The sequence below is a fragment of the Sapajus apella genome, unplaced genomic scaffold (assembly GCF_009761245.1).
Source record: "Sapajus apella isolate SASKATOON/1434 unplaced genomic scaffold, GSC_monkey_1.0 scaffold29, whole genome shotgun sequence".
Classification (NCBI taxonomy): Eukaryota; Metazoa; Chordata; class Mammalia; order Primates; family Cebidae; genus Sapajus; species Sapajus apella.
Window position 1 is genome coordinate 2,015,935 of NW_022436969.1, and position 72,089 is coordinate 2,088,023.

General features: G+C 33.7%; 1 long non-coding RNA gene across 1 annotated transcript; it reads left to right on the forward strand.

Moving 5' to 3' along the window:
• Positions 1–35,140: 35,140 nt before the first annotated feature.
• LOC116561301 lies at positions 35,141–43,848 on the forward strand. Its single transcript, XR_004273385.1, has 3 exons — positions 35,141–35,152; positions 42,894–42,903; positions 43,779–43,848. It is a non-coding gene; the product is annotated as an uncharacterized LOC116561301 (long non-coding RNA).
• Positions 43,849–72,089: the final 28,241 nt, after the last annotated feature.

The window sequence follows — 72,089 nt, forward strand, 5'->3', positions numbered from 1 at the left end:
TGGCTGCCCCAACATGTTCACATGTATTTAGAACATCATGGCGCCCTGCATTTAGATATTAAAAGGCCAGGGTGGAAGGATCAGCATTTTCGTGGGCTACCTGAGTGACAAGCCTGGTCAAACCAATACCCTGAGCCCTATGCAAATTAAACACCACCTCCTACAGTCTCCTCATATAAGCAGCTGCCTTGGGGTTTCCTCTCTCTGCTTTGAAGCCCCCTTCCTTCTGTATGTGTACAGGAGAGCTTCTTTCTTCTTTCTTCTCCCTTCTGTCTTGCCTATTCAACCCTCCACTCCTTAAAACTACTCGGTGTGTGTGTGTCCATGACATTTTATCCAACTCACAAGATTCAAGAGCCCTGGTGTGCCTCCACTCATTGGAGCCGTATCACTGTGTTTGGAAAAGTAGATTAGGATCTGATAAAAGAATTTCTAAAATTTTAATTATTTATTGAAATTATGTATACATAGGAAAGCAAAATTCCTAATTTGGTCCTTTGGGGAAAATTTAATTTATCTATGTATCTAGAAAGATTTGGATCAGAGACTATCATTAGCTAGGAGATTGTTAGGACAGTTTGGGTATGAGATTATGAGGGTGGAGTTTCTAGAACTGGATAAGTTAATGACCTGAAAAAATAATGGGATCAGTGGAGATGTGGAAGAAGGGAAAGTGAATAAAGATTAGCAGAAATTTTGAATTTCATCACTCAACAGGCTTGATGGTATAAAATAGTCAATATAAAATTTTACAGTGAAAAGTAGTAGCGGAATCAAATTGAATATCTTTAATATTACTCAAAGGTCCTTGCAATCATTTAACTAGTGTCCTCGTTTGACAATTAATTTGATAAGGACAGTAATTCTTTCCACCTGCCTTACAGGGATGTGAAAATTAATGCAATAAAATTCCTAAAGACATTTTGAGCTCTCCATGTGAAAGTCACTATGTAATACTGCTAGAAAAGAGATTCACTAGAGCATGAATTACAGTTTTGCCACAGGAAAAGCAAGAGTTTTGAGAAAAAGGCAGGAATAAAAGAATATGTTTTAAAAGATTACTTCTTCTAGACCATTATCTGATGATATGACACATATTAATTTGAAGGTGTCTAATTCATACATATGCTTGAAAATATTTTCCTATTGGGATGTTATTTTTTTGTCTTTTAAAGATGCATTTATAGTTTATCTCATTTTTAAATCTTTCCCACACTAGCATAGTCTATCAATTTCCACCTTTGAATCTTCTAGTAATTATTGTCTCTCTTGCAAAGAATTGTAATGCTTTCATCTTTCAAAAAAACTACCAAGACAGAAATCTTTTAATTATCATCATTAAACTTGTGGGGTCAAAACTGGATCTCAAAGGAATGAGATAAGGCAATTTCGGATGAGATGGAAAGGCTCAGGATTAGCCTGGGGCTTTTTCTTGTGTTCTTTTCTCCTTACCTCTGTAATGTTTCTAACTAAATTTCTTTTAGCTAATTCTTTGCATGTTCATTGGATGAAAAATGGTATTACAAAAATAGCTTTTATTTTGAAGTCAAATATTTAAGATCTATTCTAAACTGTTATTAGCTGCATGAGTTTAAGCAAAAATTTTACTATTTCTGACCTCACAGATTGGCAAGAAGTTTCAATGAGATACAATACATAAGGAAATTGGCACATACCTATACTTCGATGGCTTTCTATTTTACTTGTCTTCCCTCCATCATCTTAAAAGTCATCATTTTTTTGCCTCCATTTGCTGTGATTATGGCTGTTTGAATACACTTCAGATATTCCATACTGAATATCCATATTCCATATTCTGTCCTTTGATATTATTTATGACTCAAATATTTATGACTCAGGTTTTGATAAATCATTGCTCATACCCTTTGTTTCTATGGTTTTCCTCTAAATCCCCTAGAAACAGTTTTAAGTGCATGCACTCCCAAATCCAATATACATGTCTCAAATATATCATTTACTGATTTCTGTTATCAGCCATCTTTGTTCAGTTTGCCTCTTCAAATTGTGAAATTTGTGAAATTGTGCAATTGTGACTGTGAAATTCTTACAGGAGTTAAGAAGCATAGATAGTACTAAGATTGACAATAATAAATGTTTAACAAATGATGGATACATAAATATACATCTACTGAATTATGAACACAGTGGTCAGTTTTAGCAATAAAAGCTACTGTTTGCTCATTGAGCAATGAGAAAGTCCAAATCTGCTTTTGGGAATTTGTATATTTTTCAACCAAAAGACCCCAATGTTTTGATAATATTTATTGAACCTAGAGTAAAATATTCAAGATATTAAAAAAAAAATCAAGGTTCCCTGAGTTTAGTAAAATGTCAAGCCATCATACATTAGTTGTGCAGATCTTTGTATTATCCATATTTAAAAGATAATCTTCCATGTCACTAATGGCATTGTGAATTACACAAAACTTTTGTAAAAATATATACGTATTGCAGAGATCCTCCAGCCACTTCTATCAAGGCTGGGACCTCAGCACACCATTGGGTATTGCATTTAATCACTTGCTTTAACCACCACACTGGCTTCTACCTGGGGACACTTCACCTACTGGCCTAAAGCATGAACTGTTTAACTCAGTAAATAAAATATTAGGGGAAAAAATAAATAAATAATTGCACACCACAGGGGAATGAGTTAAGCTTCAAGAAATTTCTGCTATTCCAACCCCATAGGAGGCAGTGAACTTATTCACACAACAAGCACACTGCTCCTAGAACTGGCATCTGAGAAAGCCGTCATACAAAGACTGTATAACTAAGGAACCTATAGTCTTCACCTTGAAAGCACCAGGAACTCAATTAAGCTGCAATGAACAATAAGCATTAAAGTCACTTCCTTAAGGGGAGAAAATAATTTAAAAAAAACAAAAAACTGCCAAATCAAAAATAAATTAGGGCAAATAGTCTACTCAAATGAGAAGCAACCAGAAAAATAATTATAGTAATGACAAAATAGGATTCTACAACAACCCCCCAAAATTCATACTAGCTCTCCAGCAATGGATCCAAACCAAGATGAAATCTTTTAATACCAAATGAAGAATTCTAAAACTTAATTATTAAGCTACTCAATGAGATATAAGAGAAAGGTGAAAACCAACATAAAGAAATTTTTAAAAAATAGAATAAGAATGACAGATTTTCTGAAGAGATAAATCTTTTAAAGAAAAAAGCAATCAGAACTTCTGGAAATGAAAGACACATTTAGGAAATTACAAAATGCAATGGAAAATTTTAACAATAGACTACACCTAATTGAAAAATGAATTTCAGAGCTCAAAGACAAGGCTTTCAAATTATTCTAGACAAAAATAAAGAACAAAAAATGACAGAAATGAACATTGTCCAAGAAATATGGGATTATGGTTAAATCTAACAATATCTGGTGTTCCTGAAAGAGAAGAGAAAGCAGAAAGTCTGTAAAACTTGTTTGCCCAAATGAGGAAATCTTCCCTGGCCTTGCTAGAGATTTACATATGCAAATACAAGATGCTCAAAGATATCCTAGGAGATTTATGGCAAAAAGAACATCACAAAGGCATGTAGTTATCACACTATGTAAAGTCCATGTGAAGGAAAGAATTTTAAGAGGAGTGAGACAAAGCATCAGGCCTGCCGAGGGAGTTGTCACTATCAGATGACCCCTGCAATAAATGAAAGGAGTTCTAAATCTTGAAATAAAAGGTTGATGTGCACCAGAATAGAACATCTTGAAAGTTTAAAAACTTACAGGGCCTATAAAACAGTAACAAAATGAAGAAAATAAAATATCTACATAGGATTTAACATAATGACTATAATAATATCTCACATCTAAATATTAATGTTGAATGTAAATGGCCTAAGTGTTCCACTTAAAAGGTACAGATTGACGGAATGAATTTTAAAATCATAAACCAAGTATCTGCTGCCTTTAGTGATTTATCTGGCATGTAAAGATTCATATAAACTCAAGGTAAAGGCCTGGAAAAAGATATTACATGCAAATGGAAACCAAAAGTGAGCAGGGGTAGTGATTTTTATATCATATAAAACAGACTTTAAAGCAACAACAGTTAAAAAAAAAAAAAGACAATGAAGCTCAATATATAATGATAAAATGATTAATCCAGCAAGACGAAATTACAATTCTAAATTTATATGCACCTATCTCTGGAACTCCAGACTCATAAAACAATTGCTACTGGACCGAAGAAATGACATACACATCAGCCAATAATAGTAGGAGACTTCAGCACTCCACTGACAACCTTACACAGATTATCAAGACAAAAAGTCAACAAAGAAAGCATACACTGCACTCTAGAACAAATGGACCTAACATATTTGCAGTACATTCTACCCAAGAACTGTAGAATATACATTCTTCTCATCTGTACATGGAATATTCTCCAAGTAGACCATATGACAGGCTACAAAATGCATCTCAATTAGTTTTTAAAAATCAGAATAATATCAAGTATCTTCTCAGATGACAGTGGAATAAAACTAGAAACCACCTGCAAGAGGAACCCCACAAAATATAGAAATACATGGAAATCGAGCAATCTGCTCCAAGGGTTAGCAATGAAACCAATATTGAAATTTAAAAATCCTTTGCAATGAAGGATAATAATGACAAAAGTTATCAAAATGTTGGGATATGGCAACAGCACTGCTAAGGGGAAAGTTTATAGTGGTAAAAGTCTAATCAGAAAATCTGTAATATAATAAATTGGCCACATAATAGCACACTTCAAGAAACTAGAGAAACAAGAACAAACCAAACCCAAAGCTAGTAGAATCAAAGATATAACAAAGATCAGAACAGAACTAAATGAAATTAAAATTTTAAAAACCACAAAAGTTTGACGAAACAAAAATTTTGTGCTTTGAAAAGAATAAACAAAACTGATAGACCATTAGCTGGATTAATCCAGAAAAGAAGAGAGAAAATTTAAATAAGCTGAATTAGAAATAAAATTGGAGACATTACAATTGATACCCCAGAAATATAAAAGGTCATCTGAGACAATTACAAAATCATAGGGAAAATCTAGAGGAAACGAATAAATTCTTGGAAACATAAAACCCTCCTATAGCAACCCAGAAAAGACCAATAACAAGCAATGAGATTGAATTAGCAGTAAAATAAAAAAATTGCCAACAGAAAAAGGTCTATGACCAGATGCATTAACAGCTGAATTCTTCTGAACAAAGAAGAATTGGAATCAACCCTACTGAAACCATTCCAAAAGATTGAGAGAGAAAGAATCCTCCATGGCAGTGTCTATGAAGCCAGTATCACACTGATGCAAAAGCCAGAAAAGAACATAACAATAACAAGAAAAGATACAGACTAACATCCCTGGCGAACATAGATGCAAAAATCTTTAACAAAATTCTAGCCAACCAAATCCAACAGCACATATACAAGATAATGCATCATAATCAAGTGAGTTTTATCCCAAAAGAAAGGAATTTTTAACATATACAAGTCAATAAATGTGTTACATCACATAAACAGAATTAAGAACAAAACCCATAGTATTAATGGCAATAAATGCAGGAAAAGCATTCAATAGCATCTAGCTTCAGCCTTCATGATAAAAATCCCTTTGTGAAAGTCAAGTAACTATGCATAGAAGGAAGGTATCTATCTGAATATATTTAAATTCATATATCACAAACCTACAGCCACCATTATACTGAATGAGGAGAAGCTGAAAGCATTCCCACTGAGAACTGGAACCAAACAAGGATGCTCACTTTCACCACTTCTATACAACATAGTACTTGAAGTCTTAGCCAGAGCAATCAGACAAGAGAAAGAAATAAAGGGCATCCAAATTGGAAAAGAGGATATCAAACTATCACTGTTCACCAGGGATATGATTTTATTACCTAGAAAACTCTTAAGACTCCTCCAAAAGAATCCAGATCATTAATCAATGTACACAAATCAGCAGCACTGCTATGCACCAACAATAACCAACATGAACATTAAATTATGAACACAATTACCTTTATAATAACTGCAAAACAACAACAACAAACCAAAAAAAAAAAAAAATAGGAATATACTTAACCAGGGAGATAAAAAGATCTCAACAAGAACTGCAAGACACTACTGAAAGAAATCATGAATAAAACAAACAAATGAAAACACATTCCATGCTCATGGATTGGAAGAAACAATGTCATAAAAATGACCATAATGCCCAAAGCAATCTATAAATTTAATGCAATCCTCGTCAAAATATCAACATCTTTGTTCATAGAATCAGAAAAAAAAAATCCTAAAATTCATATAGGCCCAAAAAAGAGCCTTAATAGCCAAAGCAATTTTAAGCAAAAAGAACAAATCTGGAGGCATCACATTGCCTGACTTGAAATTATACAAGGATGTGATTACCAAATTGCCATGGTGCTGGTTTAAAAGTAGACAGATAGATCAATGGAACAGAATAGATAACTCAGAAATAAAGCCAAATATTAGATTGATGCACAAGTAATTGTATTTCTTTTCATTGAAAGTAATGACCCCCACCACCGCAAAAACAAAAACAAAAACCCACAATTACTTGTGCACCAACCTATTGCAACCAACTGATCTTTGACAAAGCATGCAAAAACATAAATTAAGGAAAGGAGACCCTATTTAATAAATGATGCTAGGAAACTGGATAGCCCCATGTAGAAGAATGAAATTGGATCTCTACCTTTTACCTTATAAAAAAATCAGCTCAAGATGGATCAAAAACTTAAATCCAATACCAAAAATCATAAAACTTATGGAAGATAGCCTAAGAAAATCTCTTCCGGACATTGGCCTAGTTAAGGAATTTGTGACTAAAACCCTAAAAGCAAATGCAGGAAAAACAGAAATAAATAAATGAGACCTAATTAAACTAAAAATGGGACCTAATTAAAATCCCTTCTGCACAGCAAAAGGGATAATCATCAAACAGACAATCCAAAGGAAGGGGAAAATTATTTGCAAATTAGGCATCTGACAAAGGACTAATATCCAGAATTTACAAGGAACTCAAGCAAATAGCAAGAAAAACATAATCCCATCAAAGAGTGAGCAAATGACAAGAATAGACAGTTCTCAAAAAATATTTACTAATGGCCAAAAAATATGAAAAAATGCTCAGTATCACTGATCATCAGGGAAATGCAAATTAAAATCACAATGAGATGTCATCTCACCCCTGCAAGAATGGCCATTATTAAAAGTTCAAAAAAACTATAGATGTTGACATGGATCCAGTGAAAAGGAAATGATTATAAACTGCTGGTTGGAATATGAGTTAGTACAACCTCTCTGGAAAGTAGTATGGAGATTTCCTAAAGAACTAAAAGTTCATCCAGCATTCAATCCAGCAATCCTACCACTGAATATCTACTTAGATGAAAACAAATTGTTATATCAAAAAGACACCTGCATGTGTATGTATATTGTAGCACAATTCACAATTGTAAAGATATGGAACCAACCTAAGTGCTCAACAACCCTGGAGTGGATAAAGAACATGTGGTATATGTACACCATGGAATACTACTCAGCCACAAAAAGAATGAAATAATGCCTTTTGTAGGAACTTGGATAGAGTTGGAGGCCATTATTCTAAGTAAAGTAACTCAGGAATGGAAAATTCAATACTGTATATTCTTACTTATAAATGGGAGCAAAGGTCTGGGTAAGCAAAGGCATGCAGAATGGCATAATGGACTTTGGAGATTCAGAAGGGGAAGGGTGGGAAGGGAGTGAGGGATTAAAAAAAAAAAAAAAACTACACACTGGGTCCAATGTACAATACTTGTGTGACAGGTGCACAAAAATTGCAGACTTCACCACTATACAGTCTATCCACATAATCAAAACTGACTTGTACACCAAAAGCTATTGAAATTGAAAAAAAAAAATAAAGCTAAATAAATAAAAGTGGATATACAATTTTACAACCCTACCAAACAATGCCTTATATATTATCAGGAATCAGTGCACATTTGTTGAGGATAAACTCTAGTTATTATATCCAAAGAAATGGGAAGAAAAATAAAACATCATAGATGGTTTGCCAACAGTAGGAAGTGTTTCTTTGGAGTGTGTGCTAAACTCTGTCAATGACAACCTAGAGTAGGATATGGGACTCATTGTATATTATAATTTTCTGCATCTAAAATCTAACAGTGGACACCATAAGGAAGTGTATATTTCAATCTTTAAAGTTCCAAAGCTCAGCACCAGATGTACATCTCTAGTTGCAGCAATGTCTTCATTCTTTGAATGCCACTTTTAGCAGTACTAAACTATTACAGTAATACATTTCTAGCTTCAGGAAACATAAATTTTTCTGTATATTACTTTAGAATAAAGAGTAGCAAAAACTTTTGGGAGAGGTTTCAGAGGGAGTTATATGGATGCTGAAGGCAGAGCAAATCAAGACAGTATAATCAGAAGCAGATGGAAGACCTTGCCCTAAGTCATATAAAGCAATTATAAATATTATAAACACATCTTACCCCCACCCCACACACATGTAGCTGAAAGGCACTAATAAAAAGTATATTTTGATTTCATAGAGGCTAATTTATGAATCAGCTATCTCTTACAAAGTACTACAATTTTGTTTGCGCGTAGTTAACAATTGTTGCTAATTTCTTTTTATATGTTAAATAACTACTGAAGCTATAATTGTAAACTAAATTGTAAAAGAAAGTGTCTGAGTAACAAATTGATTCGGTGAAAAATATATTCTGAAAAAAATAAAGAAGAAGGCTAAATATAAAATTTATGATCATTACAGAGAAATTTTCTAATATTGAATATTTTTGAGATAATGAGAATGTGAAAATTTGGTCCTATTGAGGAAATATTGTTTCCTTAGGCGTTAAAAGGGTATCTGTAATTATGCTAATTATAAACAGTACTTCTATAAAAATACATACTGGAATTTGATAGATCATAAGATCAAATGTCTCAGAATATTATGGAAAAATTGTGTATAAAGATATAGGTAAGACAGGCTTTAACTGATGCAGATATAGATTCATTATACTGGTCTAACTGTATGTTTAAAATTCTTCTTAATATAAAGTATTATAATATAGAAATATACAAAGAAAACAAATATGTAACTTTATAAATAAAACTTAAAAATATGATGTAATTATTTTATATTGCCATTTTCTTAACCTTTTAAACACATAGAATTGTTTTTTTTAATTAATTTTCTTGAGTTTGCTACATAGGTGACCAAATTATCTACAAATGACACTTTGGGTCCTAGTTTCTAGTGTAAAGTCATTGAGGCTGGTTGTGACTCAGAGTATAATAAAATCAATTATAGGGATATCTATATTATCTATCTCTCTATCTTATCTATCTATCTTTATCTATCTATCTATCTATCTGTCTATCTATCTATCTGTCATTCAGTTTTCTGATAGAGAGACAATAGACAAAACTCTGCTTCAGAAATAACCCACAGTGAACAAGTTACCTGAGCAAAAATAAATACCAAAAAAAAAAAAAAAAAAGACCTGAAATTAATCTTTAGCAACTGACGTTTGTCCACATAATTTCTGAGTTAATCTGAACTCAAGTGACCACTGGCAATTTCCCAGCCATGAAGGGGGATAATGACTAGAAGTAGGGATTACTACCTTTATAAGGAAAGACAAATATCAAAATCAATGCTAGCAAAAGAAAGGAAAATGGAAGAATGGGCTTGTTTAGAGCATTGTTGGCCTGTTTATCTAAGTGACCAAGGAATATATGGCTAATGACTGGTTTCATGGAAGAATCACAGAAAAATATTTTCACTAAGATTATGTCTTGTAAAAAGCCTTGCTTTTTAAGAAAATTCATTCCATGAACCATATGAAAAAATACAGACTAGAGATTAGGACAATTTTTTTTAAGCACTGGTAGGATAGATTCCAAAATTGTCTATTTTAGAATACTATAACTACAACATGCTTTTAAGCAAATGTTTAAGCAAATCACATACATGTAATTTAAACAAATATTTTACCATGTATTACAGATGATTTTTTTATTATGCTGACTAATGAAAAATCAAGAAATCATATATATTTTTAATTTTGTTTTCACACATATATATATTATATACATTTTTGACTAGAGATTAGTATTTCAGATTTCATTTTACTTAGGGTAATATCGTATAAACTATAAGAAGACTTTACTTTTTAAATGCTGAGCACCAAACTACAACCTGTGTTTACACATACATTTATGTATACACACACATACACATATGCATAGATACTTATGTACAAACACATGTACTTATATGTGTTTAGATATTCACATACACACAATCATAAACATTCAGACATATATTTTTGACTAATCAATTCTTCTGTAGGAAAATAAACAAGTGAAGACATATTGGTCTGCTAAACTTGACACAGAGGAAAAAACACATCTTAAAAATATTTATTGCAGTAATTATGTTAAAAGGACACAAATGAGATCAATTATTGAAACACATTTCTCCAGATTTATATTTCTCCTCTAACTCCATCATGGTGAAATATTTATAAGCATTCTCTAACATGCATACCAGAAGAAATCTTGGAACAGGTTAGAATGAAATATTAGATTTATTATTATTATGTAACTCTCGCTATAGGGATTGTTCTCTTTTTATTTTGCTTAGCAAAGGATGAAGTAAAAGTTTTGCTTTGTACATATCAAAATCACTAAAACATAATCAACTTATTATCTTATAGAAATGTTAACATTACACTAAAATATTACTGCAATGGTTCTGTATAAAAGTATCTGGAAAAAAGTATCACTAGATAATTTTGAAAACATTCAGAAAAAATGTTAATAATACTCATATTGTTAATCAAACTATAAACATGCAGTAGAATAAAAACCTTTAGTGCCCTTAACAAAATGTTATGTTTACTAACATAAAAATATATTTTCTTATACATGACAGGGTGATAAAAACAATTTTTAAGTGTGTGCTCAAAGAGATAAAGTCTAAATATGAGACAAAATTAGGAAATGAATAGAAAGAAAATGAAATCATCAGAATGCAAACGATACAGCTAAACATTTAAAAGTAATAGTGTTAATGACAATAAATTTGTTTTGTTTTGTTTTGTTAGTTGCATATCCTAGTAGAGACTTCTAAATTAAGCTTAATTTGTCAATGTGCATTTAATAAAAAAAATATAATCTCTTGCATTAGCAATTAGGATATAACCCTAATGTTTAAAATGAGTGTTAAAAAAAATACTTACTTTTTTAAAATGAGAAAATCTAATAAAATACTTTTATTTCTTAATTTTTTATTTAGATGTATTTTGTAATGTATTTTATAATTTTAGAAGAAATATTTTTTGTTCTCATGCAAAATTATTTTGTATATTTAAAGTATGAGATTTAACTTCTATATCAAAATTCAATTAATATTAATTACAATTATTTGAAAAACATATTATTTATCAAATAGCACATTGGCACTAGGTATAGAATTTCTCAACTTTAATATTACATAAAAAACATATATTTATGAATGGTCTTTAATATTTCAAAAGACCTTTTATGAAACTGTGTGAGCCTAACAAATCGTCCTTGAGAATCTCCTTAAACGTATAGCTGAATGTACTGTACTTCATTTACTTTGTTTACTGGGAGTAATAACTTTAAGAATTTGTTATATTTATAATGATGACCAAATAAGCCACAATTTATTATCAATACTAACTAAAAGCTTTTATTCAAGATTTTTATGAATGGTTGTTCTAAAATGATATTTTTATTTGACAGATAAAATATAATGCTTTTACATTTGTAATGAAGGCATAGGAAAGAGTGAATGTAAGATTAAAGGAAACACAGTGAGACAGCAAAAACAGCAAGCAAACACTGAGAGTCGAGATAGTAACCCTGGTAAACCAAAGGGCAAATGCTTATCATAGTTTAAAGAAATATGTTTTCTTAAATCGCAACAGAAGTGATTAAAGCACATATTTGCAGAATTGACTGAGAATTTCAGAATTTATGTTAAATAATATAGACATCTACTTCAAAGTCTTGATTAATATGATGAAAATGGTACTTGAGGGAGTAATGATTTTAACTTCACAAAAATTAATGGCAGAAGTCATGAGAATGGATTCTGTATGGAGAGTTCTGAGGTCATCTGCTAATAAGTACAAGTAAACTACACGGCCTCTTTGGTGAAGGGTGGAGCTTAAATGAAGCTTTTATAAAGTTGGCTTACTGTAGTAGTAATTAACAGGGCAAGCCACATGTAGGTCTCTTCCTCTCTGCATAGAATGAAGCTGTCATACCCTCAGTGTGACTCTCTTGTTTAGGAATAATGACTCACTAAATTCTGGTAGTAAGGTAAACTAAAATTTCTAAAATTGAATTTTATTCAAAAAGCACACTAAAATTATGAATAATTTTGGGAATGAGTTAAGAGTAATTTTTTCTTTGAGCTATTGGTTATTTAGTAGTGAGTTGTTTAATTGCCAAACTTCTTGACACATTTAGACTCACATTGTTTTAACCAGGCAAAATGGTTATGTCAAAAGAAAAACTTATGCAAGGGTTAGAAGGCATGATATCTCTGTGATTTGATTTAATTTTCATTTTTGGAAAATATTTATTTAATAACTATGGTTTATAGCTATATTTTGTCTAACAGCTTATGGTAACAGATGGCAAAAGAAAATAGAAAATTAGTATGCACATTCACTTTTTTAAAAATGAAAAAAATGACATAAATTCAGAAAGTCACAATGAGTGACCCATTTTGAATGAACTTATCTAGATTTCTTTCTTTTTTATTATTAGTCTCTGATAATAACAGTTTGTAATTATTTTATTTTCCATCTCAAAGACATAACTCAAATGAGGTCATACCTTTCCCAGCTTTTTTAATTTCAGAGAGCTCTGCTTCTAACTGTTCTCTTCTGCTAGTAACTGGGCTGCATTGATTTAAAGTGTGTTGAATGGTTTTACTTTTCCTTTTTCTCTCTTCTTTTTTTAAAATTTTTATTTTAGGTTATGAGATACATGTGAAGGTTTGTTATATAGGTAAACTCATTTCATGGGGGTTTGTTGTACAGATTATTTCATCACCCAGATATTAAGCCTAGAGTGTATGAAAAAAGGTTAAATATCACTGATCATTGGAGAAATGCAAACCAAAGCTATAAAGAGAAACATCTCACACCAATAAGAATGGCTATTATTAAAAAGTAACAGATGTTGGTAAGGTAGCAGAGAAAAGGGAACACACACACTTTTGGTGGGAGTGTAAATTAGTTCAACCATTGTGGAAAGCAGTGTGGCAATTCCTCAAAGAACTAAAAGCAGAAATACCATTCCACCCAGCAATCTCATTACTGAGTATATACCCAGAGGAATATAAATCATTTTACCATAAAAACACATGCACACAAATGTTCATTGCAGCACTATTCACAGTAGCAAATGAATGGAATCAACCTAAATGCCCATGAATGGCAGAATGGATAAAGAAAATATGGTACATGTGCACTGTGGTATACTAAGCAGCCATAAAAAAAGAAAGAGATCATGTCCTCTATGAAAACATGGATAGAACATGATGCTATTATCCTCAGAAAACTAACACAGGAACAGAAAACCAACTATTTCATGTTCTCACTTATAAGTGGGAGCTAAATCAGAACCCATAAACACAAAGAAGGGAAAACAGACACTGGGGTCTACTTAACAGTGGAGGGTGGGAGGAAGGGGAGAGGAGCAGAAAAATTACTAGTGGGTACTTGGAAAATATTTATTCAAAAACTAAAGTGAATGTGGCAAAAGCAAAACCAACACCTACTTTTAAATATCAAGCATATGACAGATTGGTTATAAAGCTTTTCCAACTCCACTAATCTAGTCTTTCACACCAGCTATAGTCAAGGAGGACTTCTGAGGGAATCCATGTGTAAACGGTTCATCTCTTACTAGTGGTGAGCAAGAACTAATTACATGAGAACTCTCAATGCCATATGACTTGCTTTCCGTTTACTTGTATCATTAGGGTTCAATCTCTGGTGCTTTTTACACGTAACTTTGTCAGCTATTTTCATGTACTGTGTTAGTTTAGCTAACATTAGACAATTTAATACAAATAAATCCATTCAATCATATGACTACAAGTGGAAACTCTTATACATTGAGAATTCTCCCTGTTCTCTCAGGGTATCTCTTACATCTTGTGTGATATCTGGCCACATATATAAGGGGAAGCTCCGTGTCCATGTGCACATTAACTATTAGTGAAATGTGATGTCCTCTAATATTTTGGATAAAAAAAAATGTGCAACTAATTTCCTTCTGGATCACCTTGCATACCTATTTTAGGCTGAGATTTTCTAAAAGCAGACTCTGACAGGGAAATTAGCATGTGTCTTAGTTTGAGCTACTATAATAAATATGCCATAGAATAGAGGGCTTAAACAAAACTGTTTATTTCTCACGGTTCTAAAGGCTGGGAAGCCCAATATCAAAATGCCAGTAGATTTACTTTCTGGCGGGGACTCATTTCCTGCTTTCTAGATGGCTATCTTCTCTACGTGTCCTCATATGGCAGAGGGAATCTCAGTGGGGCTCCTTTTATAAGTGTGTTAATCACACCCTCATGACCTAATTACCTACCAAAGGCCACACAACTCCTAGAACCAACACACCAAATTCTGTGTTAGGATTTCAACATATGAATTGGGGGGTGAGGCAAAACATTTCTTCTGTAACAGCATAAAAGAACCTAAGTGTTCTCTTCTTGAAACTGGTATCTGTGGAAAAAAAAAAATCCACATTCTTCAGAGGGAGAATTAGGCTGCAATGTTGTTTCATCCAAAGATTCAACTCACTGCAAAGTGATCTCTGAAACATTTTATGTTCTTCACGGTTGCCCTTTGAGTAAAGGACTCGGGCCTTTCTTGGATGTCCCAGGAAGTGTATGTAACCTTCAGCAGGAAAGTTATCATCATCAAGTTCTTTTTATTAATTCCTTAAAAGGCTTCACATCCTAGGGCTATATGTTAGCAGTTGTACTCTGAAAAGTGATCTAAATAACACACCATGGTATCCACTATAGTGTCCCATATATGGTATCTTAAAAAAGTGTCATGAAACATAATCACACAACAATAAATCATCTGAGAATAGAGTTTCAGATAGATATTTCCTATTTTCAGAACCAATGTAAACATGGGGAGGAAACTTCAATGATACATCCAATCAATCAACAATTATTATAAATCTAGTGTATGTAAATGCCCTGCTAGGTTATACAAATATCAAAAAAGTAGAACCATTCAGACTAGTTAAGAAAGGTTGTCATCCAAATACTTAGGTATAATAAAGCATTACAGAGATTACTATAAAAGCTCATTTCAAGTTCAGGAGAGTCAAAGGTATAACGGTTCAATTTTACCTAGAATGTAAGGTAGATGGGGAATCTAGTAACGTTTCATAGTAGAAGTAACATTTCAGCTGATTCTTAGACAGCCTGATGTATAAAGCAGAATGCATTAGAAAAGAGTGAGCAACACACAGGCTAGGAGACACAGTCAGGCACTAGTTCCTGGAGAACCTGCATTCTTCAGCCAGGAGTGTGAACTTTGCTTCGGAGAAATCAGAAAGTCACTAAAGAATTTTATACAGAGATAGATACAAAAATATTAAAATTATAGAAAGATTATTCCTGCAACTATGTAAAGACCTAAAGCAGAGACTACTTGAGAATATTGTAGTATTTAATAAATTATAAAAAATTAAACAAAGGATAAAAGGATCATATCAAAATGAAAAAAAAAAAGCCTTAAAGCTGTCAGAAAAGTCAGAAAGAAATTTAAATAAAGAATATGTCAAATTTATGAATTAGCCTGGGAACAATCAGTATCTTTATATTAGCTTTTCTATTCAAAAACAATGTATGTTCTCCTATTGATTCAAGTCTCAGTGGAATTTTGGAATTTATTTTATAATTCATAATTTACTTTACAACAAGATCATGCCAAGAGACTATTTCTGAGTAACCTGCCTTCTATTTTTCCCTGGGAATAACCTGCTGGGAAATTGGAAGCCAATTGCCCAATCACTCTCCGTTCCTCGAAATAACGCTAAGATGATTAAAATTTGGCACTTTTAAAAAAAGTCTTTGGATTATTTTTCAGGTCTCAAGTTTCATTGCAAGCAACTATGCATAAAAGTAGTATCACTCTGACATTAGAGAAATTAATTTTTATTGATTTAAACTAATTTCGTTTCTTAACTAATTTAAATAAAGAATGTATAAAACTTATGAATTAGCTTAGAAACAATTAGTATATTTATATTGGCTTTCCTATTCAAGAACAATGTAGGTTTTCCTATTCAAGTTTTCCTTAAATCTAGTTTATTATATAAACTAGAAATGAACTCAATCAATCACAACCATAATTCAACACTGCTTTGTTTTGTTTTTTTCCACAGAACCTCTAATCTATTTTAGGAGCTACTTGTTAACCTGCTTTCGGTGAAAACTGAGCTAAGATTCATAATTTTCCTCATAATGCTTATACATTTAACAAATGTTATCTTTTATTATTTTCTTTAAATTTGTGTTCAGTATAATCATCAGAACTCCAGACTTCGCTTCAAGATTTTTCTATTCTCCTGATTGGGTCTCTTTCAGTCTTGGAAGCTGTAGTGAAGGATGGGAGTAGTTTCAATTTCTCTTACAGACTCCCTAGCGCATTGTGGAGCCCCGGTTTCTGAACTCTTCAAGATTATGATCAGAGAGAGATAATATTCTTTTTTTTAACAAGTGGGGCAGACTTTTTACTAGTGCTGCTTGTGATCTAGTGTTAATGCTGAGAGATAACTCTGCTATGAAAAATTGATGTTTTTCCTGGAAATATCCTCTCAAGTAACTTCCAACTACAATTCACCAGACACAAATATACCTCCTTTATGTGGACCCTTTAATCCTTGATAACTTACTTTATATCCTGAGAATCCGTGATTTTTCCCAGTTTTCTCTTTACTCTCAAGGTGATTCTTTTAAACATGTTCCCTCATAAGATAGCTCCATGCCTGTTTTCCATCACGTGTTCCTCATGCAGTCCCCTTCATCAGACACTTTTCTCACTAAGTAGGTGGAAATAGAGTTTTTTCCCACTGCTACACCTTCCCTTATTTTACTTTGTACATCAGGCCACATTAGCCACAGTGTCTCATGCAATCTTTATGCTTCCTAAACTTACATTATCTGACTATTTGGTCTTCTTGAAAGACCCTTTCCCTTATTTACAGTTAGTAGAAACATCATCCCCTTGCCTACTTCATGGATGTAAGAGTCAATGTACAAAACAGTCTAAGTCATTGCAAAAGATTATTCTCTGTTGATTCTTCATTTTTATTCCTTAAATCGTGCATCTAGGAGATCACATATATTGCAGAATCTCCTTGATAGTTTTTTTGGAGGGGGAGGAGTACAGACATCTCTTTAATATACTGATTTCATTTCTTTTTTTTTTAAATATATATAATTTATTGCATTTTAGGTTCTGGGGTACATGTGCAGAACATGCAGGACTGTTGCATAGGTACATACATGACAATGTGGTTTGCTGCATCCATCACCCCATCATCAACATTACATATTACTCCTAATGCTATCCCTCCCCAATACGCCTACCCCCTACTATTCCTCCTTTAGCCCCCAATCCCCCAGGCCCTGGTGTGTGATGTTCCCCTCCCTGTGTCTGTGTGTTCTCATTGTTCAACACCACTTATGAGTGAGAACATGTGGTGTTTGGTTTTCTGTTCTTGTGTAAGTTTTCTGAGAATGATGGTTTCCAGTTTCATCCATGTCCCTGCAAAGGACATGAACTCGTCCTTTTTATGGCAGCATAGTATTCTATGGTGTATATGTGCCACATTTTCTTTATATGTGCATGTGTCTTTATAATAGAGTAATTTGTAATCCTTTGCATATATACCCAGTAATGGGATTGCTGGGTCAAATGATATTTCTATTTCTAGATGCTTGAGGAATTGCCACACTGTCTTCCACAATGGTTGAATTAATTTATACTCCCACCAACAGCGTAAAAGTGTTCCCTTTTCTCCACATCCTTATGAGCATCTGTTATCTCTCAATTTTTTAATGATCACCATTCTAACTGGTGTGAGATAGTATCCCAATGTGGTTTCCATTTGCATTTCTCTAATAACCAGTGATGATGAGGTTTTTTTCATGTTTGTTGGCTTCATAAATCTCTTCTTTTGAAAAGTGTCTGTTCATATCTTTTGCCCACTTTTTGATGGGGTTGTTTGTTTTTTCTTGTAAATTTGCTTAAGTTCTCTGTAGATTCTGGATATTAGCACTTTGTCAGTTGGGTAGATTGCAAACATTTTTTCTAGCTCCATTGGTTGCTGGTTCACTCTGTTGATAGTTTATTTTGCTGTGCAGGAGCTCTTAAGTTTGATTAGATCCCATGTGTCTATTTTGGCTTTTGCTGCTATTGCTTTTTGTGTTTTAGTCATGAAGGCTTTGCCCATGCCTATGTCCTGAATGGTAATGCCTAGGTTTTATTTTAGAGCTTTTACGGTATTAGGCCTAAGATTTAAATCTTTAATCAATCTATAATTAATTTTTGAATAAGGTGTAAATTAGGGATCCAGTTTCAGCTTTCTGCATATGGCTAGCCGGTTTTCCAAACACCATTTATTAAATAGGGAATCCTTTCCCCATTGCTTGTTTTTGTCCAGTTTGTCGAAAATCAGATGGTTGTAGTTGTATAGCGTTCTTTCCAAGGCCTCTGTTCTGTTCCATTGGTTTATATCTCTGTTTTGGTACCAGTACCATGCTGTTTTGATTACTGTCACCTTGTAATATAGTTTGAAATAAGGTAGCATGATGCCTCCAGCTTTGGTTTTGTTGTTGTTGTTTTTGTTTGTTTGTTTGTTTGTTTGTTTTTGCTTAAGATTGTCTTAGCTATGCCAGCTCTTTTTTGGTTCTATATAAAATTTAAGGTGTTTTTTTTTCAATTCTGTGAAGAAAGTCATTGGTAGCTTGACGGGGATAGCATTGAATCTATAAATTACTTTGGGCAGTATGACCATTTTCACAATATTGATTCTTCCTAACCATGAGCATGGAATATTTTTCCATCTGTTTGTATCCTATCTTATTTCCTTGAGCAGTGGTTTGTGGTTCTCCTTGAAGAGGTCCTTCACATCCCTTGTTAGTTGGTACCATTCCTTCTGAAACTATTCCAAACAATACAAAAAGAGGGAATTCTCCCTAACTCATTTTATGAGACCAACATTATCCTGATACCAAAACTGGCAGAGATGCAACTAAAAAAGAAAACTTCAGGTCAATATCCATGATGAACATTGATGCAAAAATCTTCAAGAAAATACTGGCAAACCAAATCTGACAGCACATCAGAAAGCTTATCCATCACAATCAAGTTGGCTTCATCCCATTGATGTACATCTGGTTTTAAATGTAATCCACCACATAAACAGAACCAAAGACAAAAGCCACATGATTATCTCAATAGATGCAGAGAAGACCTTCGACAAAATTTAACAGCTCTTATGGTAACAACTCTCAATAAACTAGGTATAGATGGATCATATCTCAAAATAATAAGAGCTATTTATGACAAACCCACAATCAATATCATAATGAATGGGCAAAAACTGGAAGCATTCCCTTTGAAAACTGTCACAAGACAAGGATGCCCTCTCTCATCACTCCTATTCAATGCATTATTGGAAGTTCTGGCTAGGCCCATCAGGCAAGAGAAAGAAATAAAGTCTATTTAGATAGGAAGAGAGGACATCAAATTGTCCCTGTTTGCAGATGACATGATGATATATTTAGAAAACCCCATTTTCTCAGCCCAAAATCTCCTTAAGCTGATAAGCAACTTCAGCAAAGTCTAAGGATACAAAATCAATGGGCAAAAACTGCATCCACTGTATTTCTTTAGTTTTGGAGTTCCCGGAGAAACTTTGAGAAAATGGGTATCATTGCAAATCTTGTTACACTTATGTTATTACTTTACTGAATGTTTTTCTTCTTGAGTGAATTGGCTGTACTTTTATATAGAAAGATTATTTTTCTGTAAGTAATTAATCAATTACATTTTATAATTTTTCCTGACATTGCTATTTACTTCCAACTGGGACTTACAAGTGGCTATATTCATCCTTTATCACTTTTCAAAGTATTATTAATTCTTTCACCCCTTTAGTAGGATACACTGAGAAAATAATTTACCACCAAACATCTTAGTTTATCTAGAATATAGCTTTATAATCTTCTGAAAAAGAAATAGTGAATTTGTGGAAATGGTTAGCTTATGCCCCCTTTGAAAGCTAATAATCTAATTCTGTGCTTAAATGTACCTAGAAATCTAAAATTGAAATACCTGTTACAGTTAATTTTTGGTGTTATCATTTCCTTATGTCTGTATATTTAAAATACATATCGTATTTAGGTAACAGGAAAAAAATTTATGTTCAATGATTGAACTACCAATTTTTTCTGTAACTAAATACCACTCAGGTCTTTAGTCTCATTTCTATTTAGAGCTATAGCAATAATTGCCAGTTCCTTGTCAAATCATTCAGACACATTTTTTTTAAGTTTTTTCCTGGCCTAAAAAGTTCATTACCATCATTTTCACGATTCCCTTCATTTTCAGCAGTATCTATGCTTGAGTAGATCGTGGTAGAATGTAAAAGTCAGGGGCAGGACTTTAAAAAAGGCTATCTTGGTGTGACAGACATGAAAATGTTGTGCTACAATCAGTCTTTCAGAAAGGACTTGTTGCCCAGTTGCAAAGAGGGTGGTTAGCTGAGAGCCCCAACCTGTTAGCTCAGATTTTAAGCCCAAGTAAATCTATTTTCAGGGTGTATCTTGCAAAGGAAGAAAATAGTGTCCAAGAATATGTTCTTATTTCATGCCAACCAGTCAATAACTGAGTAAGGTAGTCGTACAAGGGTCTACTCATTTCTATCCAACATTGGTCAAATTGTATTTGCCCTGGAGGTGCATACTGGGCTGCTAGACTTTGGTAAATCAGCATCAATATCTAAAGTCCTCCTCTTTCCAATCTTGCTCCCTCCATTTTTCTTTCCCTAGTATTATTCCTCAATAAACATTTCTGCTCCTAACTATATTTCAGCACCTGCTTTTCAGAGTACCCAAACCTGACGTTCTTGGTATATATCAGGAGGAGTTCAAGTTTTTCTCTCCAGATATTATTGTTATGCCTTAGTCTGCTACTAATGTGTTCTTGGTCCCTTGATCTTTTCCCCCGGTTTCTGTCTGTCTCTCTGAAGATGCCTTGATACTTCTGTTCTGTGGTCATGGTCCTCATGAAGATCTAGATGCCCAATTCTTGATCTGACCTGAAGGCCTTCTCAGTCCATGAGTCCATTCTTTCTTCTTGCTCATTCATCATGGGAGGCATAAGATACATTTGTACATAAACAACTTAGGGGAGGAATGAGGTGAGAACTCTTTCTAAATAAGAATTGGCACATCTCCCATAGGGTTTCTTCTATTTTTTACTTTTAATATATTAATAGTGAGTAGTTTGTCTTGGCAAGAGCAGTTGCTATGTATAGCTTAAACCAGAAAGTGAAGCAAAATGTTTCTCAGATTTAAGTCTCTCTACCTTGTATATTTATATAACCCAGTAGTTGTTTTTTAAACAAGAGATGTTTCTGAGCTATTCGATAGTCATACTCTCTCTGCTTTTCTTCTCCCCTATTTTCAATGAGAAATGCCACTACACATTTTTCCCATTCTATGGTTTATGATATAATTCAAGCTCTTTAACCCTAAATATCCAAATTCAATTCTCAGAAAGGATGAAAAGAACAAAGGAAGAATGAAAGGGCATATAGCTTTTTTTAAAAAATGGTGAGTGTATGCCTATTTTAAAGAAGTGTAATAAATTTGACACTTCATTTTAAATATATCATTTATTTATTTAAAAATATATATATTTATTTATTTTTAAAATTAACAAATAAAAAGTATACATATTAGCCAGATATGGTGGCATGTTTCAATTTTGTCAGAACTATTTGAGAGTGCTAGCTACTTGGGAGGATGAGGAAGAAGGATCAATACATCTCTTGAACTTACTTCTCCTAACTGAAATTTTGTGTCTTTTGACCATCTCCCTAATCCCCCAGATCCTCAGGCTCTCACAACCACTGTTTAATGTTCTGCTTCTATGAGTTTAAGGTTTTTAGATTTTTACATTTAAGTGGGATCATGTAGTATTTGACTTTGCGTGCCTGGATTTTGTCACTTAATGTTCTTTGCATCTATCCATGTTGTTGCAAATGGCAGAATTTTATTTTAAAGGCTCAACAGTATTCCATTGTGAATAAATACCACATTTTCTTATGCATTCATCTGTTGGTGGATATTTATGTTGATTCCATGTCTTGGCTACTGTAAAAAAATGTTACAGTGAACATAGAAGTGCAGATATTTCTTTAATATACTGATTCCCTTTCCTTAAGATATATGCTAAATAGTAGAATTGCTTGATATATATCCAGCAATATAATATGCGATTTTAATTTTTTGAGGATTCTCCATACTATTTCTCATGATGACTGTACTAATTAATATTCTCATGGACAGATGCAAGGGTTATCTTTCCTTCATATCCTCACCCCATGTTGGTATCTATTATCTTTTCAATAATACACTTTTTTGACAGGGCACAGTGGCTCATGCCTGTAATCCCAGCATTTGGGAGGCCAAGGCAGGCGGCTCACCTGAGGTCAGGAGTTCAAGACCAGACTGGACAACATGGTGAAACCCCATCTCTACTAAAAATACAAAAAAAATTAGCCAGGCATGGTGGTGGACTCCTATAACCCCAGCTACTCTGCAAGCTAAGGCAGGAGAATTGGTTGAACCTGGGAGATGGAGATTGCAGTGAGCCGAGATCATGCCAACTGCACTCCACCCTGGGTGACAGAGCAAGACTCTTTCTTAAAATAAATAAATAATAATAAATAATACCTTTCTTAAAGATGTGAAGTGATATCTATTGTGCTTTTATAATTTTGAATTCCTCTGATTATTAGTAACTTTAAAAATTCTTTATATACCTGTTGGCCACTTGTATGTTTTTTTTAAATAATAATAATAAAATCTACTGAGATCCTTTGCCCATTTTAAAATTGTTCTTTGTATATTTTGGATATTAACTACTTATCAAATGTATAGTTGGCAAATATTTTCTGCCATTCTACAGGTTTTTTTAACTCTGTTGATTGTTTACTTGGCCATGCAGAAGCTTTTGAGTTTGATATAATCCCATCTGTCTATTTTTGCTTTTGTTGCCTGTGCTTTTGTGTTTATATTAAAATGCTTTTTGCCCAGACCAACTTCCTGAATATTTTCCCTTCTTTTTTTCTAGTAATGTAATAGTTTCAAGTTGTACATTTCAATCTTTAACCCATTTTGAGTTGATTTTTGTATTACATATGGCATTAAATAAGGATCTGATTTCAATAAGAGGGTATACCATTTGCAAACAAGGACAGTTTAAAAATTTTCTTTCCAATTTGAATGTATATTATTTATTTCTCTTTTCTAAGTGCTCTAGCTAGGCCTCCCAGTGCTATCTTGAATAGAAATACAAAAAATTAGCCGGACATGGTGGCAGGTACCTGTAATCTCAGCTACTTAGGAGGCTGAGGCAGGAGAATTGCTTGAACCTGGGAGGCAGAGGTTGCAGTGAGCTGAGATGGCGCCACTGGGTGACAAAAGTGAAGCACCATCTCAAAAAAAAAAAAAATGTCAAGAATGGGTATTGTTTTGTCCTTGATCTTAGAAGAAAAGTGTTTGTCATGTATGTCTTTATTGTATTTAAATACATTCATTCCTTACCCAATGTTTTCAGAGAATTATCATGAAAGGAAGATGAATGTAGTCAAAAGCTTTTTCTGCACCTGTTGAGATAGCAATTTTTTAAATTTAATTTTTTCCTTTTATTAATGTGTTATATCACATTTACATATTTGTCTATGTTAAATCATCTTTGCTTTCCTTGGATAAATCCCACTTGATCATGATAAACAATGAACCACTGATGGTTTAAAATCGAAACTTTTCAGTCAATGGTAATTTTAGTCACCCAAAACATTTTTCTCAGTTTTGTAGTCTGGAAAAATTACTAATTCAACTACAGATTTCTTCTCTCTTCTTGTTTACTTTCTTCCCCCCACCACAAATGAATATTTAAATTCCCAAGTGCTCAAATCTCAGTTGAGCCTTGATATGAAGAGCAATGTTTTCTTCAATTTTGTCTCATTTTCTGTTTCTTTAAATGGTGATGAAAAATCTTCTCTTTATCATTTTGTCTTTCCTTGATTGCATCTTTGCTAATCTCTGGACATTAGTTAACTCCATACAGAGCTGAACACTATATGCAGTGATGATAACTAGATGCTGTAATAAAATTGTTATTTTCTGCAACATCAATTCCTACTATATTGTCAAGTTTTTTTTTATCTCTTAGCTTCTGCCAAACACTTTCTTATTAACTCAGCAGCAAATATTCTATTGTTAAATTCATAATCCTAAAATTACATTCATTACTACATTATTTTTAATTTTGATTCCTTGTATATACAATGACATTTTTACATAAATTTTAAATATTTGGTATACGGAATTAGTTATTAAATAAATTTGTTTTATTATAATAGCCAAGTTTATATTATTTAATACCATATACACTTCAATGTTCCTATATATATCGCTCACTAAATATGATTTAATACAATTATAATTTAAATGAGACAGATCATTTTTCACAGGACACAAGAATATATTCTAGGCAGAAAGTAATCTCTTGGATATATTTGAATTATTTAAGGTTAAGAAGGTTTTATTTTATTAATGACATCTCTAATATTGGGTTGAAAGATATTTTACTACTAGAATATAAATCTGTGCCCCAAAAGTAGACTCTTGACTGAGTTTGACAGACTGTAAAATCGAAGTAATACTTCTTAAATAATTGGTAAGTTATACTTTACCAAATAATCAAAAAACAATTTTAAGGAATATTATATAAAATCTATGAGGCAAAACATAACCTGTGTCTCCTTGCAATGTAATGCTTGAATACTTCCTAATAAATTCACTTAAGAATAAACTAATTGAAAAAATGTAAGCATTTAGTATTACTAGAACCTACTCTTTATAAAATTAGCTGTTAACTTGTGAAAAATTAATAGCATTCAAATAATTTTTTCCCAATATTGAAGTAATCCCAAGGTTTTTGTTTTATTATCCTATGGGTCCTTAACCTGTTTAGATTTCACTCCATAATTTTATTGCAGGATTTATGTATATCTTTATCATTATCATACGTATAGGAAGGGATTAATTTCTCATTTGTATTTTTTCTGATTTATCTTTATGTTCTCTTATTAATTAGCTAAAATTTTTATAGCTATACTGTATATGTATAAAAATTATGCTTTTAAGATTTTTAAGTGATGATACTAGTTATCAATAAAAATAATTGAACTGGTTCATGTTTATAGAATATCCATTTTGGAAGATTACTTCATTATACTTAAGAAAAAATTGTTATTAAGAAAAATTCAGTGAGATAATGTTATATTATTGCTCAGAGTTTTACAATATATTATGTCCAAAAGGAGTAACATTTATTTACTTCATAAAATCAATATGTGTGACATTACATATTTAACATTCTGATATATAGCTTGAGCCCTTCATTTGAAGTTCAAACTGTCTGCATAACAGAGATCAGAAAAACAAATGTCTCTTTTCTAAATATGACTACATTTTGACTTGAATAGAAATATTCTAGATTTTTCAAACAAGGCATCCAGAAACATACTAATGTTAAAAACATATTCCTAAAGTATATTAAATTACTATCTTTCCTGGACCCTGAAATTTTGCAAATGCATTAAATATTTCTTATAAGTATCATATTTAAACTTTATCATCATGAATAGATAGATATCTATTAAATATCACTGGCTTATTAGTAAAGATAAATCAAACATGGAATTGTGTTTATTAATTTTCAGTGCTCTTTGTGGGTGGCACATAATTTGCAACCCATTTGGAAGCTTTTCGCTAGGAGCTACGTAGACCAAAAGGCAATCTAAATGATTGCTTTTAACAGAAGGGGCTCACTAGTGTGTATAAATTCCTTTTTATTATTATAAACTTAACATTGAAATATGCTTAAATCAAATGATAAAAGATTTTTGTATGTGTATATTTCACTGTCTCACTAAATTAACAAAGTTGATGTATATTAAAAGAAAAATGTTTTCCTGAAGGAAGTGCATATTTATCTCTCTCTTTTTTATTCTGGCTATGTTTTGAAGTCAATTAACTTGCATTGGCCCCTCTGGGTTACCAAAGTGGTAGAGCAAAGAGTAGAGGAGGCAGTGGATTTAGTGTCCTTCAAATATGGGTACTATGTACTATTTGGGTAGAAAGTAGTTCTACATCATAATTTTTGTGGTCATGATTGTGTGGTTCATATATACTTGTGTTTTAGGAGAGAATAGTAAAGAAACAGGAAAAGTTAAAAAAAAAATTCTTCCCAAAATCTTCTTTCAGTTATTTTGTCTATAAAAATTGTTAAACTACCACTTCAATCCTTCCTCAACAGATGAAATCATTTGTGAATCATGAGAGGTGTTATCACTCTACTTTAAAATGTTGACAAGACTGGTAGAAATTTGGATTATAAATAGAAAATAACCACTTCACTAAAGTTCTTTTTTGGAAATATTTTTCTAATAAAAGAAAATATTTACTGTATTAATAAATTAACTCACTTATATATTTGACCTGTCATGTGCTTATTATGATCTATTTTAATTATTAATTTGACATGGAAGAGTAACAATTAAAATCTACACATTAGCCAAATATTACTAAAAGAATAGGACTGCATCCTAAAAGCTATTTAACGCCATTAACAGTCACATGCCATTAAATCTATAACTCATACCAGAAGCTGTTATTTTAGTGAGGTGGATATTATTAGCTCTATTTCTTAGATAACAAAACTAGAGCCAAGAAATTTTAACTAAGGTGTTCAAATTCATGCAATTACTGAGTTACAGACACAAAATGTTTACTGTAGTATTTACAAGTATAAAGTCTATGCTTCTATTACAGTACATAACTGAAATATTGATATATATCTTTTTACATACATACTTTTTAAAATCTTTATTTTAGGTTCAGGGGTACAAGAACAGGTTTGTTATACAGGTAAACTCTTGTTATGTGGATTTGTTGTACAGATTATTTCATCACCCACGTACTAAACCTAGCACCCCATAGTTATTTTTTATTTTATTTCTGCTATTCTCCCTCTTCTCACTTTCCAAGCTCAAGTAGGCTCCAGTGTCTGTTGTCCATCTTTGGGTTTATAAGTTCTCATCATTTACCTCCCACTTATAAGTGAGAACATACAGTATTTGGGATTTTGTTCCTGCATTAGTTTCCTAAGGATAATGGTCTCCAGCTCCATACATGCTCCTGCAAAATACACAGTCTATTCTTTTTTTTTTGACTGTATAGTATTTCATGCTGTATATGTACCACATTTTCTTTATTTCATCTGTCATTGATAGGCATTTAGCTTGATTCTATGGCTTTACTATTGTCAATAATGCTGCAGTGACCATTCATGTGCATGTGTCTTTATGGTAGAATGATTTGTATCTTTCTTGGTATATACCCAGTAATGGGATTGTTCAATGAAATGATAATTCTGTTTTCAGCTCTTTAAAGAATTGCCACATGGCTTTCCACAATGGTTGAATAAATTTATATACCCACCAACACTGTATAATTGTTCCTTTTTCTCTGTAAACTTGCCAGCATCTGATATTGTTTGACTTTTTGGTAAACAGCCATTCTGACTGGTGTGAAATGGTATCTAATTGTGGTTTGACTTGCATTTCTTTAATCATCAGTGATATTGAAGTTTTCTTCACATGCTTTTTGGTCACATATATGCCAGGTTTTGAAAAGTGTCTGTTTATCTTCTTTGTCCACTTTCTAAGAGTGTTTTGTTTTTTCGTAAATTTGTTTTAAGTTTATTTTTGATGCTTGATATTAGACCTCCATCAGATACATGGGTTGAAAATATTTTTTCCCATCACCCGTTTACCCTGTTGACCGTTTCTTTTGCTATGTAAAAACTCTTTAATTAGATCCCATTTATAAATGATTGTTTTCATCACAATTGCTTTTGAAGTCTTCTTTGCCAGTTCTTATGTCAAGAATAGTATTACTAGATTGTCTTCCAGGATTTGTATAGTTTTGGTTTTATAGTTAAGTCTTTAATCCACTTGGAAGTAAGTTTTGTATGTGGTATAAGAAAGTAGTCCAGCTTCAGTCTTCTGCATATGACTGGCCAGCTATCCCAGCACCAGTTCTTTTTCCATTGCTTATATTTGTCAGCTTTGTCAAAAATCATGATGGTTTTAGGTGTTCAGCTCTATTTCCGGGCTCTCTATTTTGTCTTATTGGTCTATGTGTCTTCTTTTGTACTTGTACATGCTGTTTTGGTTATGGTACTACTGTAGTATAGGTACATTTATTATGTTTATTATGTTTATTATTTCATGTAAGTTCTATATATGTATAAATATTACATAATTTCATAATATAAGAAATAACTGTTAAGAAATAAAATTTAGAAATATGGGTTACCTGTGTGTGTTATGTTAGTTGAAGCCAAAAGAATGGATAAATTCACTGAGAAAGAAATATTATAGAGAATAATACCCATGTTTGAGTATATTACATGCACCAATGAGGAAGATAAAATGGAACCAGCATTAGCATAGATTTGTAGAATTAATACATGAAAATGTAAAGTCAATAAGGACAAGAGAGGCATTTTTCTAGAGAAGGAAGCAGTGGTGGTAATGATACAGGAGTTAAAAATAAATTATTTAGGCAGATAGGGAGGGTAAGAAAGTCCATGATAAGGTTTTCCTTTTAATAGAAGCAGCCTCCAAATTATTTATTTTCTAACAAAAAGCAGCCTGTAAAATTAAGCTGCAGATATAGATTAGCAAGCTGGAAGATTGCATGGGTGAATGACGGCAGCTGTGCTAATAGGAAAAGGCTACCTGGGATGTAGGCATGTTCAACATGACATCTCCATCTTTCTTTTTCTCTGTCAACCATGTGTACAGTAAAGGCACAGGCAACATGGTGCTGGCTAGGTAGAGAACCCATCTGCATAACAAAAGATTAGGGTTGGGTGGCCAGCTTCTTTGCATGCTATGTAAAGAGTACATCTGGTCCAACCAATCTTTGGGCCCGATGTAAATCAGACACCACCTTCTCAAGCCAGTCTATTAACTCCCATGCGTTTCACTGCAGATCCAAAGACCCACTTTGGCACCCCTCTCTCTCTCTGCAGAAGAGAGAGATATTCACTTTCTTTTGCCTATTAAACTTCTGATCTTAAACTCATTTATTGTGGGTCTGCATCCTTGATTCTCTTGGCATAAAAAGATGAACCTTGGATATATACCCCCAACAATGACACCGCTTCAGTGATGAATATTAAATGCTCCAAGTAGATTAGAAATGTGAAGCTGATATATTCCCCCTTTTAATTTTTCCCTTTAGCTTCAAAGTTATGACTCCATCTAATAGAGATGACTTTAAAAATGTCAAATTATTCACTGAACCCCTACAGATTAATTCTATGAGATCAGTTCCATGTAGACATAAGAGAGTTCAATATACGACACCAAAATTGACAGGAAAACTTTATTGACTTTGTCAACTGCTACCTAATCTTTAACAATGAGTGCATTTGTGTAGAGTTGGTCATGTACTAGTTACAGGCTAGGTATAAATTAATTTAACAAATATTTATTGTTTACTACATCTCAGATATAAAAAGGATGTATTGCTGAATGAGACAAAAATGTTCCTGATTTCATGGAGCTTAAATTTTACTAGTAAAAAATGAATACAAGAATAAGCATAATGAGCATGCATTAAAATTACAATTTTAAAAGTGCTATTTTTAAAAATTAATGAAACAAAAATGTAATAGGACACAGAGTAACTAGTAAAGGTATATATTAGGTAGGTTTTGTCTGAAGATAAGTTGAAGCATGTATGAGAGGATGCATACTAGATTCCCCAAGAAGCAGTTACCCAGATGGCATTAAATCATGGGGGAAATGCTTGTGAAGGAAAATAAGACAAATCTAGATAAAGATGTAAGAGCAATCAAAATGTGTTGAAAGTATAATCCAAGTAAAGGAGAAAAGAAAGGAAGGTTGAAAGTGAAAATGTGATATCTTGTAGCCTAAAAAAAATTGCGTAGGGCCATGGAGAGTCCTGGAATGAAAGTCAGCCACAGAGGATCACTGTGCCCCCAGAGGAACAGCTCACTTCAGTATCCTTGACATGTCCATCTGTGAGCTAGGAGAAGCCTATGCGAAGTGTGGGCTTTGGTGCAAACTCAGAGATGAATATCAGAGAACAGCAGCTGAGGCCATTGTCAATTATATTCCCTGTGGTTGGAAAACTGAGAGATGAATTCTCATGACTTCCCCAATGAGCCAGTTATGAGGTGGAATGTTCTGAGTAGAGAGAATATATGGCATTTGCTATGGTCTCAATGTTTCATCCTTTCCAAATTCATATGTTGGAATCCTAATCTCCAAAGTGATGGTATTAAAAAGCAGAGCCTTTGGGAGGTAATTATGTCACTTGTTAGTCTGTTTTCCATTGCTTTTGTAAAGGAATACCAGAAACTGGGTTATTTATAAAGAAGAAGATTATTTAGCTCATGGTTCTGCAGGCTAAACAAGAAGCGTAGTGTTGGTATCTGCTGGTGAGAGTTTCAGAAAGCTTACAATCAAAGTGGAAGGTGAAGGGGGAGCAGGCATGTCACATGGTGTGAGAGAAGTCGAGAGGGAAAGATCAGGCTCTTTTAAATAACCAGTTGTCATTTGAAATCATTACTGCAAGGAGAGCACCAAACCATTCATGAAGAATCTGCCCTCATGACCCAAACACTTCCCACTCTAGATCTCACCTCCCACACTGGGAATCACATTTCAACCTGAGGTTTTGATGGCACAAATATTCAAATCATAACAGGTCATAAAGATGGTGCCCACATGAATGTGATTAGTGCTGTGATGAAAGAGGCCTGAGGGCACTCCTTGCCCTTCTACCATGTGAGGACCCAGAGAGAAGTTGCCATCTATGAAGCAGTGAGTGGGTCATCAACAGACATCAAATCTGCTGAAAGCTATATCTGGCACTTCCCAGCCTCCACAACTGCAAGAAATACATTCCTATAGTTTTGGCTCCCCAGTTTACGGCATGTTGTTATAGTAGCTATATGAGTCCATTCTTACACTGCTATGAAGAAATACCTAAGACTGGTAATTTATACAGAAAGAGGTTTAATTGACTAACAATTCTGCATTTCTGGGGAAGTGTCAGAAAACTTACAATCACTGTGGAAGACAAAGAAGAAGCAGGCACCTTCTTCACAAGGTGGCAGCATGGAGTGAGTGCAAGCAGAGATGCCAGATTCTTATAAATCATCAGATCTCGTGAGAACTCAGTTACTATCATGAGAACAACCTGTGGAAACCTCCTCCATCAAGCGATTACCTACATCTTGTCCTGTCCTTGACACGTGAAGATTATGGGGATTACAATTAGAGGTGAAATTTGGGTGGGGACACAGAGCCAAACCATATCAGCAACCAATGCTGAATAAGACAGCATTAAAGTGGAAAAGGTAACATATTAAAAATACTAAAAAAGGCTTTCAGGCTAGAAGAAAACATTGAAGAACATTTAGATAACTTGTGGGTTGGTAGTGACTCTTTAGATGCAACACCAGAGATGTGATACACGAAAGAAATAATTTATAAGCTGGACTTTATTAAAATCAAAATGTTCTGTTCTGTAAAAGACACAGTCAAAAGAATGAAAAGGCAAGCCACACATTGGAAGAATGTATTTGCAAAAATATATATTTTACAGGACTGTTATCCAATATATATATAGAACTGTTAAAACTCAACTAGAGGAAAGCAAACCAGCTGATTTAAAACTGGGTGAAAGACCTTAACAGATACCTCATCAAAGAAGACATCAGATAGTAGATAAGTATAACGAGAAGATGCTATACATCATATGTCATTAGGGAAATGCAAATTAAAACAACAATGATATAGTACTACTTATGTTAAAAAATAACTAAAATTCAGAACAGTGACAACACCAAATGCTGATGAGGATTTGGAGCAATAGAAATTCTTATACCTTGCTGATGGAAATGCAAAATGATACAGCCACTGTGAAAGACAGTTTGTTCAGATCTTTTGAGAGTAAACATGCTCCTACCATACAAACCACCAATCATGCTCTTTCGTATTTATCCAAAGGAACTTGATAATTAATGTCCACACAAAAATTTGCACATCGATCTTTGTAGCAACTTTATTCACAATTTGAATCTTGGAAGCAACCAATATGTTCCTCAGTAGGTGAATCATTTAATTGGGATACATCCAGACAAAGAAATATTATTTGGAATCATAAATATTATTCACAAGTGAGCCATCACACCATAAGAAGACATCACAGAAACTTAAATGCATGTTACTATGTGAAAGGAGCCAATGTGAAAGGGCTAAATGCTGTATTATTTCAGTTATATGATATTCTGGAAAGTTAAAATTATGAAGACATTAAAATGACAAGTTGTCAGGGTTTAGAGGGGAAGGCGGAAAGAACAGGCAGAATGGAGATTTTTAGGGCAGTGAAACTACTCTGCATGATACCATAATGATGAATACATTTCATTATATATTTGTTTAAACCTATAGAATGTATAGCACTAGGACGGTAGCCTAATGTAAACTAGAGAGTTGAGGTGATAATGGTATATCAATGTAGGTTTATCAATTTTCCCAAAGGTACCACTTTGGTGGATGTTGCTGAAAATGAGGATATCTTCACATAAGTCAGGTGCAGAAGACATATGTGAAATCGCTGTACTTTCCTATCAATTTTGCTGTGAACCTAAAACTGCTGTTAAAAAAATAGTGAAGCCTTTTTAAAAAGAAGGAAAAGAAGAAGGCTGTCAGGACCAATTAGCAGTAAGGAGGGGAGGATTATAATAAAGTGTGAAGTGGTTGGAAAGGTAGGCTAAAGTCGGATCACAAGGACCTTCTACGTTATCACAAAAAAGCTTTGATTTTTAAAGAAGCAATTGAAGAATTTTAAGCAAAAGAGTGCCATTATTCTATCTATTTTTAAGGTAATTCTTGCTGCTTTGTAGAAAAAAGATTAGAATGTGAATAAAATCAAAAGAGGGAGTCCAAGGAGGATGTAGCCTTCAAAGAAAGGCAAGTTAAACTACAATGGAGGTGAAGAAGGAAAGAGTTGTTTTTTTAGAGATGAAGTTTTATCTTAAGATAGTAACTATGTAATTTAGTATTTGGTTAGGTATGGGGTTTCAAGGACAGGGAGGATTGAAGAATCACTCTTGGTTTGGGACCTTAGGCTCTATAATTTGATGTGAGCAAGAATGGTATAGGGGCTTTCATTATTGCTATTGTTTTTAATTTTCTCTTTTCTTTTTTCTGATTATAATACTTTGTTAATTGCAACAAATTTAGAGAATTAGTAAATGTTAAAAAGTTAAAAATTACTCATGTTCTATGTAAAGTGGCAAACCGGCCCCCATGATTCAGTTATCTCCTGCTGGGTCCCTCCCACAACACATGGGAACTCTGGGAGATACAATTCAAGTTGAAATTTGAGTGGGGACACAGCTAAACCATATCAATCAGTCTATCATTGAGGGACATTTAGGTTGATTCCATGTCTTTACTATTGTGCATAGTACTACAATGAACATAAGCATGCATGTGTCTTTATGGCATAATGATTTATATTCCTTTAAGTCTATACCTAATAATGGGATTTCTGGAATGAAGTGCAGTTCTGTTTTAAGTTCTCTGAGAAATCACCAACCGGCTTTTCCTAGTGGCTGAACTATGAAAATTACATTGCTGCCGGCAGTGTACAGGCACTGCCTCTTCTCTGCAGCCTTGCAACATGTGTTATTTTTTAATTTTTAAATTAAAAATGTTATTTTTTGAATTTTTAATAATAGTCATTCTGACTTGTGTGAGATGTTATCTTTCATGATTTTCGATTTGCACTTATCTAATGATTGGAGATCCTGAGAGTTTTTCATATGCTTGTTGACCACATAAATTGTCTTCTTTTTGAAAAGTGTCTTTTTATACCCTTTGCCCACTTTTTTATGGGGTGTTTAATTTTTAATTGTTAATTTAAGTTTCTTACACACTTTGGATAGTAGACCTTTGTCACATGCATAATTCACAAATATACTCTTCCATTCTGTTGTCTATTTATGTTGTTGACTCTTTCCTTCACTGAACAGAAGCTCTTTAGTGTAATTAGGTCCCGTTTGTCAATTTTTATTTCAGTTGCATTTGCTTTTGGCATCTATGTCATAAAATCTTTGCCAAGGCCTCTCTCAAATGGTATTTCCAGGGTTTTCTTCATGGGTTTTTGTAGTTTTACATTTTAAATTTAAGTCTTTGATTCATCTTTAGTTGATCTTTGATGGTATAAGGAAAGTTTCAACATTATGCATTTGGCTAGCCAGATATCCCAGCACCATTTACTGATCGGGGAGTCTTTTCCTATTGATTATTTTTGTCAACTTTGTTGAAGATCAGATGGTTTTAGGTGCATCAATTTATTTCTGGGCTCTATTCTGTTTCATTGGTCTCTGTGTCTATTTTTGTACCAGTACCATGCTGTTTTGGTTACCGTAGCCTTGTAGCATAGTTTGGTATCAGGGTAATGTGATAATTCCAGCTTTGTTCATTTTGCTTAGGACTGCTTTGGCTATTTAGGGTCTTTTATTATTACATATGAATTTAAAAATAAAATTTTCTTAATTTTAAAAAATGTTACTGGTAATTTGATAGAAATAGCATTGAATCTATAAATTGTTTTGGGCACTATGGACATTTTGACAATATTGACTTTTCCTTTTCACCTGCATGGAATGGTTTTTCATTTGTTTGTGTCATCTTTGATTTCTTTCAGCAATGTTTTTGCAATTCTCATTGCAGAGTTCTTTCACCACCTTGATTAACTTTCTTCCCAGGTATTTTATCTTTTCTGGCTATTGTGAATGGGACTACATTCCTGATTTAACACTTGGCAGAAACTACAGGGTTTTCTAGGTATAGAATCAAACCATATGTAAACTGAGATAGTTTGACTTCCTCTTTTTATGTTTGGATGCCTTTTATTTCTTCCTCATGCTGGATTGTTTTTTCTGAAACTTCCAATACTGTGTTGAATAAAAGTGGTGATAGTGTGTATTGTTGTCTGGTTCCAGTTTGGCTAGTAGGTAGCCTCGTGCTCAACCATGTGGCTTCTGTATATTTTCTTGCATTTGCAGACTTGCTCCTCAGTACCCTGATGATGTGGGCTCCTTGACCACCTGAGTGCTGGCTGCAGATCTTGGCTTGGCACTCCTGGGCTGCACACTGCAGCCCTAGGAAGAACTTAGGATTTATGTTTCCTCCCCAGCCTGGGGCAGCATGTTCAGGGAACTTGACAGTGGCAGTGGCAGAAGGCCTTCTACTTATCGCTTTGGGCTGTGCCTCAGGGAAATGCAGAGATGGTGTGAGACAGCTATGTTGTGATCCCAAGCCAGGGTCCCTGCCTGGTAATGAGCTGAGTGGCGAGGGGCTCATGGGGAAGACAGACTGGCCTCTTCTCCTTAAGTAGCTGTGACATGCTGCAGGTGTGAGTACAGCGTGCAGGGTCTTTGTTCCTTCCCCAGTCTAAATGAAGCAAAGGAAGTACCATTGCAATGGTAGTAGCAGAAGGGCTTTCAGTTGCTTCTGGGAGCTCCACCCCAAAGAAATGCAGAGCCACTGCCAGTAGGAATGTTCAGCCAGAGGTTGAGGGGGCTGTGCTGTGGCCCAACCCGGGGGTCCTACTTGGTGAAGGACAGGGGGTTGGAGGCTCACAGAGAAGAGAGACTGGGCCTTTCTTTGTACGGTAAGTGTGGCATGCAGAAGGCCTGAGTAAAGCCTTTAGGCTCTTTGTTCCTTCTCCAGTCTGAAAGCAGCAAGGGCAGAACTGCTGCAGTGGCATTGACAGAGGCACCGTCAGTAGTGTCTGGAAATTCTACCCCCAGGGAAACACAGAGCCGCTCCCAGTGGGAATGCTCAGTCAGGAGTAGGGCATCACCTTGCTCTGTGAACCCAAGGGTGCTGCCTGGTGTGGAGTAGGGATCGGGGCTCATAGGAAAGATAGACTGGGCTCCTCTGTGTGTGAAGGCTGTGGGTATGCTGAAGGTGCCAGTGACATGTCCAAGCCCTTTGTTTTTTCCTCCACCCAAGGGCAGTAAGGGCAGGTACCATTGTACCTGCAAGGGGGGAAAGGGCTGTGGGCTGTCTCTGGGATGTTCCCCCCAAAGAAACAAAAGCTGCTACTGACTGAAGAGCTCAGGCAGTGTCAGGGTAGCTACACTGGAGGCCCAGATTTAGAGGCCTTGCCCCATGAGGAGTAACAATTGCAGGGACACATGTGGAAAACTATTTAGCCACTTTTCCATAAGGTGGCTGTTCTGTGCTGGGGTCCACCGTAGTCCTTAATCACTGTGTTCCCTCTCAAGGCTGAGGGTAGTAGGGATTGGAGCTATGGAGCAATAAATATGGTGGACCTTCCTGCGACCACTGGGAGCTCTATCTCAGGCAAGTACAGAGCTGCTACTGGCTAGAGATCCCAGATGGGACTGGGGTGGCTCAGGTTACAGGTTGGGAGGTCCTGCCCATTGAGGAGTAGTGGTGGCAGGGAAACTTGTGGAAAACAGTCCATTTTTTTTGTAAGACAACTGTTTTGTGCTGTGGGCCCACACTAGTCTTTAATAATTTCACTCCCTCCCAAGCCTGAGGGTGACAGGTACAGGGACTGCAGAATAGGAAAACTGGGAGGCCTCCTGGTCCTTTCTGGAGCTCCACCTCAGGGAAATGCAGGGCTGCTCCCAGCTCAAGAGCTCAGGTTGGGCTGGGGCGGCCATCATGGTCCTAGGTTGGTGGGCCCTGTTTAGTGACATGCAGTGGAGGTGAGGCCTACAGTCTGTCCACTCCTTAGTCTCATGGATCCAGCCCCTATTCTGAGGAGAGGGGAGGGGGCCCGGTCTTTACTATTGTTGGAGCTGTAGCCACTGGTGCCAGGATGCCCAGTGGTCCAAGGCCCCTGGAAATCCACATGTGCCTGAGTGGAGGCTCTACTCAGAAGCCACACAGCTCTCTGTGTCAGTCTGGAGGCCCCAGAGGGGAGGTGTCATGAGGAATCTCTTGAGCCCAAGATTGGAAAGGTTCATGGTACAAGTGTGGGTTCCTGGGGGCTCTCACACAGTCAGCATTGCCCTGTGGAGGGGAGCCTACTGTGGTTCCATGCTAACCCCAGATGGGTGGGTCCTGTCTTGTTCTTCTTTATTGGCTCCTTAACAGGATGTTCCAGTTAAGGAACTACGGTTTACTCACCACTGTCTCCTCTCCATGACAGCAGTGCACACTAGCTGCTTCTAGTCAGCCATCTTGGCCCTAACCCCAATAATTTCTACTTCATGTAGGTCAAAAGTGTTTTACCAGAAACTTTTAAATTGTTATTCAATCCTGGTTAAACATTTTTTATTCTTTATCTCTCTATTTAAACTACTTATTACATTTATAGTCTGTTTTTTCAGGAATCAATTTAACTGTCTAATTTTTTTTGTTAGGGTTTTCATGGTTTATTATAGTTTAGTCTTCAAACTTCATCCTTCATTTTGTTTGAGTTCTTTAGATTTAGGTATTTTTCTTGTAAACTGCATACAGCTGGATTTTTAAAATCTTATATAACAATCTACCTTTAAACTCTCATTTTGTGTGCTGTTGTTTGGGTATTTTTGGGGTATTTGTGAACCTAACTAATGCATTTGCATTTATTATTGCAGACTTAATTGGCAACCATTGTCTTACTATTTCTTCTCCTCCTTTCCTCCTCCTCCTTCCTCTTTTTCTTTCATTTGACATTTCTTTTTAAACATTTTCTGCTTACGACATAATGTCAGGATAAATTTAAAAGTCGTTGAAATGAGTAAAAATGATCACTGGGTGTCCTGTCTAGCACACTTTCCAGATAATTAGCCTCTTTCATCACCTTTAAGCTTTTGTATAACTGTAAATTAGTGTTAACTATTAGAAATGAAAGTTACTTCATAGAAATGCAAATAGGTTTGGGGGTAAAATTTATTATTGCCCTGTGTATATTGGCCAGTTGTGTGTCAATTAGTAAATTCTTCTAAGCACTTTTTAATTTTCTTTGAATATGTGTTAAATTCTCCTATGAACTAGTTTTTAATACCTTACTGAGTTAACACCTTAAATAAAATCTTTGATATAATCATTTTATAATTTTATGGTAGTAATGAATTTACTTTCTTTAAAAGTTTTTAACAGTGTAACAGTATAAATGCTGTAAGAGTAGAATTTGTAAAGAAAAAAAAAAGAAAGATATAAGAAGCAGAAAAAAAAATAATGGGAAAGTTAGCATATTTCTCTGATTAAAATTTCCACAGATAGTTCCTAGTAACTGGAGAAGGAAAATACTTAAACAGGAAATGACTAGAGTCTAGACAATCTTTATCAACTTATAAAATAATAATGATGTGTCAAGTTCAAAATAAAATGCAGGATATAGACCTCATAGTGGGGCTTCTGTATACTGCTTATATAAATATGCTTGCTTTGCATTGTCCACAATGCTAAAAACATTAAGATTTGTGCATTTTTCTCTTTCTATATCATTATTCAATAAAACACATATGTTGCAGCACATGATGTTATTAAACAGATTAAAAATAGTGAACAACAGGAACATTCAAGCTAGGGGTAGGTGAATGGGGTAGAAATGTTTTGAAATGTTTTCAGAAATAAAGTTAGAAGTATTTCTGAACTTTAAGCCTAATTACATAAAATATGCATTATAGAAGCCCAAGAGAAATTTTTAAAGAATATCATAAAGTGTGTAATTTTAAAACCAGTAGGGAGAACATTATTTGAAAATAAACCACAGCTTCTGCACAGCAAAAGAAACAGTCATTAGAATGAATTGGCAACCAACAGAATGGGAAAACATTTTTGCAATCTACTCATCTGACAAAGGGCTAATATCCAGGATCTATGAAGAACTAAAATAGATTTACAAGAAAAAAAAAAGCCCATTCAAAAGTGGGCGAAGGATATGAACAGACACTTTACAAAAGAAGACATATACGAGGCCAAGAAACATATGAAAAAATGCTCATGATTACTGGTCATTAGAGAAATGCAAATCAAAACTACATTGAGATACCATCTCACGCCAGTTAGAATGGCAATCATTAAAAAATCTGGAGACAACAGATGCTGGAGAGGATGTGGAGAAATAGGAACACTTTTACACTGTTGGTGGGAATGTAAATTAGTTCAACCATTGTGGAAGACAGTGTGGCGATTCCTCAAGGACCTAGCAATAGAAATTCCATTTTACCCAGCAATCCCATTACTGGGTATATATCCAAAGGATTATAAATCGTTCTATTATAAGGACACATGCAGCACTGTTTATAATAGCAAAGACTTGGAACCAACCCAAATGCCCATTGATGATAGACTGGACAGGGAAAATGTGGCACATATACACCATGGAATGCTCTGCAGCCAAAAACAATGAGTTCATGTCCTTTGTAGGGACATGGATGAACCTGGAAACCATCATTCTCAGCAAACTGACACAAGAACAGGAAATCAAACACCACATATTCTCACTCATAGGTGGGTGTTGAACAATGAGAACACATGGACACATGGAGGGGAACATCACACACTGGGTTCTGGGGGGAGGAAACTAGCGGAGGGACAGCAGGGGGTGGGGAGTTGGGGGGAATAACATGGGGAGAAATGCCAGATATAGGTGATGGGGAGGAAGGCAGCAAAACACACTGCCATGTGTGTACCTGTGCAACAATGTTACAGGTTCTTCACATATACCCCAAAACCTAAAATGCAATAAAAAAAAAAGAAAAGAAACTACAGTAAATCCAAAGGATGATATATAACAAGAAATAAAATATAACCAATTATGAGACATAATGTTACTTGGTAGAAATAAATCCAAATGTAACACAATAAATACAAACAGGTTAAGCTCAGAAGATACGCTTTTTTAAACAGGGACATAGAAACTTTGTCTAAGCACTCCAAACCACCTTCATTTTTATTTGAATTCTGCGAGTTGTAAAAATAATAAATATAAGTTCACCCTTGAACAACATGGGGTTAGCAGCACTGACCCCTGTGCATTTGAAAATCTATATATAATTTTTGGCTTGTCAAAGACCAAACAATCAATAGCCTATAGTTGATCCGATGACTTACTGATAACATAAACTGTCAATTAACACATATGTTATATGTGAATGTTATATGTTATATTTGAGACGGAATCTTGTTCTGTTACCCAGACTGGAGTCCAATGTTGCCATCTTGGCTCACTGAAACCTCCACCTCCCAGGTAGCTGGGATTATAGACACAATGCCTGGCTAATTTTTGTATTTTTAATAAAGACTGGATTTCACCATGTTGGCTAGGCTGATCTCGAAGTTGTGATCTCAAGTGATCCTCCTGCCTCAGTCTTCCAAAGTCCTGGGATCACAAGTGTAAGCCACACTGCCTGGCCCACATGTATTATATTTTATTTGTTTTATACACTGTGTTCTTACAATAAAGTAGTCTAGATAAATAAAATGCTATTAAGAATATCATAAAGTCCTTTCACCTCCTTGATTAGCTGTATTTCTAAGTATTTAGTTTTTTGGTGGAGTCTTCAGGATTATCTAAGTAATATAATCATATCATCAGTGAAGAGAAATAGTTTGGCTTCTTTTCCTAATTGAATGCCTTTTCTTTGTTTATCTTGACTCATTGTTCTGCCTAAGACCTTCAGTACCATGTTGAATAGGACTGGTGAGAGTGGGCATCCTTGTCTTGTTCCAGTTCTGAAGAAGAATGGCTCTAGCTTTTGCCCATTCAATATAATGTTGGCTGTGGGTTTTGTAACAGATAGCTCTTATTATTTGAGGTATGTTCTTTCAATGCCTAGTCTGCTGACAGCTTTTTATCATTAAGTGATGTTCAATTTTATCAAAAGATTTTTCTGCATCAACTGATATGATCTCTTTTCTTCTTTTCGTTTTTTTTTTTTTTTCTGTTAATTCTCTGATTGTGGCAAATCACATTTATTTTGCATGTTGAGCCAGGCTTGCATCCCAGGAATGAAGTTTGATTTTACTGTGTTAACTTTTTGATGTGCAGCTGGATTCAGTCCAGCTAGTATTTTGTTGACGACTTTTGTCTATGTTCATCAGAAATATTGGCTTGGTTTCCTTTTTTTTTAATGTATCTCTGCCAAATTTTAGTATTACAGTGATGCTGGCCTCATACAATGAGTTAGAAAGGAGCCTCTCCTCCTCAGTGTTTTAGAATAGTTTCGGTAGGATCGGTACCATTTCTTGTTTGTATATCTGGCAGAATTCAACAATGAATCCATTTGATTCAAGGCTACAAAGCACTACTGAAAGAAATCAGAGATGGCAAAAGTAAACGGGAAAACATTCCATGCTCATAGATTGGAAGAATCAATATTGTTAAAATGACCAGACTTCCAAAAGCAATTTACAGATAACAATGCTATTCCTATAAAAATGCCAATGTCATTTTTCACAAAAGTAGAAAAAAACTATTCTAAAATTCATATAGAACCAAAAAAGATATCTAATAGCCAAAGCAACAATAAGCAAAAAGGATAAAGCCAGAGTTATCACATTGCCCCAAATCAAACTATGTTATAAGGCTATAGTAAGCAAAACATCATGGTACTGGTACAAAAACAGACACATAGACCAATGGAACAGAATAGAAACCTCAGAAATAAAGGCACACACCTACAACCACCTGACCTTTGACAAGGCCAAAAAAACAAGCAATGGGGAAAGGACTCCCTATTCAACAAATGGTGCTGAGATAACTGGCTAGCCATATGCAGACGAATAAAACTACACACTTACCTTTCACCATATACTAATTTAAAACATAAAAATATTTAAATATGAGACTTCAAACTAAAGAAATTCTAGAAGAAAAACAAGGGAACAGCATTTTTAACATTGACCTTGGCAAATAATTATTTATTGAGTCCCCAAGAGCAATTTGAACACAAACAAAACTTGACAAGTGGGACCTAATTAAACTAAATAGCTTCTATAAAGCAAAATAAACTAACAATAGAAAAAAATAGAAAACCTACAGAATGGGAGCAAATATTCACAAACTATGCATACAACAAAGATCTAATATACAGAATCTTCAAAGAACTTAATAAATTAAACAAAAAATAAATAACCACATTAAAAACTGGGCACAGGAAATGAACAGAGACTTCTCAAATGAAGATACACAGGCCAACATATGTATAAAACCATGCTCACCATCATTTAATTATTAGAGAAATGCAAATAAAAAAAACAGTGAGAAACCATCTCATACCATTCAGAATGGCCATTATTAAAAATTCAAAAAAAAAAAAAAAAGATTCTGGTGAAGCTACAGAGAAAAGAAAGTGCTTACATTCCCACTCTCGGTGGAAAAGTTCATTAGTTTAGACACTGTAATAAGCAGTTTCAAGATTTCTCAAAAAACTTAAAATATGATTTGAGCCAGAAACCCCAATACTGGGTATATACTCAAAGGAAAATAGATTATTATACGAAAAGACTGATGGACTCATCCGTTCATTGCAGCACTATTAATAATAACAAAGAAATGGAATCTCTCAGGTGCCCATCAACAGTGGACTGAATAAAGAAGATGTGGTACATGTACAGCATGGAATACTACACAGCCATAAAAATGAGTGAAATCATGGCCTTTATAGCAACATGGATGGAATTGGAGACCACAATCCTAAGTGAACAAATTTAGAACCAAAAAATAAAATACCACATGGTCTCACTTATACATTGTTGCTAATCCATGCAGGGCTTAACATATTATGACGAGTTGATAGGTATAGCAAACCACCATGGCACATGTTTGCCTATGTAACAAACCTGTACATTCTGCACATGTATCCCAGAACTTAAATTAAATTTTTTAAAAACCTGGACATGTACCCTCAAACTTAAAAAAAAAGTTGTTGCTAAACATTGATCACACATGGGCATAAACATGGTCAGACACTGCTGACCACTAGAGCAGGGAGAAAGGAAGTGGGGCCTGGGTTGAAAAACTACCTATTAGGTACTATACTTACTACTTAGATGCAATATACCAAACCTGCATATGTACCCTCTCTATCTGAAATAAAAATTGAAATTAAATTAAAATTTGAAATAAAATAGGCGATGGAGAAGTATAAAACAAGTATGCACTCAAATTTATTTAGTCAAATGTAATTTACTAATTTTAGAAAAAGAAACTCATAAGGAAGAGAAGTTATATTTACTCTTCATTAAATGGAAGTTGATCATCATAAAGGTCTTCATCCTCATTTTCTTCAGGTTAATTGGATTAAGAAATAAAGGAAGAGGAGAGGCTGCTCTTGCTGTTGCAAGGCTGGCAGTGGTGGAAGAAAATCCATATATCAGCAGACCTGCAAGCTTTGAGCCTGTGTTTTTCTAGGGTCAACAGTACTTATTGAAGCCACTTGTTCTCTTCTCATAAGAAGGTGTGCCAGAGGGAAATGATTGTCGTGTTTTATCCTTCATGTTTCTGCCTTCCCCTAAACTATTTTAGGTTTCCTTTGCTATAACACACATGACATTTTCCACAAATTAAATATTTTATCTTTGTGATTATAATTCTAACCAGTTTCTTTTTCAAAATAATATCTATGTCTTAATATATTTGGGATAAAATGTGTATATTTTTTTTTTTTTTTTTTGAGACGGAGTTTCGCTCTTGTTACCCAGGCTGGAGTGCAATGGCGCGATCTCGGCTCACCGCAACCTCCGCCTCCCGGGTTCAGGCAATTCTCCTGCCCCAGCCTCCTGAGTCGCTGGGATTACAGGCACGCGCCACCATGCCCAGCTAATTTTTTTTTTTTTTGTATTTTTAGTAGAGACGGGGTTTCACCATGTTGACCAGGATGGTCTCGATCTCTTGACCTCGTGATCCACCCGCCTCGGCCTCCCAAAGTGCTGGGATTACAGGCTTGAGCCACCGCGCCCGGCCAAAATGTGTATTTTTAATCTGTTATTCATGGACCTTCTTTGCTTTAATTATACCACTTCTCTGCTTTGAAGATTTTAAAATTATATTCTAGTCTTCTGAAATGGTTAAAAGTACCTAGCTTTATTTCAAGGTCATTGATATTATAAAATTATTAGACAAATCTAGTTTTGAACTTTTAAACCTGCATTATTGTAATTTAAAAGTTTCATTCTAAGCCTGCCTCCTGCTGTTTGCATTTGACCAATTTAAATTCTCAGAGCTTTCATTTTCCCTTCTGCAAATTGGACCTAGTAATAATACCAAACATTGCAATAATACTAGCATAATGTGTGACACAGAGTAGGTCTGAGCAAACTGTTGGTTAAATAAAAACATCACAATAATTATGACAAGAATTATAGTAGCTCACACTTATATAGGCAGTTTCAATATTCTGAGCACTGTTCGATGAAATCATTTATTTTTAAAATCTTTATTTGGTAGAGAAAAAGCAGCAAAATGTCATAGCTTCAAACACTTGGGACTTGAAGTTATACTTTCTGGATTTGAACGTTTACTACTTGATAGCTTTATAAGCTTGGAAAGTTACTTAACTTCTCTGTGCCTCAGTTTCCTTATATGTAAAACAATGCCTATAGGGTTGATAAAAAGATTCATGCAAAGCACTTAGCGTAATATCTTCAATTTAATGTGTTGCAACATGTGTTTCTTAAAATGCATACATGTTATGATCTTCATTTTACAAATAAACTAAGCTATAGAGAAGCAAACGTATGCAGTAGATCATGATCATTACAACAAATATTGTGTGAAACATATTGAATTATTTGGCGTTTTAAAAGTCAATCCATCTATACTCAAGCAAAACAAAATAAAGAGCCTAAGTTTTAAAGTTTTTTTACAATTTACAAAATGTGCATAACCATCATAACGTCTAACTTATAAAAATCTGATAGTAGAATTAGTGAATCAGGAGATGTACTAATGCATTTCCGTCTATAAGCAAAATAATCCTGTGCATTTTACTAATTAGAAAAAATACCACCTAGGTTAAAAAAATGTATTGCTTTTAAATATTTATACATGTAGTCAAAAGAAGTACTTTGAAACTTTGAAACATTTGTATATCTGTATTTGCTCCAAACTCCTATCCTCTTATGACTCACTGAAAGGTGGTTAAAAATAAAGATTTTCTAGTGAAGGTGAATACAGGATTTAGCAAAAATTAAAACTTGAATTAAATCCTACATGAGTATGTATAATGGAAGGGTGACACATCTCTTTCTATTCTATGCAGGAGAAATTGATTTAGATCATCAAGCAGGTGATTTATGAACAAAATGGAGAAGAGAAAAAATAAGGAATTTCGCTTTTAATTGTGATCTGTAAATGAGTTAGTTTTTGTCAATTATAGATACAGTTTTATGAACAAATTAACAACAAATGCTCCAGAAAGCCATTGAAATTTACTTAGAATATTAGACTAAATTTTATTTAGCTGTGATTTTTACACAGACTCTGTTAGAGAAAAAAATAAATAATGCTAATAATAGAATAATATTCTGATTATCTTAAGATGGAAAGCCCATTCATTACCTCTTTTTAGTTTTCTTAAAGCTCTTGATTTAACAGAGTAAACAAGGTTTAAGCGCAAACCTAAAGGACAGCTTGATCTTACAATCATTTCCCCTTATGCTTCAGGCTTACATTTTAGCTTTATTCATTACAGCCCTAAAGCTTCTGCTTTCTAAATGTATAGGTTAGAGAAAGTACCTTGGAGCTCACCTGCTCAAGATTAATAATATCACTCCAGGAAGATTAGAGCTATTACTCTTCCTGACCTGATCCAAATGGTACAAATGGGATTTTAAGGATGATGTCTGTTTAGAGGTCCAATGGAGTGATGAGGTACAGGGGATAGCTACCCTGAGGAATCAGAAAGATAGACTGCCAGGGTTGTACCAATGATACACTATTAGGTTTAGCTATTATCCAAAGAAAAGATTATGGCTATAAATAAATTCTTCCAGGCCTTTAATACAATGGACAGGGAGACCAATGGATGGACAGGCTAGAAACATAACCATTATTTTTTTAAAAAAGAACCTTAAGCTAGGCTCTTATTTCAATAGCAGAACAGATGATACAGGATTGAATACACATGCACACACACACAAAAACACACACATACACAAACGTTTTGGCCCATATGATTTAATATGAAACCTTAGAAACACCATTTTAGTAATTTAAAAAATTATTTCTAGGGAATTATCTGTGCTTGTCTTGCTTTTAGACTATCATGCTTCTGACTATGAAGACTAGAGTGTTCTGATTGTCTAATTAAAATTCCTTTGTGACATACTCAAAGAAGCATTAAAGAAAGCAAGAATACGTAAATCTTTTCATCTTAGAGAAAGATAACCACTGAAATTATGCACACAACACACACAAGTATAGCTCCTGTACAAGTTTTTTTATTTTTTGTAATACTGTGCATAGTGCTTTTTACATATTGTATAATAAAATAACAATATTGGTAATAAATTAAATATAATGAATTAATACACATGCCACATATTTTTGATACACTTAATGGGCATTAATATCTTTGATTCTCACAGTCACACAGTTGTTATAAAACCATTTGAAAGATAAGGAAATTGAGTTAACAGAAGGATAAGTGAATTGCTTATTCCTCCACTCTTAAACAATTTAACTTATGTTCATTAAAAATTGCTTTAAATCTTTCTTATCATTCTGGCTCTACATCATTTCTTCAGGGACATCTTCCTGATCCCTAAAAAAGTATTTTTGCTCTCACAATGCCGTCACCTTTGAAGAAAGTATAGTGGTAATCTTCTTCATGCTACATTTTATAAAAGACTTAAGAATATACTATTAAAAGGAATCTTCATATATAGTATAGATTTTAATTAAATTGATTATTTATCAGTTTATCTTCTCTCTGTTCCCACTAAAATATAAGCTCATAATGCTGTAATGTGAGCACCTAGAATCATACCTGAAATTTATGTGCAAACGACATATGTTCCTATGAATTAATGAATGAAATGTGCATATAGAATTACTGCTTTTGCAAATACTAAAGAAGAATTGCTTATGAAGATAAAAGAGAGCTACCATTCAGTGAAACTGTCTGCTCTTTAGATTTTCTGAATGATTACATAATGATACCATTCATAAAAAACTATGACACAAAAAGGAAAGGTCACTGCTGGGGAAGGAGAGAGCTGATAAGAATGCTTTTTGATATATTGACTATAAGGTATCTTTGAGATGTTTTATAGAGTGATTTTCAATAGGTTTTTAGAAGGAACAGTTGGAGCTCAAGTCATGATTTAGTCTTGGAGAAGAAGATTTGTGCATCAATGACATGTGGAGGAGGCTGGGGAGTGTATGTAAACACCAACAGAGAGGAGTGAAAGCTGCAATAGATGAAAACTGCTGACAGAATTCTGCAGACTCCCACTACATCAAGGCTAAGCAAAGAAGGCGTGGACAGAAGTTGAATGCTAGGGTATTATGTTTTTATTATATGTTCCAGATTTCTTTGCTTTAGTTTTATGTATTCATTGAATTTTAATGTCTAATTGTCATCCATTACCTACAAATGTCAAAGCTATTTTTTTATTTAAACAGGTATTCACACACACACACACACACACACACACACACACACACACTCTCACACACACAAGAGATGTAGGTGGATTGTGAAGAGGAATGTGAACAGTTTTATTAGCTAATTAAGAACTCTGAATCTTGTCATTTTGTCCTGTGGTTTTAAAATTTTTATTATGTCAGTTTTGGTAAATATTTAAATCTCTCCTTCAGACTATTTAGGAATACAGTTATTATAGAAATATGAAGAGGGGATGTATGAAAGGTGTTTTTAACTTCAAAGCTATTGAAATAAATAAAAACTATTAATTAGGAGTATTTTAAGTCATTTTCTTTTTATGACCTTACTTTCTTTAGAATTAAATAGAAAGTACACAGTGACAAAATGACACTCTGAAACCAGCTACAGATTCTTTTGTTTTTTCTATTATTAGTAGTTTCAAAACTAGATCTAATTATTCTGGCCAAAGAGCTAAGTGATTATAATATCAGATAATATTCAAAAATTATATTGTCCATAAAATATTATAAAGAAAAGAATTTATTTCCTATTCACATTTCCTGCTACCCACAGAAAATGGTGTTATCTGGATGTTTTTTAACATATCTCTCTTTTTTTATAATGCTGTTGATATTTTGTCCCTAAGATATATGTATGTATGGGCATTTTCCCAAAACATATTCAGAAATAAATAATTACACATTGGCAAGGCATACAATGGTACCAAAAATAAAGGGAAAAAAATGAAGAAATAAACATATTATACTAGAGCTCCTTCATTCAGGCAAATGTTATATAAATATTAGATTTAAATCATAAGAAACTAACCTGGACTGTAATTCATCTGATATCCATTTGAACACAGCTCTCAAACAACTCAAAGCCCAAGCCTAATCCAAAAGCAGTACTGTTTTTAAAAGACAGCTACAATGCCAAGTCCCTATATATATACTAATGTCCTGAAAGTGTCATGTATTATTTAAATGTCACCTTTTAAAAATACTACTAGATGTCTGCTATGGGGTGCATTCCTCATGAAATAGAAGAGATAAGGAAGTTCAACTTGAGCTTAGGAGAATGTCAATCACGGAGTTTCACTTTAGAGATCAAGAAATCAGGGCAGGTAGCTTATCAGTAAGAGAAATAGAAACCTGGTTTCCAGCACTATGGAGAGATGGCCTATATAACTAGGGGAAATATTTGCATTATCAATCCCATTAACATCTATTAAAATAAAATGTCTTTACCTGACTTTGGTAGAATCCATTACTCTGGTTATAAATTTTTTGTTGAGTACTTAAGAGCTCATGAGACATTGTATTTGCAACACTAGAGCACATTATATAACTTGTTTATTACTATAGAAATGTTAAGGGAATATTACTCACATTTTATAAATAAGGATAAAAGGCATAAAGAGAAAGAATCTTGAAGGTCACATGGTTTATAGGAGAAAATCTGGACCAAGGTCTTCTGATACTTTGCCTTATAGTCTTCATATTATGTTTTATAGTTGTGTGTTTCTTTGTTGAAATTGACTAATAACAGAAAGCTATTATGGAATTCCTAATAAAGTGGAGGGTTGATATATCAAGGGATATTTTATTAGTATTTTTCATCTTGGCTGTTCCATGGTCACTGTAATTATCTCATATATTAAAAAGTATGATAATATAGTGAATACTTTGTTTTTCCATTCCTTTTATTGACATGTTGTATCATTTTTTTGACAATAAATTACTCAGTCTTGGGTATTTCTTTATAACAATGTAAGAATAGCCCAACACATTGCCTCTGACTGTGTAGTTTCAAATGAGATCAGGCTCCTTCTGAGTGGTATAGCCACAGACTGACTATGGTATAGCCACAGGCTATATTCAAATGGCATGCCTTCAAACTCAATTTTTTTCTTCTGCTTGATTAATTCTGCTATTAAAATACACTAATGTATTCTTCAGTATCCCTCTCGCATTTTTCAACTCCAGTGTTTTTGCTTAATTATTTTAATCTCTTTGTTAAATTTAGCTGTTATGATTCTGAATACTTTCTGTGTTATCATGAATTTCATTGAACTTTCTCCAAACAGCTGTTTTGAATTCTCTGAAAGATTGCATAATTTTATCTTTCCGGAATTGGTCCCTGCTGCTTTATTTAGTTTTTTGGGGGAGGTCATGTTTTCCTGGATGGCCTTAATGCTTGTAGATGTTTGTTGGTGTCTGAATCTTAAATAGGTATTCACTTTAGTCTTTGCAATCTATTATTGTATGTACTTGTCCTTCTTGATAAGGCTTTTCAGGTATTCAAAGGGACTTTTGTGTTGTAATCTAAGTTTTAAGTCTCTGCAATCATACATGCATTAGGGGCACCCCGCGCCTAGTACCCTGTGGCTTTTGCAGACCCATAGAATTACAATCTTTGTGGTCTTGAATAATAGCCAAAAGAATTACTTGAATTACCAGTCATAGACTCTTGATCTTGTCACTTACTTTCTTCCAAACAAACAGAGTCTCTCTCTCTCCCCTCTCTCTCTCTTTCTCTCTCTCTCTCTCTCTCTCTCTCTCTCTCTCTCTCTCTCTCTCTCTGTCTCTTTCTCTCTGTTTTGAGCTTCCTGGAGCTGAGGGAAGGTTAAAACAAACACCCCTATGGCCACCACTACTGGGAATATGCTGTGGTGGCAGATTCTCCCCGGGTCCTGGGTGAGTACAGGGATGCCATCTGGGAACCACGTCCTGGAGTCAGAAACGTTAGGAATCTACCTGACACTCTATTGTATTGCAGCTGAGCTGGTGCCCAAGCCATAAAGTTTTCCTCACACTTCTCTCCCTTTTTCACAGACAGAGGAGTCTCTCTCCATGGCTGTCACCACCACAGGCTCATGGGGAGTACTGCCAGATTACCATTGACATTCACTCAAAGCCAAGGGCTTTTCAGTCAGCTTGTAGTGAATGCTACCAGGCCTGTGACTCACTTTTCAGAGCAGTAGGCTCTTCTCTGGCCCAGGGCAGTTCCATAAATGCCATCCAAGGACCAAGACGTGGGAATTGGTGACCCTAAGAGTCTGCATGTTCATGAATTTAAAGACTTATTATTGTTGAGATGTGAACTTGTCCCATCTTCATCTGTAGATTGAAGGTAATTTTATTCAAAATACTATTAAGAGGCTGAGTGCAGTGGCTCTCACCTAAACTTACAGTGAACTACAATCACACCACTGCATTTCAGTCTGGGTGACAGGACTCTCTCTCTCAAAAAGAAAAAGAAATCAAAATATTTTGAAGATATTTTCTTGGGCCTGGAAAGCTTTCTTACCAAAAGATACTCTTCACAATTTGTGTTGGGATTACTGCATTGTGTGGCAATAACTTTTACTGTTCCAACTCAGGTTTGTCTTTCTTCAACTTAAGCATGTGTGTCATATGGCACCTGGCCAACTCCATTGCTATATTTATTCCCTGCATGTAGGCCATGGGGTCTTTCTGCTGCATCACAAGAGGTGAGTGTAAAAGCCAATTATTCTGTATCGGCTTCCAGGAAGAACCTGATGGCCAGGGGACACCAAGGACCACTACTAAAGTTGATCTTGCTCTGTTCCTTCTCTATGTAACTAAAGCTTGTTCCATCCATAGATTATCTATGTCATGTTTTTCTTGGTGATTCTGATATTAAGATGATAAATAAATCTCCAGAAAACTAACCTAATAAAATTGAGACATGATTTACTTGACAGGGAATTAAGAATTACCATTATAAAAGTACTCAACAATGTCATGAGCACAATGCATGAAAACGGTGAAAATTTCAGCAAAGAGAATATATGAAATTGTACCAAACAGGAATTAAGAATCTTAAAAACACAATAATTAAACAGAAAAATTCACTAGCAGGGTTCAACAGAAGATTTTATAAAGCAGAAAAAAAGAATTAGTGAACTTGAAGACAAGTAACTGGAAATTATTCAGAGGAACAAAAAGAAAAATAATGGAAAAGAGTAAAGGAAGACTAAGAGGCTTATGTGATACCATCAGATGGATCCAACATATGCATTATGGATATCTCAAAAGAAGAAGAGAAAGAGAAATGGGAAAAACTTAATCAAAGAAATATTGGCTGAACAATTTCTAATCTTGGAAAGGAAATGGACATCTGATCCATGAATCCCGAGTACACATATGATAATCACAAAGAAATCCACACAAATTCTCAAAGTCAAAGATAAAAAGAGTATTTTGAAAGCATAAAGAGTAAGATGACTTGTCATGCAGATGGTCACATAATATAAGTCTATCTATTTTAGTGAATTTCTCAGCAGAAATATTTCAGATCAGAAGGAAGGTGAATGAATGGGTCAGGCATGGTGGCTTAAGCCTGTAATTCCAAGTGAAGCTAACATAGGCAGATTGCTTGAGTTCAAGAGTTTGAGATGAGCTTGGGCAACATGATAAAACTCTGATTTGACAAAAAATACAAACCTTAGCCATGTGTGGTGGCACAAGCCTGTAGTTCTAGCTACTCAGGAGGCTGAGGTGGGAGAACTGTTAACCCAGGAGGTTGGGGTTTCAGTAAGCCGAGATAATGCCACTGTACTTCAGCCTGGACCACAGAGTATGACCCTGTCCAAAAAAAAAAAAAAAAAGAAAAGAAAATGGAATGGTAAATGATATAGTCAAAGTACTAAAAGGAAAACAAAACCTGACAACCAAGCATACTACACCTGACAAGGCTATCTTTCAGAAATGAAGGAGAGTTAAGGATTTTCCCAGACAAACACAAGGGGTAATTTATCACCACTAAATCTACCTTATAAGAAATGCTAAAGGAAGTTCCTCAAGTTGAAAAAAATATATGTATACTGAACAGCAATATGAAATCACATGAAAATATAAAAATCACTGGTGAAGGTAAAATATAGACAAGTACAGAATACTGTAATCCTGTAAATGATGGGTAAATTATGTTTAATTATAGTATAAAAATTAAAAAAACAAAGTAGCAAAAATAACTAAAACTATAAAGTTATAGTATAACAATATACAAATATATGTTATGACATCAATAAAAGTGTCATAGGAGAGGGAGAAGTAAAATAAAAGTGGAGAGGGAGAAGTAAAATAATAGTTTTAGTATACCATTGTAATTAAGCTGGTGTAATTCTAGCTAAGTTGTTATCAACTTAAAATAGACTCTTATAACTACAAGTTGTTTTATAAAAGTCTCAGGGCAACTAGAATGAAAATGGCTACAGAAGATACAAAAAGAGAAAAAGGAAGTAATCAAAGCACATCAATACAAACAAACAAAAATCAATGAAAAGCAAGGGAAGACAGCAAAAAGGAAAAATAAAAGACACTTAAAAGGATCGTAAGATACTACTATGGACAATTATAAGCCAAAAAAATGAATAACCTAGAAGCAAGGGACAAATTCCTAGAAATATATGTAGGAGAAGAAAATAAGTGATTCCTTTCTTCCCCATCATAAGGGTCAGAGTTGCCTATAACAAAAGACAGGTTAATAAGAGAAAAGCATAACAAATTTATTTGATCATAGTTTTATGTGACACAGGAGCCTTCAGAATGAAAACCCAAAGATACAGGGGAAAGTATCTGATTTCATGCTTAGGTTCAATGAAGCAGGGACAGCCATGTAGAAGGTGACTATATAAAAAAGCTATGATCTAACAGTAATGTGATTCACCCTTCCATGAAACACTAGTTTGGATTGCATGGGTTCACATATGAAGATTTTTTCAGTAAACGTTACATAGAGCGTTCCTACCTCTTATGCCTTGCATTTTACCTCCTTCACTTCTTCTGCCTCTGCCACCCTGAGTCAGCAAGATCAATCTCTCCCCTTTCTTCATCTTCTCAACCTTCCCAATATGAAAATGATGAAACTGAATAACTTTATAATAATCCACTTCCACTTCGTTTACAATAAGTATATTTTGTCTTCCTTATGGTTCTCTTAATAACGTTTTCTTTTTTCTAGCTTACTTTATAGTAAGATTACAGTACACAATACATATATGAAACGTGTTAATCAATGGTTTATTTATTGGTAAGGCTTCTTATAAACAGTAGGCTAATAGTTAAATTTGGAGGCACTCAATAGTTATATGCTGATATTTGCGTGGTGGGTCCGCAACCCTGACCCACATATTGTTCAAGGCTAAACTGCAGATGGAGCTTGGAAACCAAGTAGAGGCTGTCTGTTCAGATTCTTCTTAGCCTCTCTGTTACAGCATTTCTTTGTTATGGATACAGGATAGGAAACTTCTGGAATTAGGGTCTTAATTTCTTTGTAGTCAGCTGTTACAAAGAAAAGTGGAAGAAGCTTCCAATAATATTTTTAGGCTTATCATTTGCTTTGGGGAAAAGGTTATGGTTTCTATGTCCTGCCTTGGAGAAAAGGAATTCTAGTTTCTATGGCTTGCCCCAAAGAATGAGGGTTAGAAGACTAGAGGACAGAATAAGGTCAGAGAGAAACTACTTTTAAGGCTACTTCTTAGGCTTTCACTTTGGGATATTATTTTTGAATTCCCAACACATTCTACCTACCTAGACTGAATCATGAAGAAACCCACAGCTCTTAAGAACATTGTAACAGTAATGAAAATCCTACCAAGAAAGGAAAGCTCAGGACCAGATGGATCCATTGGCAAATTCTAGCAAACATTTAAAGAAGGGAGAAATGCCAGTTGCAGGTGACAGGGGGATGGAGGAAGCAAACCACCTGACCAAATATGTACCTATCCAACAATCCTGCATGATCAGCACATGTACCCTAGAACCTAAAGTGCAATTAAAAAAAAAAAAGAAGGAATAATACCAGGATTTCTCAATCACTTCCAAAAAGTTAAAGTGAACACTCCCATATTCCTTTTATGAAGCCAGAATTGCCCTCATATGAAAGCCAGATAAAAACACTACAAGAAAAGGAAACTACTGGCCAATACCTTTGAGAAATATAGTTTAAAAATTTCTCAACAAAATACCAGCAAACCAAGTTCAAAAAAAATAATAAAGGGAATACAAACTGTAATCAAGTAGAATTTATACTTGCGCTACAAAGATGGTGTCTTATTTAGTTTGGGCTGCTATAACAGAATATCATAGGCTGGGCTACTTCAAATATGCCGTTCATAACAGATAATTCAACATGAAAATCAACTAAAATCAATTATACCACACTAACAGTATGAAAGATAAAAACCACATAATAATTTCAATAGGTGCAGAAAAAGCATTTAACAAAGTTCAATACCTTTTATTATTTAAAAACTCTCAACAAATTTGTAATAGAAACACATTTTCCCTCTCCAGTCTATCATTGATGGGCATTTGGGTTGGCCAAAACCTAAAATGCAATAAAAAAAAAAGAAATAGAAATACATTTCCTTAGAATAATGAAGGCCATATATGAAGACCCCACGCAGCTAACATCATATAGAAACATGAAAGTCTCAAAGCTTTTCCTCTAAAATTAGGAACAAGGAAAGTTTGTCCACTTTACTACTTCTATTCAATATAGTACTAGCCAGAGCAGTTAGGCAAGATAAAGACATAAAAGGCATTCAAATAAAAAAGAAGTAATATTATCTCTGTTTGCAGATGACATGATTTTATATGTAGAAACTCTAAAGATTCTAGCAAAATAGTATCAGAACCAAATACATGAATACAGCAAAGTTGTAGGAAACAAAGTAACATTAAAAAGTCAGGTGTAGTACTGTGTAATAAACAAATTATCCAAAAACATAATGAAGAAAGTAATTTCATTTACAGTAGACTCAAAAATAATAAATTACTCAGGAATAAACTTAACAAGGAAAGTGAAAAATGTATATACTGAAAATTTTAAAACGTTGATGAAAGAAACTTAAAAAGATGTAAAGTTTATGGATTAGAATATTTAATATTGCTTAAATGTCCATGCTATCCAAAGCAATCTACAGACTCAAGGCAATCCAAATCAAAATCCCAATAAAAGTAATCCATAAATTCATATGGAACCACAAAGATGCTTTAATAGAGTTGCCAAAACGATCTTAAGAAAAAACAACAAATACAGAGGTGTCACACTGTGTTTTCAAAATGTACTGCAAAGGTGAAGTAATTAAAATATACATCCAGGCATAAAGACAGACAGATAGACTGATGGAACATAGTACAGAGCCCAAAGTAAACTCATCCACACATAATCAACAGATACATATGGGTGCCATGAATACATAATGAAGAAAAGATCGTTTTTTGCATAAATGGTGTTCAGATAAGTGGACATCTACATGGGAATGAATAAAATTGGACGCTTATGTTACACCATACACAAATACCAACTGAAAATGAAGATATGTGACCTAAAACATTAAAACTTCTCTAAGTAAATAGAGAAATCAAGTACAGAGCTTATGCCTGTGATGCCGGCACATTGGGAGGCAGACATGGGAGGATTACATGAGTCTGAGAGTTTGAGAATAGCCTGAGCAACATAGGGAAACCTTGTCTTTATTGAAAAAAATAATAATATCTGGGTGTGATGGCATATGTCTGTGGTCCTGACTATTCAGAAGATTGAGATGGAAGGGTCGCTTGAGCCCAGAGAGGTTGTGGTTGTGGTGAGCTGTGATCACATGACTGTACTTCAGGCTGGGTGGCAGAGCAGGACCCTCTCTCAAAAATTAAAAAAGAAAATGGGGAAAACCTTCATAGCATTGATCTTGACAATGATTTCCTGTATATGACACTAAAAGCACAGGCAACAGGCAAGCCCAAAATAGACAGGGACAGATGGGACTACATCAAACTAAAAAAATTCAGCACATTAAAGCAAAAAAAATCACAGAATAAAAAGGCAACCTTAGGAACTGAAGAAAATGTTTGCAAACCATATGTCTGATAAGTTTTAATATTAAAAAATATATAAGGAACTCTTTTAACTCAAAGGCAAAAAATAAAAAATAAAAATTGTCAAATAACTTGAATAGACACTTATCTGAAGAACACATAAAAACCGTCAAATGGAATATGAAAAAATGCTCAACATCACTCATCATCATGGAAATATAAATCAAAATTACAATTATATATTACCTCACACCTGTTAGGATGGCTATTGGAAATAAAGCAAGACAAACTACAAGAAATATTAGTAGAGAAATTGAAAACTTTGTACGCTGTCGATGGGAATTTAAAATGGTATAGCTGCTATGGAAAGTAATGGGGAGTTTTCACCATAAATTACAAATAGAAATACCATATGACCCAGCAATTCTCCATCTGGGTATGAATACAAAAGAATCAAAATCAGGAGTTCAAAGAGATAGTTCCATGTTCAGTGCAGTGAACTATTTACTTGATTATTCAAGATTAGCCAAGATATGAAAACAACTTTAATGTCACTGGATTAATCAACAAATAAAAATGAAATATAATTTACTTTTAGGAAAGAAGGAAATCCTGCTGCATGTGACAACACAAAGATATTATGCTAACAGAAATATGCTAGTCACAGGACGAATGCTGCTGAATTCTATTTCTATAAAACAAATATTCAAACACACAGAAGCAAAAAGTAGAATGGTAGTTACCAGTTGCTGGGGGAGTTGGAAATAGGAATTTGCTATTTAATGCATAAGCTTTAGTTATGCAAGATGATTGAATTCTATGGGTCTACTATATAATATTGTGCCTAAATTTACCAATATCATACACAAAAATGTGTTAAGGGGCTAGATGTCATATTAAATGTTCTTACCATAGAAACAACCAAAAAACCAACTAGGATTACGTAAAATAAAAAGATGATTGGGAAAAAAATAAGAGTTACAAAGTTTGTTAAGATGCCAATAATAGGAAGCATTTGAAAAAAGATATTTTCTGGGTAAACTAAAGTGGAAAAGACAGTAGGAATGTTGTTAACAAATTTCTCTCTCTACCTATGAATCATTTAGGACCAGAATTAGGATCGTGTTTGTAGTCGTGGAAAAGAATACACATGGGAAATTATTAGTGTTAAAATTTTCAGAAGTAATATATAACTAGAAAATAAAGATAACTCCAATGTTTTCAGCATAGAGTGGTAGAAGAAAGGTGGATATAGTTTTCATTATTTAAAACTATAATCCTGTAATAATCCTCATATATGAACAAAGAGAAATGCAATTTAATTACAGATTATTTCAGCTTCAGTGATTACTGGATAGCTTCCAGATTAAATAGTTTCATTTTCCAAATAATGAAAATCCAAACAGTTTGATGAATAAAAAGTGGCTATTGATTTTCTACTTAATGATCTTATTTAATTGGTCACAATGTATACATGCTTTCAGTCTAAAAAAATGTGAAAAGTTTGTAGAAATCCTACAATCAAAAAATAACTCATAATTTACACAGTCAAAACAATACTTATTTTCTCACTGTCAAAAATAGAAAGACCATTTTGAAATTATATCTTGTCAAAAATAGTAATGCATGCACTAAAGCAGTTAGGTGAGGGCAATTCCATCAAGTTTTATGAGTGCTTTCGGCATTTAGGACTGTGATGGATGCTCAGTGTAACACCTGTCATAGGTCTTCAGGGAGTAAACAGTATAAGAATTTGTTAATCAATATTCTTTTGTGTATCAGACAAATAGTTTTCATTAGAAGATATTTTATAGTTTATTCTACTCATGTAGGAAAGTTCTAAATTGTTGGTACTTTTGGAATGTACACACTTGAGAATACTCAGTATTAACCATGAGCATGTAGGGAAACATAGCTTAACTCCATTTACATTCCAATAAATGCCAGAGGCCAACATTACTGCCAGTCTACTTTCAGGAGAATCGTTTCACCTTTAAAACTCCCTTATTCACTTTTCCCAATTGTTGCTAAGGCCTATGAAAATTTCCAAATTCCTTTAGGGGGAAAAGTAAAGATAGATTTTTAAAAATCTATACACATGTGGCTTTCTACAGTGGATTGGGAAAGGAGAATAATCTTACTTCTAAATTGCAAATGGTGTATTGGAGGAAAAACAGAGAGAAAAATTCTTGAGATTAAATCAAGAAAATGATCAGGACTTGGAAATGACTTTGGGGATTTAAATCAGTAAAGCTCTGTATCTACACATTGTCAATCTGTAACTTCTTTATTTTCCTGTCTCAAATAGGAACCCCTGCCAACCTTGAAGTAACCAAGTCCCAACACCAGTGAGCAGCAATACAGGGGAAAAAAAGGAAAAATACATTTTCTACATTACAATGTTGAATTTCTTAATATAATTTTGAGAAATTTTATTGTTAAACTCTCTATCAATTCATATTATTAGTAGTTAAGAATATGGAGTAAGATATATTGAATCTTCACAAGAGAACTTCAGCAATTTCTAACTCTGTAATCATGAACAAATTGTTCACTCTTTTAAAAATCCAGTTTTCTCCTTCATGAAACAATAACTTCTTCATAGAAGGGAGGTGGTGGGACTTAACTCTGGAGTTTGACTTTGGATACCAGACCAAATTGAGGACTAGCGGAGGAGGTAGAAGCAGCTTTCCATAAGATACACCCACCAGTGTGCCATGTCAGCTGGCCATTGCCATGGCAACCGCCGGGAGTTGCCACCCCTTTCCATGGCAATTACCTGAGAATCCAAAAGTTAGCTCTCTTTTCCTAGAAATTTCTGCATAAACTACTCCTTAATCTGTATGTAATTAAAGTAGATACACGTATGACAGTAAAACTGCCCTGAGCTGCTGCTCTCTAGCTATGGGGTAGCCCTGCTCTGCAGGAGCAGTCATGGAGCTGTAACACCATGGGAGCTGTAATGCTGCTGCTTCAATAAAGTTGTTTTCTTCTACCTCTGGCTTGCCCTTGAATTATTTCCTGGGCAAAGGTGAGATCCCTCCTGGGCTAAGTCCTACTTTAGGGTTCGACTGCCCTGCTTTAGAATCACTGGTAGGATCAAAATGAGTAACTGATATAAAGTATTTATCACTGAGATTGCCATGTACTAAACAGTTAATATATGTTAATTGTTAACATTCTCATATTGCTTGGAATTACTTGGACATCTAAAACCATTTAAAATACAATTGAGCTTTTAGAATGTGACAATTCATATGCTGTCATAATGCTTTCATTGTTATATTGTAATAGTGTTTTTAGAGTTCTGAGAAGGAAGAAGTATGAATTCATAATGATGTATTAGGTTGGTGTCATATATGTTGTAGAACATTTTCATAGCGATCTCATGTTTAGTATATCACAGCATCTTTGTAATAGCATGGCACACTTGCTAGGTCAAATACATTATCACATCTCTGTTTAGCTACATAAGTAGCAGGGGGCACCTAAAATACAGACGACAGCAATTACATATGATCATTCAGCTTGTTATTGGCACAGTATCTTCTGATCATCTTCCACTGCTGAACTAATAACCAGGCTGATTAATTATCATCATTCTCATAATCGTATAACCCATTCAGAGACCAGTCAACAATTTCGGAAATAAATTTTGTTTTTTGTATGCAGTAGATTAAAACACAGAGACAGCAATTTTGATAGTGTTTCAGGTCAGTTAGGTAGCCTTGTTAGGTGACTCCATCAAGGCAGAGGCTGCCTGCACCGGTGATGGTTGCGCAACACTGTTCACAACTTGCTGGCTCCTGATCACTGATGTAGGAAACCTTACCAGCCAGGCCCATTGAATCATATTTTCAGATACAGCTGGTAACATCATAGACTGCCACACATTATATTACCTGATCATCTGATCAAGTAGCATGAAATAGTCCAGGCTGTGTTTTGCAGGGTGGAGGGCAAAGTTGCACAGACCAGCCTGCGCTTGTGTGGTAAAACAAATGCTGAGGTCATTGCCTATAATTAAGGGTCCTGCCTCTGTTAATGGGTGCTGAAATTAATTTGTACGCTTTCTGTTGCTGATAATAGTTCCCTATTTGGGAAATATTCAGCTGAGATATTGATACATTTGTTTTGACACAAACATCCTTAACTGTGTTAACTGTGTAACAAAACTTTCTTCCTCTATAAAATATAAATATTAACCCTGCAAATTATTTATCAAGATAAAGCTTAATTTGGTAATTTAAAAATATAAACATAACTTGGTGTGTTTTTTTCAGTTTTTAGCTAATGAGAGTAAACAAGTCATTTTACTTCTTTGAATCTCAATTTCCTATATAAAACAGATATGTGGAAGAATAACATGTAGATATATTTCATAAATGGAAAATAACTACTGTCACTTAATATTAATAAAGAATGAGTTAAATGTCTTAATCTAAAGAAACATTATTTATTCTCAGGGCAAGACCTATTTTTTCAGTAATTTTATCTATTTTCTACAACATTACCGTGTTAAAGGGAGTTTTAACTTGTTCAGAATCATTGTAATGTGCAAATGGTATTAAATAGAAAGACATTATCTGTGAGTGAATTTATATTTATTCTATTTTCTTTATTACTTTAAAGTGATATTTCTTATTCTTCTTGCTTTTCATAGAACCATTTTTGTATGCAAAACATTTACTGGGCTGTCTCATTTTTAGGATGATATTTCCATGTCTTATTTATTATCTACATGTTTTTTAAAATATGCTATTCTAGACTGCTCTGCAGAGCTGAACTGTGTAGTCATTTAGTAGAAACCGCTTTTCACAATTGACTAACTGAGGCAAGAGAGGCTAAGTGGCTTGCACAAGATCACTCAGCTGTTCGAAATGAATCTGCTCAATTCACTGGCTAGTTTAGTGATCCATGTGCTTTTCATGAGATCATTGCTTCAGATAATGACACATAGTTGCAAAATGCTGCCAAATATATGATAGATTGATCTTGCCTTTAAGGCACTTTCACATTCCTTTTCATTTGAAGTCCTGGACTTCCAGAATCTCAACTGAAATGCGTCAAAATATTCATTTGGGGGAGAAGAAGGATCAGTAAGTTTTCTGACATCAAGCAGAGAGAATTTCTTTGGTAGTTATCAGCTTTCATGTTGCCTTTATCTTCTACACTTAACAAAATCTCCCCAATAACTAGATACCTATAGAAAATAAGAAAAAAATCTATCACCAAATTATATCACTTAATTTTGACATTTCATAACAAGTTAAGGGATAGCTATTTAGTCACAGTCCCTATAACGTGTTTTTTACCATGTGCTAGAAATTACTTACATTCAGCAGGAATCCTGTGAAGCAGTGTGCCTAAATTGGGAAAATAAATACACATTTGTGTATTTCTATTTTTATAACAGTTCTCTTCTCAGAAAGCTTATTGCAATGTTCAGGTGCTGCATTCATTTTCTGTATTCTGAAATTGCTTTTATGATACAATCTCCTTATTAGACTAAAATATATTGGAGAGAGAAATGTGCCTTCTTCAGTTTTATTTCCCCATCACTGAATAAAATGTTTTCAATATGATCAGTACATAAAAAAGACTTTTTGAGTTAAACCGCTGATGGGTTAAATAGTCCCATCTGAGCAGAGGATGCTGACATCTCCATACGCACTCCCATACCTGAACCCACACCAGTTACCTGGTAAATGGTGTCTACTGAATATCATATTGTATCACCAATTTCAACATATCGATCATTTCCCATTTCCTACAGTATTTACTTTTTAATCCTGAATATACACTTTAAGTAGTCACTTATATCATCTTAGACACCATGGTTTAAAATAAGATTAAATTCTCTTCATTACACTCCATTATAATCAGACAAATTTTTCACTTACGCTTTTCATTCATTCACTCATTAGTTTGTGAATTCTTCCACCACAAAATATTTGAGTGCCTGTTATATGACAGAGGAAATAGCACTACAAAGGTCATGTTACATGGATATGCATGGTACATTTAAAAAGCTGAAAAAGAACAAGGATGACCAAACTCAGAATAGGAATATAATTGTGAAGTGAACTTTGAGAACTTGTTCAGGGCCTAGCCCTCCAGGGAATTATAGGATATATTAAATATTTATTATACATTCTGCAAGATGTATTAACGATTTTGTCCTCTATTTTAGAGCAAGGATGTGAGTATGTTGGATTTAATTTGTAAAGACCTCTGTGGCTCCCTGTTCAGAAAATACTGGTCAAGAGTTTGCTGCAAAATACATGCACAGAAAAAATTTAGGAGATTATTACTTGTCATCAAATGATGGCAATAGAGTAGGGTGGTGGTGATAGTGAGTCCCTAAAGTAGTGATTAATTACCAAGAGGGTTAGAATAAAAGAATACACCAAAAAGCATTTGATTACACATTTTCTGTTAGATATTTGGGTTGTTTTCAGATTTCCCATCACTTCTCTAGGTACATAAACCTTTGACAGACCCCAATCTTTGGTAACTTTCTTAGGATGAACTCCTGTAAGTTAAATTACTGGTAAAGTATATTGATATTTTTAATATATGTGGGCACATTCTGACTCTCGTCTTCCAGAAACAGTGTGATAATATGCATTTGCTTTAATTGAGTAAGAAAATGTGTCACAGTATTACATGTCCATTTTGACAAGCTTTAAATCTTTGTCAAGTTTGTAGGTTAAAAATAATTATTTTAATATACCTTTATAAACATATTTTGAGAGCTGTCTTCTTGAATTGTCATTTTATAATAGTAACCAAATATCTGTCTTATTTGTAATTTTTTTCTAGATGTTCATTTGTCTTTTGATTTTGTTCACATTATTTTTCATATACAGTGTCAATTCCTAACTCAAATATTTTCCTTTCAATGAACTTTAACTAACGTTGCTACTCTATATTGTGATATAACTGGCCCTTTTATCATTCTCTCCTTTTTCTCTGTAACCGTTACCGTCTTCTAAAATAGTAATATATGTATATCCTAATATACATATAAGAGCAATGACCTTTGTCCAGTTTATTCATTGAAGTGTCCCAAATATTCAGAAAAACACATAAATATTGATTAATAAATATTTGTTAGTCGAATATTAAATTTTATTTTAAAACTTTTTTCTTATATTTTCTTTTTCTATATATATTAATGAACATTTCACTTCATCTATGAATTTGACAAATATTGGAGTATATTTTAATTATTGCAAGCACATATTATTTTAGTTTCATTATGGTGACAGAAACTCTCTCTCTCTTATGCTTAGTCTTATGAACTTTGTTCATTAGACAAATTATTGCTTAATTGTCAATTAGATAACATTAAAAATGATATTTGCCTAGTATTACAAAAATCCCTCAAGTTTTGATTGGAGTAATGGCATGTTTGTTAATTCAGTTAATTCATAAAACTTTCAATAACAGACTTTTGCAGAGGATAGTAGAATAAAGCATTTGAGTTAGAACCTAATCTCACAGACAAATTTTCACAGCTTCACAATTTTATAAAATGTAAATAGAAAAATAAATACTTAAACATTAGGAACAAAAGCTTAAAACTTGAAAACTTAACTTTAAAATGTACAGACACATTGATAACCACTAGAATCTTTACAACAGCATGACCAGTAAAATAATATGGACATAGTCACACTTGGTGTAAGCATAGATTAAGCCTGTTTTGACTGCCGTAGAGAACTTTTCCATACCCAGACAGAGATTCTCAGCTTCTTCTAAATAATAACTGTGCTAATACCCCAATAAATTAGAGAATAATATCAGAGCCACATTGTTATTTTTCACATAAACTATCTATAAATGTTGCCAATTTGGTTAATAGAAATAAAGCTATATAAATACGAAGTATGTTTTATGGATATAAATAGAAGCTAGACATGCTTTCAATACATTTTATTCCTTAAAATCTGTCTGTCTTCCCATTTTTCTTAAAATAAAAAGTTATCAACATGGCCTACTGGTGTTAGTATTATTTAGCCTCTGAGTACTTCTTCAACCTTCTTTGATTTTACTGTCCCCTTTGATCACCGCTATCTAGACTAATTGTTCTCTGTATTGTTCCTTACCTATGATGCACACTTTCTAATCCCAGTGCCTTTACACTTGTTCCTCAATAAGGCTTTCTTAGACACTATATCAAAAGTTGCCCGTTCCCCAAACTTCTAGTTACTAACCAATCATCATTTACCCTTGGTATTTTCTTCATCATACTGACCATAATCTGACATTATCATGTTTGTTTAAGGGAGAAAATTTCATGAAGTCTAGTAAATTCTTTGGAATTATTAATTGATCTGATAGCTTGGCCGTAATTAATAATTTATCCAATATTCTAGAGGTGGAACATTCAGGTATTTTTTTAAATGTCTTATTAACATATGGACATAAGTGTGGCTAAGATGTCAATTCCATTTTTTTTTGTCTGTCTGAGTGGCTTTTTGTTTCTACTTCCAATCTCATGTAGTTTCGTAATGCCGTATCTCTCATTCAAACTCATTAAAATAAGGAATCGAAATTGTTAGGCAAAGCTCTCACATCAGCTTTTTCTTTGGTGCACAATGGAGTCTATAATTGTGTGCCCTTGCATCAAATGTTCTTTCTTTTAAACAAGCAGTCATGACCACATTAGGAAACAATATATTAAAACTTCCCAAGACTGCCTCAACTAAGAGGTATAATGAGAACAGTTACCTTTAGGAGAAAATGGTGGTTAAGCAGTCAACTAAAGCAAAAAACAACTGTTCCTATTATAGTGAACAAGTCTTATTATATGCTGAAAGATGATCAGGGAAAAGCATAGTCCAGTGAAGAGCTTAACTAAGCTATCCGTTACTACACTCTTGAGCAAGACTTAGAATCTATTCTAAAATAAAGACATAAGTAAATATGTTAGAAAATTTTGTATCATGGTAGTCATCCGATTTTTCTGATAACCATACCATAAGACTTGTGATAAGGTAAGTGTTATCTAGCTGGATGCATTATTCATAGATTTCATGAAAAGTGGTTTAAAAATAATACCAAACATATCATTTCTGTTGACATCTTTTTTCAAAATGGTGAGGCTCATTGTGAATTAAGTTGCATGTCTCTCCATTGCAAGAGTTAAATTCTGCAGAGCATCTTTATAAACCACAATACACGCTGGGAACTTTAGAGCAAACACCATTTTCTTTTGCCTTTTTGAGGACTAAGAGCAATTTATCCAAGTGGCAATTCAGTTGTTAAAGTAGAAGGTACTAGATGGATATAAAGGCTCACAAATCTTTGTTAATTTTGAGTATACAAGTGCAGTAGTGAAGTATGGAAAAGTCCGCATTACAACGAATAACATCAGGCTGTTCTGATGTGGCTGTGCAAGTAAAATTGCTCCACTGGATATTCAAGAGGCAGAGAAATATAAATACTTCCTTATTTGAGTTATTCGTGGAAGGAGAAGAACTTGAACATACATTTGGAATCTTGGAGATTGATGTGTATTTCTATTTTATATTACAAAATATTCATTAAGTGAAGGTGCAAGTGCCTCAAACATATTATATTATATACATATAACTGTATATCTTATATATACATATGTTACTATATAGATAGCTAGATTTTAAAATTACTATCAGAAATGATAACAAAAGTAATATAGTGAAAAGTCTTTGGAGGTAGACTTAGATTCAAATCTTTCTTTTACCAATTTACATATTTGAATATGATATTAGGTAATTTCACCCCATGAGCCTTTTTATCTTGAGATCAAGATTTCAAGTACTTTTGTGAGGTTTTCAAGTTTGAGGAATAGTAAATATAAAATATTAAGAACAGTGTCAGATATTCGCTTTAATGAAATAGAATATATGGGAATTGCAGTGTTTATTCACTTAATCTAGTTTGCATTCTATAAGGTTCTGAAATGTACATACTTGGTTAATGTTCAAGCATTTACAGCAATATCAATCATGTTTATCCTCTAAGGTAAATATATTCTAATTCATTTGTTTTAAATTGTTCTCCTATAACATTAAACTTTCAAGACTAGGCTTTGGCTTTCTAGACGTCCTTTTGTTTTTAATAGGTGATTTATCCACACACAAGCAGGCCTCACTATAGCTAATAGATCTACATGATTACACTTGTGGTTCAAATTCATTTATTAAAAACCTCTCCGAATAGTCAAATAATTTACAGTAATTAGCTTAGTCATTAGTGTAGAAAAGAACATTGAACCAAAAATGTGTTCTTAGCATTGGCATAGACATATACACGTACATGTCTTAACTTTCATCAAATGCAATACATTTGTTAACATTAGGACTGAAGGTATTATTTTGAAGTGACCACATGACAACAGGTTAATAATTTAGAGTTAAATTATAGATACACTTGTTATTGTTTTCGTTTTTTTTTTTTTTTTTTAATGTAGAGAAGTATTTACTTTGGAAAACCACTTGAATTTGTTCAATAAGAACCATTAACTTTGTTTTAAATATCTTTTTTCAATTGTGAAATACAATAAATATAGATAAGAAATATTTTTAAATGTACTGCTCAGTGATTTTTCACAAAGTGAACACCATGCAACACAACACAAAACAATAATAGAATGTTATCAACCATTCAAGTGCCACTCTTATTCCACACTTAATCACTACTCAGAGATAACCACTATTCTCACTTGCATTTCTTTATAGACTCATTTCTTTATCTTAGTGCATTTGGGCTGCTGTAACAAAAATATCATCGATTAGGTGGCTTATAAACAACGGAAATTTATTACTGTCAGTTCTGAAGGCTGGGAAGTCCAAGACCAAAGCAACAACACATTCAGTGTCTGGTGAGGCCCTGATTTCCTGTAGGCTCCTATCTTCTCATTGTAACCTCACATGGAAGAAAGTACAAGCAAGCTCTCAAGGATCTCTTTCTATAAAGGCACTAATCTCATCCAAAGGGCCCTCATGACATTCATCTCCTAAAAGCCCCATCTCTCAATAACCTCACTTTGGCAGTTAAAATTTCAACATACAAACTTTGGAGGTATGCAAACATTCAGACCATATCATTCATTAACATGGAGCTTTGAAAAAATAGTTTTAAAAAACATGGCTAGGCGTGGTGGCTCAGGCCTGTAATCCCTGCACTTTGGGAGGCCGAGGTGGGCAGATCCCCGGAGGTCAGGAGTTCGAGACCAACCTGACCAACATGGTGAAACCTCATTTCTACCAAAAATACAAAAATCAGCTGGGCATGGTGGCGCATACCTGTAATCCCAGCTACTCCGGAGGCTAGGCCACAAGTATCGCTTGAACTTGGGAAGCAGAGATTGCAGTGAGCTGAGATTATGCCACTGGACTCTAGCCTGGGCTATAGAGTAAGACTCTGTCTCAAAAAAGAAATTATAAAATAAAATTTAAAATACATATACATATATATATACATACACACACATGTGTATGTGTATTTGGAAACATAATATGTATTTGCTTGCATCTAACGTGTTTTAATAAACATTTTCATGAGTTGTACTCATGTAATTGTGCATATACATAGGTGGTCCAATTATTAATCTGTATTTTATCTTATCTTAATTGGTCTAGGTAAAGAATTGTAAATTTTATTGTTTACAAAGAAACACTTTTTGACTTTATTGATACTCTTTATTGTTTTGCTATAATCTCTTTCATACATTTCCACTCTAATTATTATATCCTTTCTTTTGGTTGTCTTAGGTTTATTTTCTCCTCATTTTTCTAAATTCCTAATGTGAAATCTTTAGATTTTGACCGAAGTCTTTTTCCTTTTCTAACATACACACTTAAGATGTAAACTTCTAAGAAAACTTTTGCTGCATTCTAAACATTAGTAATTTTTACAAATTCTAATTCAATTTAAAAATTTTATAATTTATGTTATTTTTCTATCAGATGTGTTTTATTTAGTTTATACAAATTAGTTTCTAAATATTTAGAGATATCCTGGATTCCTACTGTTGTTATTTTCTGATTTAATATGATTATGGTCAGATCTAGTACTTTGCAAGAATTTATTTTTTGATGCTACTTGGTGAAGGTTCTATGTACACTAAAAATACTTGTATTCTAAAATATCTTAAAACTTTCAATTATCAATATAAAGTTTTTTGATAGTTATATTTCAAATGTTTGACATATTTTCTGATGCTTCTATTTACTTGTTTTTTTTTTAAATTGCTGAAAGATAAATATTAAACTCTCATATTTTTTTACTGTGGTTTGCTTTTTTCCCTCTCTTTAATTTGGCCAATTTTTCTTCATGTATTTAAATGCTGTTTTTAGGTGCTTATACCTATAGGATTATTATATATTTTAAAATTTTTACTATTATAAAATATTTCCCTTTAACATTTCAATACTTTCTGTATTGAAATCTACTTTTTCTAGTATTATTGTAGCCAATCTCGCTAATTCATGTCTAGTATTTCCAGTTATGTCTTTTTCCTCACATTTATTTTCACACTATTTTTATATTGAAATTTTGGTTTTTATCGAGAGCATGAAATTGGGGCTTGTTTTTTCTATACAAATGGAATTATCTAGTTTTTAAATGGAGATTTAATTCAACTTATTTTAATATATTTATTGATATGCCTCTAAACTAGCCGTTTGTTATTACCTATTTCATTTCTTTGTACCTCTTTTTCTAAATTCAATTGTGTGAATTGTATAGGGTTAGCAATTCATGCTATCTCCTGTATTTTTTTTTCTTAGCTGTACCTATTTTCTCATTTTTACTGGTTGCTCCAAGGATTTCAATGTATTTAATACATCATGTCACAAAGAATGTAAATATCTTATGGCAGTGCATTACATTTCCTCCATCTCATATTTTGTATTCTGTTGTCTTATATTTTACTTTGTAATAATTACAACCCCTACTACATTACCTTTATTTTTGCCTTGAACTTCAACCTTCTTTTATTCTTAAAATCATCAATATTGTCTTACATTTACTTTTATGTATATTATAAATCCTTATAATTTTACCATAATTTTGCTTCAATCTATCAATTCCTTGAGAGAAATTCTTAATAATTCCTTCTAGTCATTTTTACAGTGCAGGACTATTTGAAATAAATGTTCTCACCATTTTATTGAGACTGTCTTTATTTTGCCCTTTTTTTGAGGAATATTTTCAGTTTAAGATTATCAACATGTTTAAATATTATATTAGTACCTATAGTAGATTTATGAATACATAATTTTTTTAGCTTTTAAAATAGACATTTCACTGTATTTCATCATCTATTATTTCCAACAAAGACTTAGCAAGCAGTTGTAGATTTGTTTTTCTGCATGTAATGTCTTTTTTCTCTGATCGCTTTTAAGATATTTTTAATATTTTTCTTTTTCAGCAGTTTGACTCTACTATTTGTTCTTTTCTTCGGTATTTAAACTGCTTGAGCTTCTGCAGGTAGAAGCAAATGTTTTTCACCAAAATTTCACATTTTGTTTCTTAAAAATACACGTTTTAATTTTGAAAAATCCATGTTTTAATTTTTTTTCTTTAAACATCCGAGATGTATCACATCTAATATGAAAAGTACTTTTAAACATTTCTCTTAATATACCTGGGTGGAAAGTTTCTCAGTATTTTTTCATTTTTTCTATATTCCTTTGTTCTGGTTATTGTTATAATTTATTTTAAATGCTTCGCTTTGCCTCTTATCTGCATTTTATTGCGCAAGTTTTCAAATATATACTACATTGGGTCACGTTCAAATTTATTAATTCTCATGCAGTAATTTTCTCTTCTATATTTAATTTGCTCTTAAATTCATCAGTCTCCATTGTAGTTATTAAATTTTTACTTCCATAACCTAAAATCTTTTTTAGTGATTGTTATCTTTCCAATGGCTTTAAAAATAACTCAAGTTAATATAAGACAAACATACACTATAAATGTTATTCAATGGATACTGAGGAACCATTACTTTTTTTTAACAAATTAAGAATTCACAAGGGAGTAAAGATAATTTTCCCAAACATAAAGAATGATGTATGCAAAGCTCAATGTAACAGGGAGGAAAGTCTAAACATCAAGAAAATGGAACAAAGCACAATAATTTTACAGTATCCACCATTAAACAAATTATAAAATATTATGGTGACATGCAAAGTCACCAAGATTAATTGCTGCTTATTGAGTAAATTCACAAAACCAAGTGTTGGTTTCATTTGTGATGCTAATGCCATTTACAAGGTTAATTACTGTGTCACCTCAAAGCCCCCAGTTGTTTTTCATATTATGGCAGAGAATGCTGGAATAGATGGACCAAAATAACATCTGGCTTAGGTGAGCAATGAAAAGTACAGCTGACATCCTTGAATGATTTCCTACAGTAACACGTTCTCAGGGAAGGAAAATAATAAGAGAGAAATGTGGGTGCCAAAAATAAACAACTTGATATATAATTATTAACATACTGGCCCTTGCCAAATCCCAGGGTGAATGTCACAATCAGCATCTAGCAGGGCAATGATCATGTTCTTATCAATAAAATCTTTTTAAAAATATTTATATTTGATTTAGCCTATTTGTCACTAATATCTTACCTTGTTGACCTTGCTCCCAAGCATGCTTGTGTGTATACTCGAAAATAATGCCTTCTATTTTATGGAAAATGACAGTTTTTAAAACATACCCCTCTTTTCTTTTTTTTTTTTTTTAAAGACGGGGTTTCACCATATTGGTCAGGCTTGTCTTGAACTCCCAACCTCAGGTGATCTAACCGCCTTGGACTCCGAAGCGCTTGGATTACAGGCATGAGCCACCATGCCCAGCCAAACATATCCCTCTTAATCTTCACTATAACACTACAAATTAGATGTTACTATGTGATATCCAAATTGAAAACCAAGGCCCAGCAAGGCTATACAGTATTTGAGGTTTAAAAGGTAATAAATGGCAGAACAGGGATACGAAACCAAAATTACTAACTTTAACCTATTGCACTCACATTGAGAACTACATTATGCCAGTAACAGAAAAAAAAAAAAAAAAAAAAAA